At 39.9% G+C, this 72,089-nt stretch overlaps 2 protein-coding genes across 3 annotated transcripts in view; both read right to left on the bottom strand.

The window, feature by feature from the left end:
• rras2 (RAS related 2) overlaps window positions 1–33,385 on the bottom strand; it is a 70,341-nt gene extending 36,956 nt beyond the window's left edge. The window contains exon 1 of the mRNA XM_061963947.1: window positions 33,054–33,385. Within this exon, the coding sequence (XP_061819931.1) occupies window positions 33,054–33,155 (102 nt within the window). The 5' untranslated portion in view covers window positions 33,156–33,385. The remainder of the gene's footprint in view (window positions 1–33,053) is intronic.
• A 5,141-nt stretch (window positions 33,386–38,526) lies between these two features.
• copb1 (COPI coat complex subunit beta 1) lies at window positions 38,527–65,735 on the bottom strand. 2 transcript variants are annotated; one of them, XM_061963945.1, is made up of 22 exons: window positions 65,579–65,735; window positions 64,108–64,259; window positions 61,761–61,990; window positions 61,477–61,646; window positions 61,290–61,404; window positions 61,096–61,188; window positions 60,871–61,008; window positions 56,254–56,373; window positions 55,604–55,711; window positions 55,381–55,527; window positions 55,108–55,253; window positions 54,087–54,183; window positions 53,848–54,008; window positions 53,648–53,768; window positions 53,340–53,567; window positions 53,025–53,204; window positions 48,631–48,775; window positions 48,438–48,557; window positions 48,215–48,360; window positions 39,184–39,285; window positions 38,938–39,093; window positions 38,527–38,787 (listed from the first exon to the last, which is right to left on the bottom strand). In XM_061963945.1, exons 2-22 carry the CDS (start codon window positions 64,196–64,198, stop codon window positions 38,728–38,730), a joined length of 2,874 nt encoding a protein of 957 aa, XP_061819929.1. In that variant the 5' UTR covers window positions 64,199–64,259; window positions 65,579–65,735; the 3' UTR covers window positions 38,527–38,727. The 2 variants fall into 2 exon arrangements, with proteins under 2 accessions (XP_061819929.1, XP_061819930.1); XM_061963946.1 differs by having other exon boundaries at window positions 39,196–39,285.
• Window positions 65,736–72,089: the final 6,354 nt, after the last annotated feature.

Genomic DNA, 72,089 nt, shown 5'->3' with positions numbered 1-72,089 from the left:
ATGACTTCCAGAAAACTATCAAATCTAATCTGATCAATTCAATTCAAGACACCTGGAAACATCCATTGAGATAAGCATAAAAGCACCATAATGCCAATTAACAATCAAAAAACAAAATGCACATTGTTTACCTGCTCTTTCTCTGCATGAGTGGTCGAAAAGGGTGTAACAACGGAAGACGGTGACCACGCATATTGGCAACGTTTAGACTTCTTGGGACTTTTCAATGCATACAATGATTTCAGCTGCATTTTGAGGCCATCATCAAACTATGTGACAATTTAATAGAAAATACATAAACCTGTACACCAGTGTGTCACAATTATTTTCTGTTACGCCCCCTCAGGAAGAAGAAAATATTTTGCGGCCCCCCACTCTTCACAGTGACTATAAATAGTATCATGTGTCTATAAAATGGTATTTAATTATAAGTACACCTTTGTATAACATTGTATCCTTATTAACATAAAAAAAACACTGGTCTTCTCTTGTCTCCCACCGTAGTCACAGTGAAACCAAGGGCTATATACGCTTTGTCATATTCTAGTACGGCCCCATTTTTTGTATGCACTCTGAGTCGTAAATAAATAAAAAAGTCCGCTAACAATGCAGTCTATGATGGCTCTCTCTAAATAATCATCCAAAACCCGCAAACAATACTCTACATCTCGTGACCTGAATATCAACCAAATATTAGTAATGTCATTATAAGCTCTAACACAGACAAAGTATTTTTAGCATTAAAAACCGAGCGCTAATATAGTTTATGCTGCACTGGACTCAAGGAGAAACTTTAATGTAATTATGAAATGAAACTTAAGATGGCAGTAATGCAACATATATGGGTGCAAACTGCCATGAAACTGTAATGAAGAAGAAGAAGAAGAAGAAGAAGAAGAAGAAGAAGCTTATGCAGCATGGCAGCATTTAGTCGACGATGGCTTGTTTACTTTCATTTCTGCTACTGCTGCATTGCGCCTCAGCTGGTGAACTTTATTCTAGATTATAAATCGTGTCTCTCATCTGAATAATAGCAGAATTTAGCCAGGAATCTAGAAGTTGTTCATCTGTGACATTCAATTCATACCCAGAGATGGAGACAAACACACAGAACTGAACACAGTGTCAGCAGCAATTTTTTAAAAACTTTTTCATGATTAATTCTTCATGTAAACGGGAAGATATGGACATCCTATCAATTGTCAAAACAGTGAGAGCAGACATCGTACAGTAAGCTATCGTTTTATTTTGTTTTTAGTTTGTATTTCTTGTTTAGCTTTTAGCAATACTCCTACATGATGCTTAGTGTTTCACTAAAGCTGGATCGGCTTAGCAGAGCTTCTAAAACCTGTAGATCATCCTCCCTATATTCAGGATGAACAATATAAGTTTCTGGATCATAATTTTCTCAAAGTAATTGTTGTTAGTTCTCTCAAAGTCTGCATGACTTGCATTGCTGTTGGTGATTAAGGGGTCAGAGGTTCCTTGTTACGGCTCAGGCTCCTGCCAACGCCGCTCATCCGTCTGTGCGCACCTCGGGACACGCCCACGGGTGCGCACATCCAGGGACGCGCCGCGCGCGTCCCCGCCCTGCAGCAGCCACCAGCTGCATTCACTCACCGGCAATCTACACTCCTGGGTCTGATGAGGGCAGGCTCAATAAAGGACCAGTGGACCCAAGGATCGGCGCGGGAACTTAGTTTTCTCATGGTGTACCTGCCTTCCCGAGTCTTCCCTCCTCGAGATCTCCCGTTGTTTCCCCGGTGTTTTGGACTGCCTTCTTCTTTCCCGACTCCTCACTCGCCCCTGGACTCTGACGTCTCTCTCTGCCCCACGGACCCCTCGCTGAACTTGGACCCCTTTTGCCTTGCCCTCTTTGGACTTGTCTGCCTTTTCTCATCAACACTTGGTAACACACTTCAGATATCTACACAAATAGTCTTACACCACACACACTCTTGTATTTTAGTCACACACTCTATTTCTATAGTTTAGTTGTATTGTTTATTATTATATATATTTATTATATATAATAAATTATTGTATATACTGCCCCCTGGTGTCTGAGCCGTCACCCCCTCTCAGTAAAATACAACAGTAAGTTCCCGCCAAAATTATTAAAGGACCTGACGCCACAGTTCCTTAGCCCCTCCCCAGTGACTTTAGTTCCGCCCCTGTGAAATGTTTTTTTTCTGCCTCTTGCTCCATTCACCATGTCTTTTTCTTTTTTTTGCTCCACACCGGAGTTGTCTTGTCCTGCCAAACTGTCGTGGAAAGGCATGTTTAGCAGTGATGTGAGCAAGGAGGAATTTTCTCGCCGCCTGGACACCCTCTTTCCACCCTCTTTCCACCCTCAGTGTCTGTTCCTCAGTCTACTGGAAGCGTCTGGAATCCGCCTTTGGAGGGGGGGAATGGTACCGACAGCCGTGCTGGTGAGGTAGCACAGCTGCGGCCAGCAAGACCGCTACCATCGATCTTTCAGTTTGCCTGGCCGCACCCACCAACCACGCTACCAGCACTTGTCCCCGAGCTAGCGTCCGAGCTAGCACTTGTCCCCGAGCTAGCGTCCGAGCTAGCACCTGTCCCTCGGCTAGCGTCCGAGCTAGCACCTGTCCCTCGGCTAGCGTCCGAGCTAGCACCTGTCCCTCGGCTAGCGTCCGAGCTAGCACCTGTTCCTCGGCTAGCGTCCGAGCTAGCACCTGTCCCTCGGCTAGCGTCCGAGCTAGCACCTGTCCCTCGGCTAGCGTCCGAGCTTGCACCTGTCCCTCGGCTAGCGTCCGAGCTAGCACCTGCCCCTCGGCTAGCGTACGAGCTAGCACCAGCCCCTCGGCTAGCCTCCGAGCTAGCACCAGCCCCTCGGCTAGCCTCCGAGCTAGCACCAACCCCTCGGCTAGTCTCCGAGCTAGCACCAACCCCTCGGCTAGTCTCCGAACTAGCACCAGTCCCCAGGCTGGCCCCCACGTCTCCACCAGCTCCCAGGCTGGCCCCCACGTCTCCACCAGCTCCCAGGCTGGCCCCCACGTCTCCACCAGCTCCCAGGCTGGCCCCCACGTCTCCACCAGCTCCCAGGCTGGCCTCGACCTCAGCACCTCGGCCTGCTCCGCCGACTCCAGCACCTCGGCCTGCTCCGCCGACTCCAGCACCTCGGCCTGCTCCGCCGACTCCAGCACCTCGGCCTGCTCCGCCGACTCCAGCACCTCGGCCTGCTCTGCCGACTCCAGCACCTTGGCCTGCTCCGCCGACTCCAGCACCTCGGCCTGCTCCGCCGACTTCAGCACCTCGGCCAGCTCCTCAGCTGCCCTCCTCGTCTCCGGCTTTGACGTCTGCCGCTTCCACGGCGCCGATGACGTCTGCCGCTTCCACGGCGCCGATGACGTCTGCCGCTTCCACGCCGCCGATGACGTCTGCCGCTTCCACGCCGCCGATGAAGTCTTCCTCCACGCCTGCCTCGCCGATGACGTCTTCCTCCACGCCTGCCTCGCCGATGACGTCTTCCTCCACGCCGCCGCCGATGTCATATCCTCGTTTCCGGCGAGACGCACCATGGCGCCAATCACGTCCGCCTTCCCGACGGCCAAGATGGTGGCCGTCCCTTGGTCGCCCGCCTCGCCGGCTTCAGCGGCGTTCTTCTCGCCGCCGCCATCAGACTCGTCCTCGGTGGATTCGAGGACACTGGGGCCGGCGACCCACCACCAGTTCTCCCCTCCACCGTCCCTTGTTTTCGTGAGTATGTTGGACATCTGGAATCTGTCCATAGGGGGGGATACTGTTACGGCTCAGGCTCCTGCCAACGCCGCTCATCCGTCTGTGCGCACCTCGGGACACGCCCACGGGTGCGCACATCCAGGGACGCGCACGCCCTGCAGCAGCCACCAGCTGCATTCACTCACCGGCAATCTACACTCCTGGGTCTGATGAGGGCAGGCTCAATAAAGGACCAGTGGACCCAAGGATCGGCGCGGGAACTTAGTTTTCTCATGGTGTACCTGCCTTCCCGAATCTTCCCTCCTCGAGATCTCCCGTTGTTTCCCCGGTGTTTTGGACTGCCTTCTTCTTTCCCGACTCCTCACTCGCCCCTGGACTCTGACGTCTCTCTCTGCCCCACGGACCCCTCGCTGAACTTGGACCCCTTTTGCCTTGCCCTCTTTGGACTTGTCTGCCTTTTCTCATCAACACTTGGTAACACACTTCAGATATCTACACACATAGTCTTACACCACACACACACTCTTGTATTTTAGTCACACACTCTATTTCTATAGTTTAGTTGTATTGTTTATTATTATATATATTTATTATATATAATAAATTATTGTATATACTGCCCCCTGGTGTCTGAGCCGTCACCTCTCTCAGTAAACATAACATTCCTACCTATACGTCACACAATGACGTCTCTGGCTAGCTCATTATCTCTAAAAATGGATCAGGAATCTCAGTGAGATTGATACTATTTTGGTCATATCTATTTACTCACAAACTTTGTGTTTGGTGTCATAAATCAGATATATATGACAATAGCTTCAATACAGAGGCAACTTGTTTTTTCACTCTAGTGAAACCAGATAATTAATTTAATTCATTGAATTCATTCATTAACTTCTCTTTCATATTGGAAAACAAAATGGTTCAACAAACAAAATACACCAGAAGCCGCTCTACTGTAAAATATTTGAAAAAAAAATGTCTAACATCATAACAGCCATTTTTCGATTTGGCATAGAACTGTTTAATTGCAAAAGGTGCAGTGTGCTTCATATCGAGTGTTTTCATGTAACAACAACCAGAATGTCAGCAATGGTAGATAAAAGCACAATATAGTGTCTGTGAAAGGGACTGTTAGTATCTTTGCTGAAGCTAAATGGTTAACTTTTGCAGTGTTTTTACGGCTGTCAGAATTGAGCAAACAGATGAAAAAATCTACAGTACTACTACTATATCTGCACAAAGTTGTGAAAAACAGAGAGTGCAGACAGAGCGATTGTCTGAAAAGAAAGAAGGCGATTATGGCTTGCAAGCCTCAAACAGAATTTGGAAGCGAATAATGTGGATAACATTCCAAATTTGTTCAGCTCATTTTGTATCTGGTATGTTTAAACACATTTTTTCCCTGATTTTGTGACTTTTTTGAAAAAATTATGTTGCTAATAAACAAGGTCTAGTTTTTATTTAAGCATGACAAGATCACATCCGCAAATCATAAACACTAAACACAACCTCTATAGCTTTTGATGTCACTTGCTGTATAAATTTAGAGAAAAGGTTAGGCATCACAAGCTGACCTGAAATTACTGGAATAAATAATAGAAATTATATATGAGCATTATGTTGTTATTATAGTTTTACTGCTGTGAGTACACCACTACCACATTGAAATTAGTGTGTGCTTACTCTATGTAATAGTATGATTTCACGAGTAAAACATCTCATAGGGGCGGCATGGCGTAGCGGGTAGAGCAGCCGTGTCAGAAACCTGAGGGTTGCAGGTTTGCTCTCCGCCTCTTACAATCCAAATCGCTGCCGTTGTGTCCTTGGGCAGGACACTTTACCCTTGCCCCCAGTGCCGCTCACACTGGTGAATGAATGATGAATGATGGGTGGTGGTCGGAGGGGCCGTAGGCGTAAACTTGCAGCCACGCTTCAGGGCAGCTGTGGCTACAAAAGTAGCTTACCACCACCAGGTGTGAATGAATGATGGGTTCTCACTTCTCTGTGAAGCACGTTGAGTGTCTAGAAAAGCGCTATATAAATCTAATCCATTATTATTATTATTATTATTATATTGATCTCCTTTGGCAATTGGCGCCACTTTACCCACATAACACAAATTGATCCTTGTATAGTTGTGCAAGTGTTTGTGGCATTTCAGCATCTTTTGACACAGACTTATCCCAGATTTTTCACTTTTATATTATCATTCCATTACTTTTGAGAGACGCTTTCAAACGCTTCCTTCCTCGTTGGCTCCACATCTGGGTCCTAACCCAAATTGTGACATCTGTGAAAACGCTTTATACATTTTCATCTACCGGCTTCAACCATGCATTAAATGGATCGTTGTGGAGCCATAAATCGTTAAACTCCCACCCATCTTATGCAAGTAATTCGGCTTTGCTGTGGGTTTTCGTTAAGTTTTCTCCGCTGCTATGCTATGCTGTAACAACACATTGCTGCGTGCACACAGCACACTCGCTGATGGTGAGTGATAAATTCTGACCGGGCGGCACAGGTAGCCTACTTTAGTTCGTTTTGTAGTTACGTTAGATAGTCCTCAAAAGTCGAAAAACACTTTAAGACAAGACTGAAGTATATGCAATTTTTAAATTAAAGTAATATTATTTTTAAGACCTTTCAGAAATTGTATTTATGACCTTTTATGAGATTTTAGGAGAATCCTTGACATTTTTAAAGCCTTAAATTCAAACTGTTGACTTTTGAAAGGGGAACTGCACTTTTTTTTTTTTTTTGCCTCTCGTTCACTATCATTATATAGACAAAAACTTTCATTTTTTTAGGATGCTAAAGATGATTTTTTAAAAACGCTTGCAAAATGGAAGTCATCGTTGTAGCCTCTAAAACAACTTCAAAACCCTCCATCAACACGGATTTTCAAGTTTTCGCGGAAATTTCACATGCCTGCAGTTGAATGTAAATTTCTTCTTCAAGTCACAAACCACTTCACCCTGAAATAACAGCACGTCTGCTGGTTGCAACAAGAAGTGCACTCCATTTTGCCTCCATTGTTTCAAGACACAAGGAATCCATCAACTACAGTAATCAGTTATTACCACCCAAGCAAGAGCCCCAAAACATCAGTTGGAAATAGAATATTAATTATAATAGAATTATTTCCTTTACATCTTACAGTGCTTTCAATTTCACTCCACTTAAACAGGAATTTGTGTGAGCAGCATTGTTTCTCGGAGAGGGCTTAGAGTGGGAAATTGTGGAATAGTGGCAGAATGAAGGGTCTAAGGAGGATGGCGTCTACACACTACGAAGAAAGAGAGAGCAAGACCAAAAGAAGGGGAGGGGATAGGCTTTAACTTCCGCTGGAAAGACCCACTTTTCCCATGAGCTCATACAAAATAGAAAGGTCACTTATTCAATACACATGGAGATAAAGGGTGTACACAATGTTTGCTGGCTCAAAGAGCCACTGGGGCCCATTTTGTTATAGGGAGGGGGAAATAAGGACTCGTCCACACTGCAGGAGAAAATGGAGCTTTGATTGATCTGCTCATTTGGTGTTCAGATGAATGATCATAAGGCATGTTTTGAACCACACAATTTACTGCTTCCATTGAATGTTTACAATCGGGACTGCAGTGAAGCAGTGGTTTGATGCAGAACTCAATGAACCCCAGCACGTCACTCTGACAAGCGCTCTTCCATCTAATGTGCAGATCAATAATCACTAGCTATATTCTCTTTCTTGTCCTTACATGACGGCAAGTCAATATTTGGCCCCATCAGACTAAAGCAAGGCCCTGTGCAGACAGCATTGCCAATGTCACACGTAACAAGCTCTAAGAACACCACTTGGTAAAAAAACGTCTGCAAAAACTAAATGCACTGTTGGTTATATTCAGCAGGAGGCAGTGTTGGGCCAGGTTTGGTGGATACTCATTATATAATAAGAAAATCAATCAATAGGGTGTCCTCATTTTGTCACACAGCTGTAAATTACAGTTGAGGAGCCCACAGCGGGCTGCGCTCAAAATGCTGTAGGAACATGCTAGCATACATGTCAAAAGGCAATTACCATATTACAATAAATGCCAAAAAACAATCGTCTTGTATCCAGGGTTTAGAGATTCATGGAGTCAGAGCTTTTCTTCCCGCCACTCACACACCAGTGACCTGGAGAGATGGAACCATGACACAGAGACCCAGATGAGTGTTTCAAAGGAAGGAAACGGGAGCTATGATGCACATTTAAAATCATGGTGAACAGTTAAACAGATTCAGTCAACAACTGGTGAGGAACTAAGAAATATGATATATTTTTTTTATTGTAATCTATACCAGTTGTTATTTTACTGATTTCGAAAATGTTTTAAAAATAGTTTAATTAGGGGTTTTTGATCTTGATTTTGCCAGGTCAAAAAAGAAGGGTCATCTTATATTGATCAAAGTCGAGTTTGGTTGCAATTTAAAAATATGAGAGATTGCAACATTCTGTGACCTTGAGCGCTCATAATGAATGTTGTCCTCATCAACTCAAAATGTGTGCTGAAAGATCGGATTTGATTGCACCTTTAATGGGGAGTACCTTGTCACACTTCTGTTTGGACCTCCTACAAAGCATGTTAATGACAGGGAGGTTTCCATTATGAGCCACTATGAGTTTTAATGGCCAATAAAAGAACTGTGAATGCTCATAAGTGCATATGTCCTGACCTGCTGCAGTGTATCAACCCTGCCAAATTATTGTAACAAATGTAATTTATTTTCAAGACCTTTTTTTAAGTAATTCATACCCGCACGACACTTTGTTGGACATACTGGTTATGTATTGTCCAAACAGGCTATGTAAAGGAAAAGCACTTACAGAGAGAATAATGAAGAGGATAAACGTCCCACCAAGCAAGCCAACCGGTGGTTCAACAAACCCCCTGGTCTTTCCTGACCCCTGGCATTAGGACTTCAATCGTGCGGCTAAATATCAGCGTGAGCTGGAATCTAAAGACTTTTGAACCCCCTCAAAGGTGCTGAATCAAAGATGTGACATTTAAAGGCCCTTTTCGACTGTATTGTTAGTCTAAAAGCAGCCCTATACTGTATATTGGTCACCACAAACAATTTATTTATTTTTGCAGGATTACAAATGAAGACCTGTGTCAATACTTCAGAGAGTAACATACTGAATAAATAAGACTGATAAAAAGATCCAAAAACATTAGAACAACCTTTATGTGTTCATGTTAATCATGTTAAATCACCTCACAGCCTTCCACGAGCCCAAACATTAGTATGTTATCAATGTTGTTTTCCCTAAATATTTTCTTTGGTTGATCTGATTGCATTGAATTTATTGTAACTCTTGCCAACATGTAAAAAAAAGTTGAACCATGTGACACGGCAGATTAAGTAGTGGCACGGGGTCAACTGTACACTTATATAATAAAATACAAGTTGTATGTTTGTTGAACTCTGGAGTCTGGTACTATTACAAATGCTCCAGTTTGATGGATTCAATGTGTCTGCAATATGAAATAGGCAGTTGTTGGTAACATTAGTTATACTTTGTACCTTTACATTTCTTTACATTTCTGTTAACCATATTTTATTGTTTGGAGCCCCAAACAAGGTATTTATAGCATATGCAGTGAGCTTGGCTGCAGTCTCTTCTCTCTTTACGAGCATAAGTGCTGAGTTGGTAAAGGTGCGAACATGCATTCGCCTGCACTTTGCTAATTGGCAATGGTTTGACATGGAAAAAAGATTTGAGGTTTAATACATGCTACCTCTTGCATACACTCACTGGTTACCACATACCACATTAATCAATCCAAGGAGATTCAATACTGTATAAGTACAACATGTAATATTAATATTGCATGCAATTGTGGATCAGTGCTACAACAATACCATACCATTCCAGTCTGTCATCACATAATCTTATCTTATTGTGAACCTTGGTTTGAAATTGAGGGAAAATAGAAGAGAATTAGATGTACAATCTAGAACAAAAAAACACCAAGGGGAAGTAAACAGCACACCGAAGAGAAGGAAGCCCATTGAATCTAACAAGTGCTGGCATGATCCTGGCTAGTGTGATAGCTTGTTACCAAGCCAGCCGAGGTCTGCATTCCAGAAAACTGAGAGGTTGGAAATTTAGAAACTGCAACTAACAAATGTGCAATGGAATGCCACCTAAAGTTGGAATTACAGTTTGCGAAGTATTTATGTATATATAAGTGTGTATATACATATATACACATAAATATACATATATACATATAGATCTAGGCTGGATAATTAATACAATTTTGATTTAGATTTTGCTTATGGCTTCTTACGATCATGTAAATATTATTGGGCCGAGCAGATGTTGCATGCAAATTCCGGAGCTTGTCGCGTTGAAACGGATGAGTGAGCGTATGAGTGAAAAAAATAAGTTAGGAATCTCATCATGGTTACTACTTTTTAGTTGACACAGTGCTAATTAATAATCACTAAATTCAACAAAAAAAGTAAGGCATATGATTTTCGCTTTGAAGTAACTGCGGACGGAGTCACATAATTGGCCAATAAAATAGAATCCGCTGATAAAAGCAAAATAATATCAGGGAAATTGAGATGAATGTAACTGAAATGGTGTCATGAGGAGAAGGAACATTTGTTTGGGAAAATCTCATTCAGCCCTGAAATATATCCAAAATTAAACAATGTTGAACACTTGAATCAGCGACTAAACTACAAAGGTAAAGGTGGCAAGAACAATCCATACACCCACAACACATCTAATTTGCTTGAGTTGTTGTGAACGACATCATTGATGTAACAATGTACAAACAGGAGGACAGCCGCCACAACTTGAGAGTGGCGGCCGCGCTCTCTTTTTTTTTTACAGCTTCAAATCCTTTCATTAGGCGTCAAACATAGAACAACAACACAGCACACTTCCCCCTTCACAATAATAGCCCGGTGCGTCACATCCTGTCTGACTGTGTTGACAAAATAAAGGTTTCAAAAAAAGTACCTTACACAAGCATAATGTACTTAAAGTAGTTATTGATACATTTACACAATTATTATGCTTTGACCTAAAATATTAGCCAAAACTGTCCAAAGATGTATTGCACCAATAAATGAGGATCGATGCATTTAATTAAGAAACATTTAGTCAAATTTTATTCGACAAAAACCGCACACACTCTTTGATGGTAAAATAAGTGTAAAAGATTAAAAAACACTTAATTAAAAACTATTAAAACAGAAAAATTGAACTTCATTGTTTTTGATATTGCTATTGTTATTTAAATTCATTGTAATTACTCTTACTATTTTACTTGTTGTGGTTTATTTGTTAATAATTGATCTCCCTTTTTTTTAACTATATTTAAAAATGAGTTTTGGTGGTACAATAAATACTAATCTTTTCAAATTAATGAATAATCGTATAATTAATCGTGATTACAATAAAATCAAAATAATTGTGATTAGTATTTTTGCCATAATATTTTTGCCATAATCGTCCAACCCTAATATATATATATATATATATATATATATATATATATATATATATATATATACCGTATTTTCCGCACTATTAGCCGCACCTAAAAACCACAAATTTACTCAAAAGCTGACAGTGCGGCTTATAACCCGGTGCGCTTTATATATGGATTAATATTAAGATTCATTTTCATAAAGTTTCGGTCTCGCAACTACGGTAAACAGCCGCCATCTTTTTTCCCCGTAGAAGAGGAAGTGCTTCTTCTTCTACGCAAGCAACCGCCAAGGTAAGCACCCGCCCCCATAGAACAGGAAGCGCTTCTTCTTCTACTGTAAGCAACCACCCGCCCGCGTAGAAGAAGAAGAAGAAGCGCGCGGATATTACGTTTCATTTCCTTTGTGTGTTTACATCTGTAAAGACCACAAAATGGCTCCTACTAAGCGACAGGTTTCCGGTTCATGAAAAGACGCAATCTCTCCATCCGCACACGGACTACTATTTCACAGCAACTTCCTAAAGACTTTCAAGAAAAGCTGGCTACTTTCCATGCATATTGTAAAAACAAGATAGCTGAAAAAAAGATCCGGCCAGAGAACATTATCAACATGGACGAGGTTCCACTGACTTTTGATATTCCTGTGAACCGCACTGTGGATACAACGGGAGCACGTACGGTGAATATTCGCACCACAGGGAATGAGAAGTCATCCTTCACTGTGGTTCTAGCTTGCCATGCTAATGGCCAGAAACTTCCACCCATGGTGATATTCAAAAGGAAGACCTTGCCAAAAGAGACCTTTCCAGCCGGCGTCATCATAAAAGCTAACTCGAAGGGATGGATGGATGAAGAAAAGATGAGCGAGTGGTTAAGGTAAGTTTACGCGAAGAGGCCGGGTGGCTTTTTTCACGCAGCTCCGTCCATGTTGATATACGACTCCATGCGCGCCCACATCACGCTGGTTTTTAATATATTATTAAAGTTTGACTGACCTATCTGACTGTTTTTTTGACATTCCTTTAGCGCACTTAGATGCGGCTTATAACACGGGGCGGCTTATAGGTGGACAAAGTTTTGAAATATGCCGTTCATTGAAGGCGCGGCTTATAACCCAGGGCGGCTTATGGTGCGGAAAATACGGTATGTATGTGTGGGAAAAAAATCACAAGACTACTTCATCTCTACAGGCCTGTTTCATGAGGGGTTCCCTCAATCATCAGGAGATTTTAATAGAAGCATTCACATACCATGGTTTATATAGGGCACAGAGTGGGTAGGTACAGGCTGTATCCGCGGATACAATTTCACCCTCACCTATGAACCCACGCCAGGAAACCAACCAAAAAAGAGCAGAAAACGAAACAACATTATCTGGTACAACCCCCCATACAGCAAAAACGTCTCAACTAATATTGGCCACAAATTCCTCACTCTGATCGACAAACACTTCCCCAAAGGCAACACCCTAAGAAAAGTATTCAACAAGAACAACATTAAATTGAGCTACAGCTGTATGAACAATATACGACAAATTATTTCAAACCACAACAAAACAATTGCAAATGAGCCGTCTGCCCCCGGACAGAGCGACCCCAAAACCAACAAAGGCTGCAACTGCCGCAAGAAACCTGATTGCCCTCTCAACGGGGGGTGCTTACAAACATCAGTCGTTTACCAATCAAAGGTAACACGCAAGGACATTAACACATCCGACACATATGTAGGATTAACCGAGGGAGAGTTTAAAACTAGATGGAACAATCACAAGGCTTCTTTCAGGAACCAAAACCTACGGAATACTACAGAACTCAGCAAACACATTTGGGACCTCAAAGACAATAATGTTGAATATTCAATAACATGGCAAATTCTTGCATCCAGCACACCTTACAATAGTGGTAATAAAAGATGCAACCTATGCTTGAAAGAGAAACTGTTTATTAAATTACCGTCCAGACCTGTCATCCCTCAACAAGCGCAGCAAAATTGTATCAGCATGCCGTCACAGACGGAAACACCTCCTAGGTAACACATGAGCCAATCACCACGCCCCTACGCCAGCCTGTACCTACCCACTCTGTGCCCTATATAAACCATGGTATGTGAATGCTTCTATTAAAATCTCCTGATGATTGAGGGAACCCCTCATGAAACAGGCCTGTAGAGATGAAGTAGTCTTGTGATTTTTTTCCCACACATACATATATTGCGCTCTACCACGGTATCGAGCACTATTTTTTGGATAATCTTATTAAGACATATATATATATATATATATATATATATATACATATATATATATATATATATATGTTGTGTCATCGAATTTGCGGCCTCATGTTTTGGACACTTGGGTGAATAGCGGAGCAGGGCTTTCTACCAATCACCACCTGGTGGTGAGTTGGCGCCAATGGTGGGGGAGGATGCCGGACAGACCTGACAGGCCCAAGCGCATTGTGAGGGTCTGCTGGGTATGTCTAGCAGACTCTCCCATCAAAGAGAGTTTCAATTGCCACCTCTGGAAGAACTTTGAACATGTCAAGAGGGAGGCGCTGGACATTGAGTCTGAATGGACCATGTTCCGTACCTCTACTGTCTAGGCGACCAATCTGTGGCTGGTCGTGTCAGTGTGGAACCGCAACCTATCAAGCTGGTGGCCATTTATTGCAATCACGCAAATTTCCGATAGCTAACATTAGCATTATCATTTTGATTTGAGCATCGAAAATAACTTACTAGTCCAGCAGGAACAAAGCCAAGGCAGCATTGGGTCGAATTTCCCTCGTTTTGAGCTCACGCCAACGAGTGAAAGCCGGGGCAATGTGGATCCATGACTGTCCTTTTATCCGGTTAGGCTCCCTTTTCGTTATTTTTATCTCCTAAGACAAAACTTTTAGTTTTTTTGGTTGTTTTGCAGTATAATGCTGCGTTCCATTAACCTGAAAATATTTTATGAAGGTTGAAAAGTTACTTAGTGCTGCTTTATAAAGGCTAAACACATTCATACATACAGTTAAAACAAATCTGTGTTATTATTAATTAGTATTAACATATATTCATGTTAAATTGTTTTACTCAATATTTTAATTGTTGCTGTACTTTGTCGAGAATTTTTCAAGTTCTATGAGTTCCTTCTCCAATCCTTTAAGTGACTTTTTCTTTATTAAAAACGCATTGCAACAAAAATCTAGCATCTTTTTCAGGTATTATTGGAAACTATACTTGTGTTTGAAGACTCTTTACTTCTGTTGCTCGATGTCTGTGATGAACAGTGAGAGCTGCAGCAAGCCTGATTTCACATTTAGGCTGGCGCAGCAGCGCAAAGTTTTTCTTCTAAATGTTTGCACATTGCACATATTGTAAATCGCTGTCCGCAGGTATATCTCGGATATATTAAAATACAACCACATTTGCGCGTATTGCTTACGTCATCACAACATCCTGTTTTGGCAGTGCCGTTTCGGTGATCAAAGTATTTTTTCCGCGGCCAAATCTTTGGTTCATCACGAGTCAATAGTGCGCAAACAATAGGCTATATATCCTTTCATATTGTAATGACCTGCTGGTATTAATGTTTATGTTTATGTGTGCACGGGAGGGAATAGCTATTGGTACTGTGCCTGTTGTAAGATTGTCAATAAATGTTTTAAAAAAGCGTCAAACTTTGTGTGACTTCTTCTGGACGCTACAATTCATTATATTACTTTAATATGTTTTCAAATAAATAAATAAAAATGTTTAAGCTGTTGTGGCTTTTATTTTGCTGCTGCGGTCCGCCACGGGCTACCACAATTAATTTACATGTGAGGGAAACTTTGGTACCACTTGGTGGCAACAAGGCTAGCTCATATCTTTATTACACTTATTGTCAGACATTTTCTAAAAGTTTGTCTCGAATGCTTTGAGGTTGAACCGCTTAAACTCTAAACTGGACATTTCGTACTTCCCAGCAGTCTCAAATGCAGGATATGTCCTAAACGGTTCCAACATAAGCAAGCCTTTCCAACCACATACTGCAGAAAAATCTGTTTTTGGTGTGGTCCTGACTTTTGATGGCACTCTCCACAACCCCCTTCAAACACCTTGTAAACCAAAGTCTTTTATGCCAATGTGGGGCGTTTCTGAAAATCCAAAGTAGCCTACAATTGAGATGTCTAACATTTAATACCACAGTCCACCTGTAAGCATGATGGCTGTGTGCTGTGCATGCAAAGTAGGCAGCTTTAGCCTGCATCATAAGCTGTCAGGCAAGTGGAGAGAACTGTTTTGGTTATACATACCAGACAATATGTTAAACAGCTGTTTAGTTAACTTGCACTGGTGCATGCCAATTGAAAACTTTACCTCGTGTTTTCCGGCACCAGCTGTCCATGAAGACACAACCGTTTACAGTTGCTGCACCTTTTAGATCAGAACAACAGGCACACAACAACTGTTTAAGTGACTCAACCAAACTCACATTTATGTTGGAGGTCATGTTGTTGGTGTCGCTGACACGGTTTGTCAATCATCAGGATAACAAACGCTAGAATGGTAAATTGAAAACAAAGTTGTTTCTTTGTGTGATCTTCTTTGTCATCAGCACATTTGAACTATATGGTGAAGCTGCAGATGCAGACACACCTCATACTGATGGACAGCAGGTGTCCTTAAGTCCGCTTGGACACTTTATGCATCAGACACACCAAATGTCCACCAGCTGTCTGGCAGCTAGCTCAGCACCAGGCATTGTAACAAGGACTGGTGCATTATAAAAAACAACAATTCATGAGGAACTGATACAGTCACTGTTTCAAAAGAATAACAGAGTAGACCTCAAGGCCTCCTCAGCTAAAATAGGTTGTAAACCACACTAAAAACATAACTGTATATGGTACAAAAACTAGACAAATGTGCTATTCCCTTACGGAATAACAGAATAATTGGGGAGTCTACAAGAAATACATTACAGTGTATCATCGCACTCAAAAACTCCAAAGCAAATATGCCTCCTAAGGCTAGAGAGTAGTATATAGAATCTGATTGGTTCCTTAAGGGGATGACATAAGAACAATCAGATGAAATGCTTTGTAAGCGCTATCTTCTGGTAATACAATGACATCAATGACACAATCACTGCTTTTCTGTCAATGACCTCATCTTTTATCTTCTTGCGGGAATAAAGGCAATCTTTCAGAGATGATGTGAAGACAAGTAGCAGTTCAAATATCTACATTTACTTGCCCTTCTGTCAACACAACATTGACGGTGTAAAATTATAGCATTAATTGTGATTAATTAATCAAATTCATATTTAGCAGATGTTGTTTAATCAGTTATAACATTAAAAAGTATTGTGCTGTCAAGCAATTAAAAAATGGGAGATCAGAGAATAAGCGGTAGAAAATGGATGGATGGAGATCAGAGAATTAAAAGTTATAATTAATTAATAGCTTAGCTGTTTATGATTTGACAATTAGATGATTTAATTACAGATTATGATGAATTAATCTCTCAATTGTTTAATCTCTTGACAGCAGTAGACATTTTATGATATAGCAGTAGTGCAAATGTACCTTTGGGATACAAGTTTAATTGGTTCTATAATGCAGCTTGTGCCGAAAAAAAATTAAACAGCGCTTCATGGAGCCACAAACTTTGTGGACCAAAATAACTCATTAGCATTTAAGGGGAACTGCACTCTTTTGGGGTTTTTTGCCTATCGTTCACAATCATTATGAGAGACAAGAAGACAAAAGATTTTTTTGGTGCTTTCTAAAATAAACGATCCCAAAAAAATTTAGTTCCCACACAGTCACACAAAATAGCTGGTTCCCGTTATATTCTACATTTCCACATCAACGCTACATTATGTTGTTTTTGCTCTAAGCTATGTTTATTTGGGCTGTTTCACTCACTATTTAGTACTACAAATCTTCTTTTTGCGACTTACAGAAGAAGAGAGCTGCCTCATATGGACTTTTATGATACATTTTGTTGACTAAAATATCAACTAATTCAAACCAGATAACTATGAGTGTGAAGGCACCCTTATGATACTGATCTGTTATACAGTAATTATACCGGTGAATACAATTTGGTGTTGGGGGTGAAATGCTAAAATAATTTTCCCATCGCCAGAGTTGACTATGAGATGTGAGACCTGATACTGTGGACCTTGAACATACTATTGTGTGGACACAGAACAATTGCCAAAACAACACAGAGGAACCCGTCGCTCCATCTGTCTGCAGGACTGTCTGAAAGGCTCAGAACACAATTGAGTAATTCTAGTTTAAATGTGCAAAACAAAACAAAACAAATTTGAGTGCTGACTGGTAACAAACATAAACTAGTTCACTGATTTCTATGAAACTTTGCTGAAGGGGCAATGCAAAGATAATCAATGTTTTGATTATCACTGAGAGAGAAGTATTAACTGACTGTGCAGGCGTACCCAAGGATGTGGCCAAATACTACAATTGTGTCTCTTGCTATGATAGTTTGTATTGTAGCATGTGCAGACTCCCTGGATACTCATTAGTTCCTCATTATCTTGCAGTAAAAGGAGCGACCAGCTAGTCTCTTGAGCGTTGCCAGATGGGTGGGAGTGTCTTTACACATCCTTAACTCCCTTTAGAATGTGCATTCCATCGGTATGCTGCATGGCATTTAGCCAGGTTCCAGTATATTACCTCAGTAACGGGAATGTTTTCATCCCTGTATTTAAGGACAGAGATTCGCCAAATTTTTAAGCAAGCACCAACATTTTTTACTTCTGGTAGAACACTTACTGTACATGATTAATACTGTTTATAATAGCAAAGGGGTGGAAATACTCAGCACCTTTCCATCAATACTGACCATTACATCACAAGATGCAAGCATATACAGTAGATAGTAGACAATCAATATCCAGCAGGCATCAACATACACACTTACACACACTCGATCCATAGCACAAGGCAGAAACCACTCGAAACATTTCTATTACTACTAATCAGTATTGGGCGGTAGTTCGTTACATGTAGCGAAGCTACGTAGCTTAACTACACTTCCTAGTAGCCTGGCAGTAGCTTTACCACTTTTTAAACGAGGAGCTTAGCTATTTGTAGACCCATGTAGCGGGTAGCTTAGCTACAAAGCGAAGAGAAATGAACTAGTGCAACTAGGCAGGGGGACAAAAATACACACACACACACACACACACACACACACACACACACACACACACACACACACACACACACACACGCACCCACACACGCACCCACACACACACACACACACACACACGCACACACGCACACACAGGTATATAGGCCTGGGCGATATGGCCTAAACCCTAAACATAAAATCACCAATTTTCACGCAAAAAATTAGATTTTTTCCCCTACTTTTTAAAGGAAACCATCGAATACAAATGACAGGCATAATTCAAAACAAGTTTTTCTTTTATTAGATCAAAAATTAGTACACTGCATACACTGCATCTTCCTCTTAGCAAAATTCTGATTTGTATAATGTTGTTCTTTTTAAACCAGATATAAATTGTACATTTTATGGAAAAATGCTCAAATAATTAAATTAAGAGCTTTCCTTGGCTTAGCATTCGTATTAGCTATGTTTTGCTATAATCATTTTTGTTTCATCTGCCCACAGAACCTTCCTCCAGAAGGTCTTATCTTTGTCCATGTGGTGTCAGATGAAACAAAAATTTAGCTGTTTGGCCACAATACCCAGCAGTATTTTGGAGGAGAAAAGGTGACACCATACCTACCGTCAAGCATGGTGGTGGTAGTATTATGCTCTGGACCGGTTTTGCTGCCAATGGAACTGGTGCTTTACAGAGAGTAAATGGGACAATGAAAAAGGAGGATTACCTCCAAATTCTTCAGGACAACCTAAAATCCTGAGCCCGGCGGTTGGGTCTTGTGCGCAGTTAGGTGTTCCAACAGGACAATGACCCCAAACACACGTCAAAAGTGGTAAAGGAATAGCTAAATCAGGCTACAATTAAGGTTTTAGAATGGCCTTCCTAAAGTCCTGACTTAAACGAGTGGACAATGCTGAAGAAACAAGTCCATGTCAGAAAACCAACAAATTTAGCTGAACTGCATTTGTCAAGAGGAGTGGTCATAAATTCAACCAGAAGCTTGTGCATGGCTACCAAAAGCGCCTTATTGCAGTGAAACTTGCCAATGGACATGTAACCAAATATTAACATTGCTGTATGTATACTTTTGACCCAGCAGATTTGGTCACATATTCATCCATCCATCCATCCATCTTCTACCGCTTGTCCCTTTTGGGATCGCGGGGGCGCTGGAGCCCATCTCAGCTGCATTCGGGCGGAAGGCGGGGTACACCCTGGACAAGTCGCTACCTCATCGCAGGGCCAACACAGATAGACAGACAACATTCACATTCACATTCACACACTAGGGACAATTTTAGTGTTGCCAATCAACGTATCCCCAGGTGCATGTTTTTGGAGGTGGGAGGAAGCCGGAGTACCCGGAGGGATCCCACGCAGTCACGGGGAGAACATGCAAACTCCAAACAGAAAGATCCCGAGGCCGGGATTGAACTCACGACTACTCAGGACCTTGGTATTGTGAGGCAGACGCACTAACCCCTCTTCCACCGTGCTGTGTATATATATATATATATATATATATATATATATATATATATATATATATATATATATATATATATATATATATATATATATATATACATACACATATATATATATATATATATATATATATATATATATATATATATATATATATATATATATATATATATATATATATATATATATATGTATATATTGCTCTCTCTCTCTCTATATATATATACAGTATATCAGGGCTGCAACAACTAATCGATTAAATCGATTGAAATCGATTATAAAAATAGTTGGCGATTAATTTAGTCATCGTTGGATCTATGCTATGCGCATGCGCAGAGGCAATTTTTTAAATAAATAAAAAATATATATATATATATATATATATATATATATATATATATATATATATATTTTATTTTTTTTATAAACCTTTATTTAGAAACTGCAACATGTACAAACAGCTGAGAAACAATAATCACAATAAGTATAGTGACAGTATGCTGTTTTTTTTCCCAATAAAATACTGGAAAGGATAGAAATGTAGTTTGTCTCTTTTATCCGATTATTAATCGATTAATCGAAGTAATAATCGACAGATTAATCGATTATCAAATTAATCGTTAGTTGCAGCCCTAATATATATATATATATATATATATATATATATATATATATATATATATATATATATATATATATATATATATATATATATATATATCCATCCATCCATTTTCTACCGCTTATTCCCTTCGGGGTCACGGGGGGCGCTGGAGCCTATCTCAGCTGCAATCGGGCGGAAGGCGGGGTACACCCTGGACAAGTCGCCACCTCATCACAGGGCCAACACAGATAGACAGACAACATTCACACTCACATTCACACACTAGGGCCAATTTAGTGTTGCCAATCAACCTATCCCCAGGTGCATGTCTTTGGAGGTGGGAGGAAGCCGGAGTACCCGGAGGGAACCCACGCAGTCACGGGGAGAACATGCAAACTCCACACAGAAAGATCCCGAGGCCGGGATTGAACTCACGACTACTCAGGACCTTGGTATTGTGAGGCAGACGCACTAACCCCTCTTCCACCGTGCTGTATATATATATATATATATATATATATATATATATATATATATATATATATATATATATATATATATATATATATATATATATACTAGGGGTGTAACGGTACGTGTAATTGTATTGAACCGTTTCGGTACAGGGGTTTCGGTTCGGTTAGGAGGTGTACCGAACGAGTTTCCACACGGACATATTAAGTAGCGTACCGCACGTTGTGTAAACAATGCACACCGAGGCACAACACACGGCATGCTAGCAGCGACCGGGCTACGACAACATGTAAAAGAAAGAGCTGGAAGACCCTCCTGCCTCGTTAAGATCTCCCGTTTGGGAACACTTTGGCTGCGTGATACAACACTGGAGGACGTAGGTTTGCCGACATTGTTCAGCAACTGCTTCTGACAACACGTCAAACATGCTAACCCATTTGAAACGTCACCACCGCATTCAAGCAGCCTCTCCTCGGCGAGTCAGGCAGGGCTAAAGCAATAACACATTTTTTTATGGCAGCAGATTTAAGACCATATTGCATTAGAAACTAGATTTTGACCCACTTCTATGGTGGAAGAACAATAAGCTTCTATGGTGGAAGAACAATAAGCCCATATATCCTCTTACTGCCAAATTAGCCAGGCTAATATATATATATATGTATATATATATATATATATATATATATATATATATATATATATATATATATATACACATACATATATATATATATGTAACATGCAAACTCCACACACAGAAGATCCTACGGACATTTGAACCAGTGTCTCTCCTTGACTGTGAGGCAGATGTGCAAACCACTATGTTGCCATGCTAAAACAAAAAGTTTAAATGAGTTAAGTGTATGCTAACTGCCCTTGTCTAAAATGCCAACTGAAATAAAATGTAATAAGGTTCTAGCCCAACATGTTTGAAATCATGACAACATTAAGGTAATTGTTGAGTTACAAAATCAAGCATAACCATAGCTATTGTATAGTTTTGAAGAAAGGAGGACTACATCTCTCATTAACCTCCTATTGAGACACAGATGAAATAAAACCCAATGTATACCTAAACTTTTTATGTCCACAAGAATCATGGTGTTTTTGACACATTCTCCTTTCTCTCCAGCCAACATGTGTATGAGAAATAAACGGGTGACTCTCCAATCAGAGTTAAACATGTGTGTCATTAACCCACAGGATAGCACGAAGGGGGTGGCCACAGTCTAACCCAAAAGGTCTCGTCACAGTTTAGTCTGCTCTAACAAACCAAATCCACTGTTTTCCAGGATATGAACAACTTATGGTCAGTAGGCTTTATTGCACTCAGCAGTATAGCATGTGACAAAGTCAAGGGTCACTAGTTGATGAAGTAGAAGCTTAATCAACAACTTTACCTTGTCTCTACATGCCACAATGTATAAGTTGCACACAAACGAACAAATGGAGAAACCCACACTGATGCAAGAATGTGAGGTATGTGCAAAATGAGTAGGAGTGCAACAAACAGGGAAACACATGCATGTGAAATAAATACATCAACATATCTGAGATCTACAAAAACTATCAAGTGATGTGCTTGGACAGTTGCAAAATATTTGTTTGTCCAGTATTGCATTTGACTTTAAGGAAACATGACTGGTATTTTATAATGTTTAAAGTGTTAAGTGTTAAAACTGATACACATACATAGATTACCCCACATGCAGCCTCCAATGTGAGTCATGTTTTCCCGTACTTCGAAGCTTCCTCCCTCACGGGCGTCACATTAAACAACACTCTGTGTTCCACAACGTTTGTCAGATGACTCAATGTTATGTCATCCCAATGCTATCTCAGCTTGAGTCAACTGCTTGGCATCGAGGGGTGGCCGACAGGACCAGTCACTCTGTTGCTGCCAAGCGAGCGACATCATCTTTTGTACACTAAATCCCCTTCCCCCCAAAAAAACTATCTGCCTCAGCACATACTGTCTTTTTCCCCTACTCTCTCTCTGACTGGGGTGGGGCATGCAAGCTCTAAAGAATTAGTAATATTGGTAATTTACTATATCTATGTATCATTAAAGGGCAACTGCACTTTTTTTTAAATTTTGCCTATCGTTCACAATCATTATTAAAGACATGAACACACGTCTTTTTTTTAATTAGGATTTTAAAGATGATAAAAAAACGCTTGGAAGATGCGGCTAATGGGAGTCACCGCTGTAACCTTCAAAGCCCTCTAAAACAACTTCAAAACCCTCCATCAATGTTTTGTATACACACTGCAAGTGTAGTAACAGACACTTTCATAACAATCATCATAATTACAATGCTGGGACTGACTTCTTCCGCGCACTGATTTCCGTTTCCATGGCAACGCACGTCCGATTTCGAGCAACTTCCAAATACAAAACGCTTATGTGTGTTCTAATTATCTGCGTTGGCCCTGCGATGAGGTGGCGACTTGTCCAGGGTGTACCCCGCCTTCCCCCTGAGTGCAGCTGGGATAGGCTCCAGCACCTCCCACAACCCCGAAAGGGACAAGCGGTAGAAAATGGATGGATGGCTTACAGTTTATGAAAACCTCAAATTTAAAATTGAGGTTTTAAAAAACTGTAAGCCTCGATCATCAAAATTATAAGAAATAGAGGCTTGACATATCTCACTTTGAATCTAGTGAGTTTATATCACAAATTAGTTACACATTTGAAGTTGAATTGCTAAAAATAATTAACTTTTGCTTGATATTCAATGTTTTTTTTGTTTTCCCTGTTGTAGTCACTGACCCTGCCATTAAATTTGATTTCTAGGAAAATCATTCTATATATTGTCTTGGAGGTTGGAAAAAAAATGCTATCTTCAATGTGGTTTGTACACACGAAGAGACTTTATTGACACAAAACACAAAAGTTAAGCATGCATTTCTTCAGATGAAACTGGAGGTTTCACGAGTGACCTGTGCTGGTTAATACAACCAATAACAGAGCATTTCGTGTCACACGTGGAAACCCTGTTTCCATATGAGTTGGGAAAGTGTGTTAGATGTAAATATAAACGGAATACAATGATTTGCAAATCATTGTCAACCCATATTCAGTTGAATATGCTACAAAGACAACATATTTGATGTTCAAACTGATAAACATTTTTTTTTTTTTGCAAATAATCATTAACTTTAGAATTTGATGCCAGCAACACGTGACAAAGAAGTTGGGAAAGGTGGCAATAAATACTCATAAAGTTGAGGAATGCTCATCAAACACTTATTTGGAACATCCCACAGGTGAACAGGCAAATTGGGAACAGGTGGGTGCCATGATTGGGTATAAAAGTAGATTCCATGAAATGTTCAGTCATTCACAAACAAGGATGGGGCGAGGGTCACCCCTTTGTCAACAAATGCGTGAGCAAATTGTTGAACAGTTTAAGAAAAACCTTTCTCAACCAGCTATTGCAAGGAATTTAGGGATTTCACCATCTACGGTCCGTAATATCATCAAAGGGTTCAGAGAATCTGGAGAAATCACTGCACGTAAGCAGCTAAGCCTGTGACCTTCGATCCCTCAGGCTGTACTGCATCAACAAGCGACATCAGTGTGTCAAGGATAACACCACATGGGCTCAGGAACACTTCAGAAACCCACTGTCAGTAACTACAGTTGGTCGCTTCATCTGTAAGTGCAAGTTAAAACTCTCCTATGCAAGGCGAAAACCGTTTATCAACAACACCCAGAAAGGCCGTCGGCTTCGCTGGGCCTGAGCTCATCTAAGATGGACTGATACAAAGTGGAAAAGTGTTCTGTGGTCTGACGAGTCCACATTTCAAATTATTTTTGGAAACTGTGGACGTCGTGTCCTCCGGACCAAAGAGGAAAAGAACCATCCGGATTGTTATAGGCGCAAAGTTGAAAAGCCAGCATCTGTGATGGTATGGGGGTGTATTAGTGCCCAAGACATGGGTAACTTACACATCTGTGAAGGCACCATTAATGCTGAAAGGTACATACAGGTTTTGGAGCAACATATGTTGCCATCCAAGCAACGTTACCATGGACGCCCCTGCTTATTTCAGCAAGACAATGCCAAGCCACGTGTTACATCAACGTGACTTCATAGTAAAAGAGTGCGGGTACTAAACTGGCCTGCCTGTAGTCCAGACCTGTCTCCCATTGAAAATGTGTGGCGCATTATGAAGCCTAAAATACCACAACGGAGACCCCCGGACTGTTGAACAACTTAAGCTGTACATCAAGCAAGAATGGGAAAGAATTCCACCTGAATATGGGTTGAAAAGGATTTGCAAATCATTGTATTCCGTTTATATTTACATCTAACACAATTTCCCAACTCATATGGAAACGGGGTTCGTATTTTTGTTTGGACTAAAAATGGCGGACTCACACAAGTTTGCATATGTCAGGAGTCAAAGCAAATCTCAAACAGCTCACTTGGAACAAGGAACACAATTGTTTTATAAATATCTCCTCAACACCTCCATGCTTTGAATTCATATTTCCGGCACTAATGGGGATCCCATATAAACAAAAACAGATGCAAGCAGGCAAAAAAGTGGGTTTTGCAGAATATGAGCCCTTTAAATCACTGCTGTTGTGATCTGACGCTATATAGCAAATACAATTAACTTGATTTTCAACAGCGGCCCCCTTATACAATTTATAGTGAAATGTGAACATTGATTCCTAGAGGTGGTAATCTTTGGGCACCTCACGGTTAGATTACGATTACAATTCAATACATTTATAATTATTAATAGTATTAATAATATGTTTACAATACACCCCCCCCCCCCCCTAGAGAGGGGGGGGGGTGTATTCTTTTGTGGTTTCGCTACTTCACATTCACGCTATCTTAGCATAGCTTGTCCTCTCCTCCTCCCTGTATTTCCACGCTAACCCAGCTAAGGCATAACGTTAAAAGAAGTTAGCTAATAGTTTTCTCTTGGTTAGTTTGAACCGAACCTAGAAGTAATGTTTAGACAACATTAGCAATAATGCCGCATTTTAGAACCTTCTGTATTACTTTAATTAACATATGTAAATAATTGATGTTTGGACATTTTTCCATCGATTCATGAATAGCCCACGTTCTAAACGTGATGCATCGCAGAATCTATCATTTTTCCCACCTCGACTGATACTTAATTCACACCTTTTCTAAACTACCACTGCATACCACAACCACAATAATATATTGTTAAATAAATACTTCTACAACAGTGTTAGCTAAGCATTATCTTTATAAACAATTATAAACAATATTGACGTTGTCCAACATTTTGTGAACAATCTCTGTAATATATAGCAAATACGCAAAATCTTTAAATGAACACTGATGTGCACATGAGGAAATACATGTTAAGCCCACTATATTTTTGGCAAAACAATAAGCCTTATTCTAAGATTTGACACACATAAACTGTCCCACTGATCCAGGAAGCAGGTCACATATTTCCATGTAAAACTAGGAGGTCCTACGTGCAGCAGCAGCAGTCAAGTGACTTCCTTTGCCTACGGGCCAAATTCCACATAGTCCATGACCATTAACATTATCCCACCCAGACTGGTTCAGACCCCTCCCACCTTCAACCCGTCCCACCCTGACTTTTAACAGCAGTTCTTGGGGGAAGCCTCGACTTCACATGCAGCTGTTAGGACTTCTCCGCTGGCAGGAGAGCTCGGAAGAGGTTGTACGGCTCTTCCTCACGCTGTCAACATCTCCTCTTCGCTCACTTACACAGCTGTGCTTATGCCAGAGGAGCACGAGGGCGGATTAACAGATCCCAAACACACACTGGGATCCAAGCCTAAAGCCAGTATTTGCTTCCCAAATCATGGAAGAAACACACCTTCTGGTGGAATAGTGCCATGTGTTGTTTTTACTGTGATTACATTATAATCTTTAGATTTATTAACTGTGATACTTACATTTTTTTCTTCAGCTGTATAAAAAAACCAATAATACAGTATATACTAGTCTGAGACCTTTTAAGTCAAACACCCAACACTGTACGACCAGTACAGTTTGTAATGTGATAAAAAAATATGTCTCTAAAATCGTACTAAACTAAACTGCTGTCATGCATGGTGTCACCCCAGACTTCAATTCAGCTATGAGTGAGTTTTTCTCTTTTTTGTTGCTATTTTATAACACTTACTCCATAAGATCCAACATGCGACCAGAGCTCAGCATACCTCATGAAATCATCCGTTCAGGATCAAAGGATTAACGCTGTCCATTATGCTTTTCATTTTGCTTTTTGTGGGTAAGGGTCAGTTACATGTTTATAGCACCAATTCACAGCAAAGGTCATCACATGGCATTTTACACATGCCCAGTAAGAGAACCACACTCACTACACATCAAAGAAAACCAACTGAACTCCACATGAACAAGTGCTTTCGCGACGGAGGTAAGGATACAACTTTGAACAGAACCGAGACAATCTGTAGGTCGGCTGAAAACCATTGAAAGTTACATGGAGTCCAGGGTGTAATAATAATAATGATATTAGTACACAAAAATAATAATAGTATAGTGCCTCTCACCCAGAGTCATCCGGCATAGGCTCCAGCTCACCTATGACCAAGGCCTGGGAGATTTGGCCTAAAAATAAAATCTCCAATTTTTTCACAAAAATTCCGATTTACGATTTATTTTCCCGATTTTTCCCTACTTTTTAAAAAAAAAAACTAAATACAAATGACAGAGATAATTCAAAACAAGTTTTTATTTTATTAGATCAAAAACTACCAGTTTGAAATGACACTGCATGCACTACGTCTTACTCTTAGCACATTCTAATTTGAATAATGTTGTTCTTTTAGACCAGATATAAATGTGTACTTTTTAAGGACAACTTTTCAAAGAATTAAATTAAAAGCCTCCTCTGGGAAGTAATACATCTGTCTTGAATAAAATACTTCTGTTAACAAAAACATGGCATGCAAATAAATAATAATTTCGAACATTGAGATTAATAATGTGAAAACTTTAAACTTCTGTCTTGAATAAAATACCTGTGTAAATAAAAATGAAGTAATATATGTTGTATGCAAATAATCAAGTAAAACATTGAAAATACTATATAATAGTTTTAGTAAGTGATAAAGGCAGGCTTTTTCATTCATACATCTTGGCAGTGGGCAGAGCGACTGCTTAAGCGATCTGTCCATTGTGTTACTTTCTCATCATACATGGTATCATCATACATACCTTGTGTATGATGATACACCACAGTCATCTGCTATTTTAACCAGTGTTTGTTGTTGCGGTCTTGTTCGGCTTGCAGAGTTGCATTTCCCGCACTCGACTGGGAGCTTTGCTTTCAGATGCTAGAATAAGTTTGTACTGCTGCCTTTTTTAAATAAACTTTGCAGCGTGCAGTCATTTGTTCCACGCTGGTTGTCGCAAAACCAAACGACTGACAACATCATTATTTTCTTTGGAACAAACGTCTTGTTAGCATTAGCCATGTTTTAAATCTCTGCTAAGGAATTAAGGGGGCAGGCAAGGGCTACTGAAGTTAATGGTGGCTACAGAAGTTAATGGCTGCAAAAAGTATGCCGGAGCAAAAGGAGAAAAAAAAACAGACTTTTTAAATCGTCTGCAACAAAAAACTTGAATTTATTTCCTTTTCCATAGCAGCGCACTTCCGACTTCTGGCAACAACTGTGTGTTCTTACTTCCAAATACAAAACTCTTGTGTGTGTTCTAATTATGGCAGACTTGGTAACAAACAACAAAAACGACTATTTTTGGACAAATGAGGATTCATATCTTTATCTTTTTGAAGCTAAATGAACGGAGGATGAACTGCTGCTTCTAGAGGCAAGCACGAAGAAAAGGGTCAACCATTGGAGCAGACGGAAGCCGACACAGTAAGGTGAAAGCGATTCGAATGTGGAATTTGGAGATAAGCTTTTTCAACATAAATGGCATGCTCACCCAAAATACATCAGAAGAAATTTCCCCGGCCAGCTTGACCAAAGAGAAAACTGTCCATCGAGTGGGTCACACTTTATATTGATCATACACGCAGCACGTAATGTGTGTATCATGACAGACAGCATACACTGTCTGGCTAGCTGTGTACAAACAGAACATAAAATAATACTCTACAGATAGTATGATTGTTCATGTTTTTCAGTCAGTACAGATTGGTGCTTTGTCGCATTGTGTCGTGCATTAAAAACTCAAACGCGTTTCGTAGGGGTGTAACGGTACACAAAAATTTCGGTTCGGTACGTACCTCGGTTTAGAGGTCACGGTTCGGTTCATTTTCTGTACAGTAAGAAAACAACAAAATATACATTTGTTGGTTATTTATTTACCAAATTTGTAAATAATGGCTTTATCCTTTTAACATTGGGAACACTATAATAATTCTGCCCACATTAATCAACATTAAACTGCCTTAAGTTGTTGCTCAGATTAAATACAATTTTAAAACTTTTCTTCTACATATAAAAAGTGCAACATTAAACAGTTTCAAGTCAACTCATCATGCTTAATTTATTACAGCATTTGGGAAGCCTGTAGTTGATTTTTATCACACACACACCGCACAATGAGCTAACGTTACTCTAAAAGCTAATTAGCCTTCACCTCAAGCCAGGACTGCGAACGAGCTGAGCTGCAGTTTGTTTCTAGAACGTCAACGGGCTCATAGTGATGTTACTAGTAGTTGACTGGGAGGTGTTTATTTTAATTTGGGGAGAGTACGCTGCCTTATAACACCTGCTAAACGCCTATCTGCTAACTCCACCGCAGAAGCACTGAATCCATGCGCTCTGAATACGCACTGCAGATTGGCTGTTACCGCTATAGTTCTAACCAATCAGATGGTTCTGTGGGTGGGACAATGCTGGGTGCTGCAGAGTATTGACAGAGAAAAGGCAGAAGGAAGCGGAGCAGCTTCCATCCATCCAGACTTTAGCTTAGGCGGCTACTTCATATGTTTGTGTGGAAACTCGTTCGGTACACCTCCGAAGCGAACCGGAACCCCCCTACCGAAACGGTTCAATACAAAACACGTACCGTTACACCCCTAGCATTTCGTGTTGTCATAGAAGCTAGCTTATCTCTCGATGTAGTTAGATGTAGCTGTGTTCAACGTGAAATGGCCAATCAATGTAATATTCCAATTTAACTATTAAAATGTGCAAATTTGATATTCTGCTTTAAATGCTCGCTCGACGCTAACTGCGGGTTGGCAGGGTCAATGGGCTTTGGCAGGAATTTGGACCGTCGCTATCTGATCCCTTTTTACTTGGTATGCAGTTAATGAGCTTTTTGAACCCTCATTAGACACAACTCCAACACACACATACACGCACACACACCACACATTCACCACGAGCTTTTCACCCCCACTCTGAAACAAGTACCAGCCCACTATTGTCTGACAGTGTGGAGACATGCAGCTGCCTGCAATCTTTTCTTCTGGAGGCAAAAGCCAGCATCACTTCTATACACATACACACACACACACACACACACACACTCACACACACTGGAAAGGGCAGAGTGTGTCATTTATTTGCGTGTGTTTTAGTGAATGGTGAGGGCAACACCATGAGGGTCAGGGAGGTTGAAGCAAAGTGTTGGAATGCACCTTGTCTACAAATATGCCATTTAATACAAGTTTAGTGTAAGAGTCTATAGGAAGAGAAAAAGGCAGTGGCGTGTCTAGGGGGTGGCTTTGGGTGGCACGTGCCACCCCTAGAGTCAGATAGCCCACCCCAGGTGCCACCCCATTCAGAGGCGGAACGATTTGTAGCATACCAAAATAGTAGGACAACGGCCGGCGTGCACATATCCTGCGGGTGGCAGTAGTGTGCTTAATCTATTGATGTGACGAGCTGTGCGGACGCTTCGAAGGGCGGCGTGGCTCAGTTGGTAGAGCGGCCCTGCCAGCACCTTGAGGTTTCCAGGTTCGATCCCTACTTCTGCCATCCTAGTCACTGCCTCTGTGTCCTTCCCCAGTGCCACCCACACTGGTTTAAATGTAACTAAGATAATGGGTTTCACTTAAACCTGCTCAGTGGCCTCGTGGTCAGAGTGTCCGCCCTGAGATTGGTAGGTTGTGAGTTCAAACCCCGGCCGAGTCATATCAAAGACTATAAAAATGGGACCCATTACCTACCTTCTTGACACTCAGCATCAAGGATTGGAATTGGGGGTTAAATCACCAAAAAGATTCCTGAGCGCGGCCACCGCTGCTGCTCACTGCTCCCCTCACCTCCCAGGGGGTGGAACAAGGGGATGGGTCAAATGCAGAGGGTAATTTCACCACACTTAGTGTGTGTGTGACTATCAGTGGTACTTTAACTTTAACTTTAAGTCACTAGAGAAAAGCGCTGTATAGATATAATTCACTCCACAGTTCACTTCGAGGCGTGTGTCGAGTAATGGAGGGAGCCTTTACGCGAGGCACGTATCGAGGCTTTTGCAGGATTTGACAACACATAAAACGCCAAAGCTCCATTGAAAGATTTGCGGTATGTTTGGACTCTGGAAAGAGAATAAAAATGTTTTCAAATGCCAACAGTTAAGTTAAGTTGAGTTCAAGTTAAAGGACCAATGATTGTTACACACACACACTAGGTGTGGTAAAATGTGTCTTCTGCATTTGACCCATCCCCTTGTTCACTACCCTGGGAGGTGAGGGGAGCATTGAGCAGCAGTAGTGGCCGCACTCTGGAATCAATTTGGAGATTTAACCCCCAATTCCAACCCTTGATGCTGAGTGCCAAGCAGGGAGGTAAAGGGTCCCATTTTTATAGTCTTTGGTATGACTCGGCCGGGGTTTGAACTCACGACCTACCGATCTCAGGGCGGACACTCTAACCCAGGGGTATGGAACCTATGGCTCTAGAGCCAGATGTGGCTCTTTTGATGACCGCATCTGGCTCTCAGATAAATCTTAGCTGACATTGCTTAACACGATAAGTAATGAATAATTCAGCTGGTAATCACAGTGTTAAAAATAACGTTCAAAATATAAAACATTCTCATGCATTTTAATCCATCCATCCGTTTTCTACCGCACCTGTTCAAGAAGTCGCATTAATGTTAAGAAGTATTTTATTTATTATTGGTTAGCTTCAGAATAACAATGTTATTAAAAAGAATAAGAGACTTATTATACTCTAAAAATATTGGTCTTACTTAAAAATGCACACATTTAGTTGTATTCAGTGTTAAAAAATATTATATGGCTCTCACGGAAATACATTTTAAAATATTTGGCTTTCATGGCTCTCTCAGCCAAAAAGGTTCCCGACCCCTGGTGTAACCGCAAGGCCGCTGAGCAGAATCAAAGAATAACGGAGCATAATATTAAATTTGTCAGCAAACTTAATCCAAGCCGTTTACCGCACAGAGCGGTATGAATAACACACAATTTGGGGGGGGGAAAAACAATGTATAATAGCATAGCAATCCTCACATCTACCTTTTATGCCATATGACTGGGATAGGCTGCAGCACCCCCTGCAACCCCATAAGGGACAAGCGGTAGAAAATGGATGGATTGATGGACCTGAGTTTGATTCTGGGAAGCGTCGTTTGTATGTAATTTCATCAATTGTCTCACAAGAAGAATGGTGGTGGTAAGCTACAGCTGACCCTGGGGCAGACAGATGGTTGTATGGGTGCCAACCCTGAAGAACAGTCTGGACACACGGTATAGTCTTTGAGGAAAAGGCATCAAAACTCCAAGGTAATCATCGTTTTATGAACACCCGACTTACTTACAAGTAGTCAAGCGAGACAAATGCCTTCCTGTGCGCTTCAGCATATTTCTCATGTGATTGACTTTGCTCAGAACTGCACTTTTTTTTCTTCTCCGTGCTTCAAATGAGACAACTTTAGTGCAACTTTTCCCCTGCAAACAGAGCACTGGTCGAATGACAATAAGTTCACTTCCCTTTTCTTCTAAACAGTGCAGAAGTGCTGAGGGTGCACTGGAATTAAATAAGCTTCCCCATGAATCAAACAGTCACTCGCTAAGTTGCTGCAGGCCTCTGCAAAGTAGCGGCGAGGAAAACAAACCCCGTGCCCGCTTGGTGGAGCTCCGCCCGGCCTCTCTTTACCCGTCGTGCCGCGCCGTGTTTTGGGCAGCGGAGAAGGGGAGGGCGCGTAACCTCACTGACCTGAATAAACTGGATCGTCAGGGCCGATTTGCCGACACCGCCGCCGCCCACGACAACCAGCCGGTACTTCTCCTGGACCGAGCCGTCCTTCCAGCCTGCCATCGAGGACACTTCGCCGCCTTCGCCGCACCAAGCCCCGCTTTTCTCCTCTTAGCCCCCCCGCGCAAAGGAGAGAGGGCCCGGGAAAGGTGGCGGAAATTGGACTCGTCGGTTGGGAAGGAGGCGCAGAGAGGAGTCCAGGGGGTTGTTACCGGTCCATACGCGTCACCGTGTCGGAGCTTCGACAACGACAGCGACGCTGCGGCGCTCAACAAGATGTGTGCGGCCAGGAGTCATCCGCCGGAGAAGTACTACAGTGTCTGCCGCTAGGGGGCGGAAGCGAGACTAGTTCATACACGCACACGCACACGCACGCAAACCCATGCAACTAATGTTCTTGTCCACAAACGGCACAATTCATTCAAACAATTACACAATAGTGCAGTGCTTTTGTTGAAATATAAGCCATATGTTTAATCTTAAGAAATGTTGTACAATGCAAGGTAGTTGTCCCACTATTTAAGATCACACTCAAAATAATGCCACAAAAAGACATTATGAATACCCTTCCCATGCTGCACAATAGAGCAGGGGTGTCTAACTCATTTTATAAGCTGTGCTTCTCCCCACTCCTTTTCGGACGTGTTGTAATGTGAATGGGGCACATGTGCCATACCATATTTGCAACTGTATGCATCAAATTGAAAATGTGGCTTATCAACGCCTACAGCTGCCAGCACTAAAAGATGAGCTTGTTTTGATGCTAAGATAAATGTTATGTTGTGATGTTGTATTTTATTTTTGGTAACACTTTAGTATGGGGAACATATTCACCATTAATTAGTTGCTTATTATCATGCAAATTAGTAACATATTGGCTCGTAATTAGTAATTATCAAATACTTATTAATGCCTTATTCTGCATGGCCTTGTTAAACAACCAGTAAGCCAATAACTAAGAGTTAACTAACCCTAACCCTTATTGCTTATTAGTAAACCTAACCCTAACCCGAACCCGTATATGTTCCCCTAGTGTACAAATAACTCTAAATTAAGTCTGTGTCACTTTAATAAGCAACTAATTAATGGTGAATATGTTCCCTATACTAAAGTGTTACCATATTTTTGATCATATTGTATATGTATTGTGTGCTTTTTTCTTTTTCTCTCTCTTTCTTTTCTTTTAAATTGTAATTTTACTGCCTTTTTAACATCATGGCCAGGGGACTACACATGAAAACTAGCCTTCTGGCTAATTCTGGCTTTTTTAACTATAAGTGGTCATGTGTTTTATGAAATTGCATTGTCCCCTTTGAAAAAAACTAATCTAATCTAATCTAATCAGAATCAGAATCAGAATCAGAAATACTTTAACAATCCCCGAGGGGAAATTAATATTTTCAGCACAATCCAATTCAAGATCAGACAAACATTACAGGAAGACAGAAATGGAAAGAGGCAAAAATCATATATCTAAGACTACACATTACACCAAACCTTTATACAAGCAGAGATCTAAATCTTAAACATTTGAAAAATAAGATAGAATCCAAAATGGAACGCTGGTCACGTCTCCAAATATCACTTTGGGGTCGGGTGAACATAGTAAAAATGAGTATACTGCCAGCAGTTAATTATATACTGAAAATTATGCCTGTCCTAATTAATAAAAGTTGGTTTAAGAAAATACATACAATGATATCACATTGTATATGGTGTGGAAAGAAGGCCAGATGTTCATACTTAAGGTTGTCTGGTACACAAGATAAAGGAGGACTACAATGACCAAACTTCTTACATTATTATATCTGCTTCGCTTGTGAAGAAGCAAGCCACTTATTTCATTCTTCTGCAGATAAGGACTGGATCAACATAGAAAAAAATCTGTTAATGAATTTGGACATTGATGTGGGGAGTTTATATTATATTTAAAAAATACCTAATGAATTGAGGCAGAGCCCAATAGAAGCCACCTTTAACATTCTAAAACTGTGTCAGAAAATACTAGGAATCAAGTCAATGACATCTGTCAATCAACCGCTTTGGTACAATCCTAATATCATAATTAATAAAAATGTGGTTAAATGGACAACAGGGAAAGACAAAACTCATCATATTATTAATAAAAACTCTTTTAAACCGTTCAATGATTTAGTTGATCAATATAATGTACCCAGAAATAATTTTCTTAAATTCTATCTCTTTAAAACATGCTGTAAATAAATGCATATCCTCTGAAAGTATGTCTTTAAATAGCCATGAACTGGAAGATGCACTTTTAAATCAAGATACATTTAAGAAATTAATTAAAGTATTTTATGGAATAATAAATGAACACCACACTAGAAATGCAAATGATGCATGTGTTCGGAAATGGATGATGGACATTTTAGATGAAAGAGACATATCATGGAATGATATTTGGAAAAATGCCAATAAGCCCTTTAGAAGCATTAACGATAAGCTGACTCAATTTAAGATATTGAATAGATTGTATTTTACATCTTCTCAGCTGTTTGGTTTTGAAATTGTATTGCATTATTATGGTATTGATGTGTATTGTTTTCATTAAAAAAAATAAAATAAAAAAGTTTTTGAATCGAGAATCGTGTTGAATTGAAAAAGAAAAATCAATTTTGAATCGAATCGTGACCCCAAGAATCGATTTTGAATCGAATCGTGGGACACCCAAAGATTCACAGCCCTATTACATACATATATATATATATATATATGTGTGTATATATATGGATACATATATATATATATATATATATATATATATTTATATATATATATATATGTATATACATATACATATATACATATACATCGGTATATATATATATATATATATATATATATACATCGGTATATATATATCTATTTATCTGACCACAGAACTTTCCTCCAGAAGGTCTTATCTTTGTCCATGTGATGTCAGATGAAACAAAAATTGAGCTGTTTGGCCACAATACCCAGCAATATGTTTGGTGGACAAAAGGTGAGGCCTTTAATCCCAGGAACACCATTCCTACCGTCAAGCATGGTGGTGATAGCATTATGCTCTGGGCCTGTTTTGCTGCAAATGGAACTGGTGCTTTAAATGGGACAATGAAAAAGGAGGATTACCTCCAAATTCTTCAGGACAACCTAAAATCATAGGCCCAGAGGTTGGGTCTTGGGCGCAGTTGGGTGTTCAAACAGGACAATGACCCCAAACACACTTCAAAAGTTGTAAAGGAATGGCTAAATCCGGCTAGAATTAAGGTTTTAGCCTTCCCAAAGTTCTGACTTAAACGTGTTCACAATGCTGAAGAAACAAGTCCATCTCAGAAAACCAACACATTTAGCTGAACTGCACCATGTATATATATATATATATATATATATATATATATATCATTGATGTGCGATCACTGGAGGGCCTCACCTGCCATCATGGAAAGAAAGAAAATGTAAAAAGAAAAAAAATTAATTAAATTGTTATATGTATTCAGTGATTATACTATAAAGTTATTTTCCAATTAACTTCACCAGTTTTAGATTATTTTTATTCAAAATCGCTGAATTTTCACATTTGCCGTTCAAATACTGAGAAAAGACGGTGCGGTGATCAGCAGCCAGTTGAGGCACGTCACTCAGTTGTGCCTCACCATGGATTGCGGACTCAGCTAACTGCTGGCCTGCTGTGCAGTGAGACCGTATTGCTATATGATTTACATTATACATTTCCATAGTTTAGTTAGCTGAGGTATATAATGTACAGTGTATTTTGTCAACAACTGTATGTGTGTAAAGTATTTCTTGTGCTGAGCAATATATATATATATATATATATATATATATATATATATATATATATATATATATATATATATATATATATACACCGTATTTTTCGGACTATAAGTCACAGTTTTTTTCATAGTTTGGCCGGGCTCCAGTGCGACTTATATATGTTTTTTTCCTTTTTCATTATGCATTTTCGGCAGGTGCGACTTATACTTCGGTGCGATTTATACTCTGAAAAATACGGTATATATATATATATAATAGCCTATGTCTGTGGTTTTCAAAGTGTGATATCGCCCTGTGAGTGCAGCTTGAGAAAAAAAACCAACACATTTTCAAACCAATTTAAAGGCAAAGTAATACCGTGGCCTAGAACGACTGGCTCACAATCTGAAAATCTCTATTCGAACATCTCCGATTGAACACTCTCCCCAGAGTCCCCACATTTCAAAACCATGAATGTTAGGTTCATTAAAAACTTAAAATCGTCCTTAGTGCGAATGCTAGTTTGTCTATAGCCTAGATGTGTCCTGTATTAGTAGGTGACAGTCAGTGTACCCTGCCTCTCACTCTAAGTCAGCTGGGAATCCAACAACAATTCTAATAAATGGATTTAATGTGAGTGTGAATGTTGTCTGTCTATCTGTGTTGGCCCTGCGATGAGGTGGCGACTTGTCCAGGGTGTACCCCGCCTTCCGCCCGATTGTAGCTGAGATAGGCTCCAGCGCCCCCCGCGACCCCGAAGGGAATAAGCGGTAGAAAATGAATGGATGGATTTAAAGACATGACGATTTACATGGATCCTGGCATACCGACATTGGTTTCTTAATGAAACATTTGTCCACTGAGGTCTGTAGTGCCATCTAGTGTCAACTAGTGATTCTTCATTACAGTTTGTACCCTCAGGGTGAATGCAAAACAATTGCAGATTAGTTGATTGAAATTTCACCTAGAGAGCAAAGAATAAGTTAGGGTAACAAGGAAGTAAAATCTGTATTTTATGTTTTCTCTGTGGCTTGGAGGGGGCTAGTAGGAGCATTTCCAAACCAGTTTAAAACTGCAACAAATCAGTCATCTAAATAATTCCAATTGCAGCCTGGGATTACTTGCAGAGCTATAAAGCCTCATGTGGTTATCCCTTCACTGGTGGGACCCACCAAGTCATTTAGAAATTGCTATAAATTATTATAATAGGGATACAAATGTAATTTAATACTTGAATGAAACAACTTATGGATCACGCAGGGTTGATCATGGATGCTGAGCCACTATAATTGTAAGTACACCACCTCATAATAAATAACTCATCATAGCTCGAGCTGTTAGCTGCTTTTTCTTTGTATCTTAATTGTTTTTCTAATTACAAGGGATTAAAGAAACAGTCATGGTAAAATTCAGTTGCTTTACTTAAGTCACATGGTTTCTGAAGAAATGTGCCTTAATGTTGCATAAATGATTATCAATAAAGCCAGTCAAGTTTTTGCAGAGTCACTGTGGTTTAGTCATTTCATGGAAGAAAACAGTGACGCACTCTTGTGTAACAGAGGTTGTAATAAAAATGCTGCATAAGATTGATATGGATTATTATATTTAATCCAGAGACACTTATTTGAAATGCAAATCAATGACTACATCATCGTGGAATCTTATAATGCACATTTATTTAAAATGAAAAAGGAATGAATGTTGTTGTAGACCAGTGATGTAAAAAAATGAAAGCGTCACTGAAGGAACTGACCATAAGGAGTTCTAAATGTGAAGAGTTGCAAGGGAGCAATGAGACGATATATGGAAAAGTGGTGACTTTTACAAAATCAGAAACATCATCTTAAGAGTTCTTTCAGAGATTTGCCTTCTTTTGGGAGAGGTTGATCTTGTCGCCCAAGCTCAAGGCCATACCCTGTAGAACGCAGATCACAAAGTAATAAATATGAATACAGATACAGGTAGTTGTGCTAAACTGGCTGCCTAATGCATTAAATTAAATTTCCCTTCACAAGCACCAATGGTAGCTAAACATGAGGCTCCTGCTGCAGCAGCTGTGACCCACCTGACTTTTCGCTCTAATGCGTATGTGTCCGTTGACAGAAGCCTCAGGCCCCAGGTGGATGGGTTTCTCGATGCTGACATTAGCCAGGGCGTCTTCGCCAAAGATAGAACGAGCATAAAGGTTGGCAGCCATAAAACCGCAGAAACCGGACAATGCCTGGTTGATCAGAAAAAAAGACAAAAAAAAAAATGATTATTTGGGAGAAACACAGCAGGAATTTTTTTCAAATGTATTTGTTTTCATTACACTATAGCAGACCTTCTCTGGAGTCAGACACTTCATGTTTGTGGACTTGAGAATATGTTGCAGGTACTCATTCAGATCAGTGATGTTGGTATTTACAGTCACCTTACAAGGAAGAAAAAAACATTAATTGTTTTTGTTTTTTTAAACAACAAAATATTAAAACTAGTATTGTCAGACCATGAACCTTTTTAAACAGAATCATTACAGTGTTCAAGTGCATTATTTTGGTAAATCACAATTAAATATAATTTATTTTCATATGTGTATGTATTTATATATATATATATATATATATATATATATATATACACATACATATATATATAAAAAAATATATATATACACTACCGTTCAAAAGTTTGGGGTCACCCAAACAATTTTGTGTTTTCCATGAAAAGTAACACTTATTCACCACCATACGTTGTGAAATGAATAGAAAATAGAGTCAAGACATTGACAAGGTTAGAAATAATGATTTGTATTTGAAATAAGATTTCTTTTACTTTCGTCAAAGAATCCTCCATTTGCAGCAATTATAGCATTGCAGACCTTTGGCATTCTAGCTGTTAATTTGTTGAGGTAATCTGGAGAAATTGAACCCCCCGCTTCTAGAAGCAGCTCCCACAAGTTGGATTGGTTGGATGGGCACTTCTTGCGTACCATACGGTCAAGCTGCTCCCACAACAGCTCAATCGGGTTCAGATCTGGTGACTGCGCTGGCCACTCCATTACCGATAGAATACCAGCTGCCTGCTTCTTCTCGAAATAGTTCTTGCACAATTTGGAGGTGTGTTTTGGGTCATTGTCCTGTTGTAGGATGAAATTGGCTCCAATCAAGCGCTGTCCACTGGGTATGGCATGGCGTTGCAAAATGGAGTGATAGCCTTCCTTATTCAGAATCCCTTTTACCCTGTACAAATCTCCCACCTTACCAGCACCAAAGCAACCCCAGACCATCACATGACCTCCACCATGCTTAACAGATGGCGTCAGGCATTCTTCCAGCATCTTTTCAGTTGTTCTGCGTCTCACAAACGTACTTCTTTGTGATCCAAACACCTCAAACTTGGATTCATCCGTCCACAACACTTTTTTCCAGTCTTCCTCTGTCCAATGTCTGTGTTCTTTTGCCCATCTTAATCGTTTTCTTTCATTGGCCAGTCTCAGATATGGCTTTTTCTTTGCCACTCTGCCAGGAAGCCCAGAATCCCGCAGCCGCCTCTTCACTGTAGATGTTGACACTGGTGTTTTGCGGGTACTATTTAATGAAGATGCCAGTTGGGGACCTGTGAGGCGTCTGTTTCTCAAACTAGAGACTATAATGTACTTATCTTCTTGCTCAGTTGTGCAACGCAGCCTCCCACTTCTTTTTCTACTCTGGTTAGAGCCTGTTTGTGCTGTCCTCTGAAGGGAGTAGTACACACCGTTGTAGGAAATCTTCAATTTCTTAGCAATTTCTCGCATGGAATAGCCTTCATTTCTAAGAACAAGAATAGACTGTCGAGTTTCAGATGAAAGTTCTCTTTTTCTGGCCATTTTGAGCGTTTAATTGACCCCACAAATGTGATGCTCCAGAAACTCAATCTGCTCAAAGGAAGGTCAGTTTTGTAGCTTCTGTCCCGAGCTAAACTGTTTTCAGATGTGTGATCATGATTGCACAAGGGTTTTCTAATCATCAATTAGCCTTCTGAGCCAATGAGCAAACACATTGTACCATTAGAACACTGGAGTGATAGTTGCTGGAAATGGGCCTCTATACACCTATGTACCGGTAGATATTGCACCAAAAACCAGACATTTGCAGCTAGAATAGTCATTTACCACATTAGCAATGTATAGAGTGTATTTCTTTAAAGTTAAGACTAGTTTAAAGTTATCTTCATTGAAAAGTACAGTGCTTTTCCTTAAAAAATAAGGACATTTCCATGTGACCCCAAACTTTTGAACGGTAGTGTATATACACACACACACACATACATACATATATTAGGGGTGTCAAGAGATTAATTTTCTGAACCAGATTAATCACTCTTGAAACGTGATTAATCATGATTAATCAAAGGTTATTACTCGTCTGCATAACGGTATTTAAAATTCGCTTAAGAAAATAAAATGGACACAAATGCAATTTTGTTATCAGAATTAAATCCAGGAATGTTTTTCAAACATTTAACTTAACAGCAAGTCATTAATTTTCTCAAAACTTGGTGACAGTAACTATAGTAAAAATTAAGTGCACATTTTCTAAGTATTTGCAATAATAGAGTAAACAAGGTACAGATGCTAAACACACCCATACACAATTTTACACAGTGCACCATTTACATCTGCATTTACTCTTCCTTTAAGAAACAAAAAGACACATCACAGAATGATATTTGCATCCTTTAGATCAGGGGTGGCCACTAAGTTGATCACGAGCTACATGTCGATCGCAGAGGGTGTCAGTCAATCGCCAGCCAGGCATAAAAAATAAAAAAGACCTAAAAATTAGCGACTATCAATCTTCACTATGACGTCACATTCGTCACTTGATTGACATTCACGGCACCCAAGGGTCTTGTGTATACGCTGGCTGTTGAGAGCTTAGTGTGAAGAAAAAACGACCGGCAGAAAGGCAAAACAATTTTTCAATTTCAACAGACTCTTCTTGCGCCGTACATGCTGTCAAAAGCCTAAAGACCGACCACACAGTTACTGTCTTCGCAATAAAAGTGCTGCTCAATCCTGCCTGGGTTAAGAAAATAGGAGTCTCATAAAGCTAGCGCACACAAGCTAGCAAGCTTCAAAGTTTGCTGTAAATGTATTTCTTGTAAAGTGTATAAAAAAGGGCTATGATATGGAAGCTGGACAAATAAGAAGCCGAAATCCAACCACTTTCATATGGTATTGGACAGACATTTTTTTATTCCTCCCTATGTAAATTCTAAAATGTGTAAGTCATCAGCACGACTGTGAATCCTGTCTGAATTCAATCAATGCAAGTCATCAGAATCTGGTAATACACCAACTTATATCCTTGTCTTCATGAAAGAAAGGAATCTATATGTGTTAAACATGCTTGTATTTTATAAAACACCTTTGACATGTTAACAAAAAACATCCGTTTCATAAATAAATACATACATATACCGGTACGTATATGCATACATATACATTAGGGGTGTGGGACAAAAATCGATTCGAATTCGAATCGCGAATCTCACGTTTCGATTCAGAATCGATTCTCATTTAAAAAAAAACAAATTTAAAAAAAAATTATTATTTAAAAAATATATATATATTTTTTGTATTTTTTTGTATTAATCAATCCAACAAAACAATACACAGCAATACCATAACAATGCAATCTAATTCCAAAACCAAACCCGACCCAGCAACACTACAATAAACAGAGCAATTGAGAGGAGACTCAAACACGACACAGAACAAACCAAAAGTAGTGAAACAAAAATGAATATTATCAACAACAGTATCAATATTAGTTACAATTTCAACATAGCAGTGATTAAAGATCCCTCATTAACATTATCATTAGACATTTATAAAAAATAAAAAAAGAACAATAGTGTCACAGTGGCTTGCACTTGCATCGCATCTCATAAGCGTGACAACACACTGTGTCCAATATTTTCACAAAGATAAAATAAGTCATATTTTTGATCATTTAATAGTTAAAACAAATTTACATTATTGCAATCAGTTGATAAAACACTATCCTTTACAATTATAAAAGCTTTTTACAAAAATCTACTACTCTGCTTGCATGTCAGCAGACTGCGGTAGATCCTGCTGAAATCCTATGTATTGAATGAATAGAGAATCGTTTTGAATCGGGAAAAAAACGTTTTTGAATCGAGAATCGTGTTGAATTGAAAAAAAAAAATTTGATTTTGAATCAAATCGTGACCCCAAGAATCGATATTAAATCGAATCGTGGGACACCCAAAGATTCACAGCCCTAATATACATACATACATATACATACATACATACATACATATACTTGTATATACGTACATACATACACAATACATACTGTACATACATACACACTGAACAAAAATATAAACACTTTTGTATTGCTCCCAAAGATCTAAAACTTTTACTGTATACACAAAAGACCTATTCCACTCAAATATATTTCACAAATCTGTCTAAATATGAATTAGTAAACATTTCTTCTTTGCCAAAATAATCCATCCCACCACACAGGTGTGTGGTATATAAAGATGCTGATTAAACAGCATGAATATTGCACAGGTGGGCCTCGGGCTGCCCACAATAAAAGGCCACTCTGAAATGTGCAGTTTCATCACACAGCACAATGCCACAAATGTCGCAAGTTTTGAAGGAGCATGCAGTTGGCATGACTGCAGCAATGTCCACCAGAGCTGTTGATCGTGAATTGAATGTTCATTTCCCTACCATAAGCCGTCTTCAAAGGCAAATTAGGCAGTACATCCAACCGGCCTCACAACCACAGACCACATGTAATCACACCAGCCCAGGACCTCCACATCCAGCAGGTGCACCTCCATGATCATCTGAGACCAGCCACTAGGACAGCTGCTGCAATAATTGGTTTACATAACCAAATAATTTCTGCACAAACTGTGAGAAACCGTCTCAAGGAAGCTCATCTGCATGCTTGTTGTCTTCATCAGGGTCTCGACTTGACTGCAGTTAGTCGTCGTAACCGACTTAAGTGGGAAAATGCTCACATTCGATGGTGTTTGGCACATTGGAGAGGTGTTCTCTTTACAGATGAATCCCAGTTTTCACTGTTCAGGGCAGATTTGTGGGAGAACGTTTGCTGATGTCAACGTTGTGAATCTAGTGGCCCATGTTGGTGTTGGGGTTATGGTATGGCAGGTGTATGTTATGGACAACGAACACAAGTGCATTTTATTGATGGCCTTTTGAATGCAAAGATATACCGTGATGCGAGCCTGAGGACCTATGTTGTGCCATTCACCCAAGACCATCACCTCATGTTGCAGCATGACAATGCCCCCAAGTGGTAAGGATCTGTACACAATTCTTGGAAGCACAAAACTTCCCAGTTCTTGCAGGGCAAGCATACTCACCGGACATGTCACTAACTGAGCATGTTTGGGATGCTATGGATCGGCGTATACTACAGCGTGTTCCAGTTCCTGCCAATATCCAGCAACTTAGCACAGCCATTGAATAGGAGTGGACCAACATTCCACAATCAACAACCTACTCAACTCTATGCAAATGAGATGTGTTGAACCATGTGAGGCAAATGGTGGTCACACCAGATACTGACTGCTTTTTTGACCCCCCTCCCCCCTCAGGCCCTCAATAAAGCAAAACTGCATATTTCAGAGTGGCCTTTTATGGTGGGCAGCCTAAGGCACACCTGTGCAATAATCATGCTGTTTAATCAGCATCTTGATATTCCACACATGTGAGGTGGGATGGATTATCTTGGCAAAGAAGAAGTGCTCACTAATGCAGACTTAGACAGATTTGTATACAATAGTTGAGAGGAATATGTCTTTTGTGTATAAAGTAAAAGTTAGTATATAGTAAAAGGGATAGGCTCCAGCACCCCCGCGACCCCGTAAGGGATAAGCGGTAGAAAATGGATGGACCTATCGTTCACAATCATTATGAAAGCCATGACGACAGATGTAGTTTTTTGAATGCATTCTAACTCTTAAATACATGTAAATAAAAGTCCGCTTACAACGGAGCCAATGGGAGGTCCTCTATTCCGCCCATAAAACCCAATAGAAAAAATATGAGCAAAGCACGTAAATAATGAATGTTTTTATTAATATGCCTGTTACTACATTACATATATACTTACATCATGTATATAAAACCTTAATAGAGGTGCTTGGATGTTTTTTTAAAGGGCTGTAGTGGCAGAATAGAGTGGCTCCCATTGACTCCCTTGTAAGCGGACTTTTAAAGCATTTACCATTTAGAATGCATTAAAAAAATTTTAAAAAAAATCACACCCGTCCTCATTTCTTTCATAATGATTGGAACGATAGGCAAACTTCCCAAAAACTGCAGTTCCCCTTTAAGGACTACACGCCTACAGTCACCGAAGAATGGCAAAGTTTGGGCACCCAGAACTGTTTCATTTTTCCGTATTGAGGCAGCGATTTTCACGCTTTCTGACCTTACAAGACCTCTTGCATACAGTTTGAAAGCCGCAGCCAAAGAAAAGAAACACACAAACAGACAGCAATTTATCGATGACAGCAACGTCCTTAAATTCATTTTAATTTACTGTTCTATTGATTGACTTACTACGATTGACCCAGTCCGACCATTGTATATACATTTTTAATGCCTCTGGACATCAAATTCAATGCTTTTTAATGCCATTTAAGTCATTAATCCATCCATTTTCTACCGCTTATTCCCTTTGGGGTCGCGGGGGCGCTGGAGCCTATCTCAGCTACAATCGGGCGGAAGGCGGGGTACACCCTGGACAAGTCGCCACCTCATCGCAGGGCCAACACAGATAGACAGACAACAATCACACTTACATTCACACACTAGGGCCAATTTAGTGTTGCCAATCAACCTATCCCCAGGTGCATGTCTTTGGAGGTGGGAGGAAGTCGGAGTACCCGGAGGGAACCCACGCAGTCACGGGGAGAACATGCAAACTCCACACAGAAAGATCCCAAGCCCGGGATTGAACCCATGACTACTCAGGACCTTTGTATTGTGAGGCAGACGCACTAAGCCCTCTTCCACCGTGCTGACCTCATTTAAGTCATTAATTTTAACTAAATCCATTTGATAACTTTTAATGCTTTTTAATTCCCCGCGGAAACCCTGTGTGCCGATAAGAACGTTTGTCGCTGCAATGCCAACAAATTACTTCAGTTTCATCTAAAGTTCCATCAGTGTGTTTTGAAATGATATTTGCCGTCTCTCACTCACCTTTGTACCGTATAACAATAGGCAACGACTTCTGGGTTTACGTGCGGTCCTTACAAATAGTGCAATACATTTTGATTCATTTATGATAATGCGATAATTTTTTTATTTATTTATGTGGGTTAATGTAAACAGCTCTAATATGTATGTTAGGGATGTAACGGTAAACTGTATAGTGATAAACCCCAGTAAAATTCCAGACTAATGACACTGCTCCCCTCACCTCCCAGGGGGTGAACATGGAGATGGGTCAAATGCAGAGGATAATTTCACCACACCTAGTGTGTGTGAGACACTATCGTTGGGACTTTAACTTTAAATTTGTAATTATTAAAAAAACGTCATTTATTTATACATTTTATGCAACACTGCGTTCTTGCTAGGAACAAAGTCGCTGCATATGCAACAGCGTCGTTTTGCTCAACAAAACATGATGGAAAGCAACTATACGGACCTTGCTTCAGAGATTTTCCCTTTGAATAAACAGAGCCGAACGTGTAGAATCTCGGCGTGTGTGCGCACTGCTGTTAGATGGCGAGTGCGACAGGTGTGGGCAATATTACAGACAGACGCATTTGTGCCACACTAAAAACATACAATGGAGGTGAAACATATTTGATGTTGCTTTCATTTTCTCAACATAGCGTCTTGCTGTGACTGAGTTAATGACGTGAGGAAACATGCAGCAGGCAATGTGTCGGGAATAATGCCACAACTTGTTTGTAAAGTCTTTAGTTTGTTAACAAGGATGGTCACTTGACCTTTATTTAACTGCTAACTTTGTCAGTGTTCCAATAACATCAATACTGCTTTGTGTTTTATATTGATATCAAAAAGTAAACAAAGGTTTTTTTTGTACATTCTTTGTGCGTTTGTTTTAATTTCACAAAGTTATTACTTTAAAAATCATTCATGTGACATAGCATTTTGTTAATGTTCTATGGTGTACAGTCAATTCCTATGACATATTTCTGCTCAAACTCTTAATGGATCTGTCATCATACAGCATGTGCACGGACATACATTATCCATCCATCCATCCATTTTCTACCGCTTATTCCCTTTGGGGTTGCGGGGGCGGCTGGAGCCTATCTCAGCGACAATCGGGCGGAAGGCGGGGTACACCATGGACAAGTCGCCACCTCATCGCAGTACATTAGTACATGTAAATATACATAACTTAAAAAAATACTTCTCTGTGTCAAAATGTAAAAATAGACATAATAGCATCATGTAATGAGAAAAAACTGACACATTGATACTATTAATGAACAAAAACACAAATGTGTGTATTTAAATATACGGATAACATTTATCTATAGCCTTTTTATTAGATATTACAAATTACATATTGGCATTGCGTTCAAATCCCAGCCCAACACTGTTTTACTCGACATAATAAATAATCCTGATTAATAATTGTCATTTTAATATTGATCAAACAAATATGAATTATTATATTGGCTATAATCGTGCAGCCCTTTGTGTAAGACTAGATCTCATATATGAACACTATTTGATATCTATATGGACAAAAAGTGAAGCTTCGTCTTACGGCAATCCGGTGTCATGTTGCACAATTCTTACATTTGTTTTAATTATTTAAATTCCATAATGTGCCATCTTGCACAGTTTTCACATTTGTTTTTATTTATTCATGTTATTATTCTGTTTCTGCCATATTACTTTGTTTATAATGCTTGTATTGTTTTCATGTGCACATTCAATTTTTACTTGAGGTACATGAAACACAATATTGTTTCTTCTACAAAAAGAAATAATTTTGAATGTGTCGTTTTTAAAAAAAAAAGTAAAACTTGGTTAAAATCTTTTATGCACTTTTTAAAAATTTTGAGCACATTTAAAAATACCGCAATAATAATAACCGTGATAATTTTGGTCACAATAACCGTGATAAGACATTTTCAAACCGTGACAACCCTTATGTGTGTAAGTGTGTATATATATTGCCAGACACGTCTTAGGGATTTTGAGACATTCTGCAGATGGATTATTGTGTTATTATTTTTGGTCTGATCAATATTGTCATTTAAAACAATACAATTCAGAGTATTAAAAAACACTTTTGTAATACCTTGTTTTCCCATTCAAATTCAGCCCACATTTGTCTGAATTCAGCATCTGTACAGGAGGCTGGCTGGATGTAGTCCATGATGTCAATGTGTATGTCACTAAGGACAACACAGTTCCTGTCACTGGCAGCTCCTGACACATCATACACTGCAGACAAAGAAAAAACATTTTATGAACAACCTCCCATTGTATAATATAATACGACTACACACTACTTCTCTTGCCTATGTTGCCAAAGATGATTCCATTTTCAGTAGAAGCCACTTTGACATTGGCTTTTATGTTGGCAAAGTCATGGGGGGCCAGAGTAAGAGGGGAAGGCTTCTCAACCAGCTTGAGGTCACCTGTGAAAAACATATTTTATAAGGGAAAATACAACACAGGCACTTTTGTGACCTAACACTGAAATAAACTTACCTAAAGTAGCGAGTTCGAGAGTGCAGTTCTGAAGCGTGTCACTGGTTTGGTTGACCACTAGCACATCAAGCACAATATCATACTGGTTGACATGAACGTAGGCTTCAGCGTACACAGGGTCTGAGAAGCCTGTTAGCTGGGTCACCTACAAGTGGATGAACAATAAGTCTTTAATTGAGAATTACATGCAAACATTGCGGTTGCCATTCAGTGATTGGGAGGTATTGGGTAAATTAAATAGAAATGCACAGTCATTGAAGACCACAATGGATCCCATAGTGCAGCCTGTAATTGTTTACGAAAATGTATATACACCATAACAGTTCATCAACAGAACAATCATGTCCTAATATTAATAAAGTCAGTTCAGAATAAACTTAAAGGGGCTGTTCGCAACATTTACACAGATGCATTGAGGGCAAAGTATTTTACACAGTATATCCCGCCCTCTCACGGCTTCTCCTAAGTAATGATGCAATTATGTACGTAAGTAACACTTGCACGCGCATTAGCTTTAAGTGTTGTCAGCTAATAATAGCAATTTGGATAGCTAGTGTTAGCTGTTATTGAATGTATATTCTATCATAACAGCAACATGAATGCAAATAATTTATTGCTTCTCTTGAACTGCTTTTGTATGTGTGCACACGCTCCCTGCGACCAGGTGAGTGACAGCCGTAACATCAATCATTTTATTCGGACCGGTAAAAATGTGTAATTGTGATAAATGTAGACAATTGTCAAACAAATGTGTTCTGTTAAACCACTAATGGTAATGTAAGCCTGCCAGTGGTGTTCTTGTTATATGTTTTGCTTTGAAAAATGTTACTTTGAGGAAGTTGCAACAGCACCTTTAACTGTCTTTTAAATTATACTGCATGAGCAAAAATACAAAACAAACAGCAACGATAAGATCTCAAGTAATACATACAAAATGTATATTTGCCGTTATAATCCAAATTCAATTAAATTGGAAGACGATGTAATGTAGTAAAGTATTTTATAATAATCCTTATTTTCATTTTATGCAAGAAGTTGTGAAAAAAGGCCGAAAACATGATTCATAACCTACTACGGCTGCAACGATAAATCAGAATCAGAATCAGCTTTATTGTCATTACGCAAGGTAACGAGATTGAGGCCATTCCATACAGTGCGATGTGTGCATGCTAGAAAAACAATGTGCAAATATATAAAAATATAAAAAATGTAGAAGTGCAATGAATATGGTGTGAAATGAATATATACATGAAAAAACAAAAAAACAAAACAAAAACAGGGTGGTTGGTGGAATGGGTTATTGCACCGAAGAGAAGGCAGATTAGAAAAAAGCTTGGAATTATATTCAGTTGCTTCAATTAATCGTTTAATAAGTTCAACTAATAAAAAATGGGAATGCCCGGTACTTTAAATATGCGGACATACATTTCCACGCATGCACTGCAGTCAAGAGACATGAGAGCGGTGGTGAGTGAAAGCTGCATTTTGTAATTTTATTAATGCATACGTTACTCCAGATTTCCACTGAATGAGGAACGGCAACTCCGTGGCGGTGGACTCTTTTTGTTTCCATTCAAGTCAATGTGTCAATGCACACATCCCTGTGCTAAATATACGCAGAGCTTCTATCTTTGCCAGATGGCGTTTACACGGCGAATCAGTTCAGCTAATATGTGCTTGTGTTGGGCAGGAAGTAAGGCACAAACACAAAATAAATTGTCAGATTACTTTCAAAATAAAACTCAGTTTTCAAGGCAGATTGTATTTTGAAACATCCTAATGAGTGAGGACAGGCCTGAAGTCAACTTGTCTAAAGGTTTTCAGACGTTATTTAATAATAATAATCCCCTTGTTGACACAAATGGATGAGAACTTGCTGATTCTGGAGTCGCAAAATTCAAGAATCATTTTAGAGGCAAATCCTGGAAAGTTATATGGGGGCCTATGTCAAATACCAGCTGATACGAAAGCCGGGAAAACAGGGGAGTGGTTAGCGGGAGTTGAATGAAGTCCGTGTGCGGGCGTGAGTCATGATGTCACTGTCGTGTTGTCGCTTGCTACAAATACAAAAACTTGCAAAACGGTCTTCTTTTCCACAAGTCACGTCATACGCCCGGCTGTGGGTATTGATGGACGGCAAAGCTTGAGACGTTCTGCGATGTTGCCGTTCAGCAGCTGTTACATACCTCAAATGGCAGGACCTTCCTCTGGAAGGATAGAATAAACTGTTTGTGTTTCCCTTAACTACTACTCCCTTCATCACATGATTAAGCACCAATTTGAAAGGCGCAACAAACGGCTGATTGGCAACACTAAATTGGCCCTAGTGTGTGAATGTGAGTGTGAATGTTGTCTGTCTATCTGTGTTGGCCCTGTGATGAGGTGGCGACTTGTCCAGGGTGTACCCCGCCTTCCGCCCGATTGTAGCTGAGATAGGCTCCAGCGACCCCCCGCGACCCCGAAGGGAATAAGCGGTAGAAAATGGATGGATGGATGGAACAAACGGCGGTGGGGATTGCAAAAACCTTCTATGGTAGCGCCGTTCAGCAGCCATTAAGCATCCATTAACATCCAGTGGAAATCAGAGGTTAAGCGCAATTTTAATCTTGATGATGTGCAAATGTTACAAAAAAGAATGGAGGTTGTGCCAAGCAGAATAATATTTGTTTATTTTAAATGTTTTCCCTAAAATAGGCATTGAAGCAATCAAGTGTTTTATTCTATTAAACGAACAAACTAATGGATAGCTTACTTGTAGGGGTGTAACGGTACGTGTATTTGTATTGAACCGTTTCCGTACGGGGGTTCCGGTTCGGTTCGGAGGTGTACCAAACGAGTTTCCACACGGACATATTAAGTAGCGTAACGCACGTTGGGTAAACAATGCACACCGAGGCGCAACACACGGCATGCTAGCAGCTAACGGGCTACGATATACTGACCATACGTCCTCTTTTCACCGAACATGTCCTCTTTTGCGGAGCTGTCAGGGCGGAGTTTCTTAAATGCCTCAAATGTCCGGCATTTTGAGTTAGGGTTGCGTGTATTTTCAATGTACGTTCAGGATTAAGAAGGGGTTAAAAACAAAACAAATTGTGTGCGCAGCAGCATTCGTGAGGGAAGGGCAGAGACAGCGAGAGAGTTATGATAAACGCGCATGCGTCGCCAGGCTCTACTTTTTATCCATAGATTTATCAGATTTAATTTTATATTATCCATAGCAGGGGTGTCAAAAGTGTGCCCCGGAGGCCATTTGCGGCCCACAGCTAATGTTTTAAAGGCCCACGGCACATTCTAAAAATACTATTAAAATAAACAAAAACATAACAAAAGTGAAATAAAAAAGCTTAAAGGTTAAATGTAATTTAGAAAAAGTTGCAATGTTGACTAATAAAACAAAGCTATTTTTTTTTCTTTCACTGTCATTGCTCAAAACATAATATTGAATCAAAATCAATGTTATTATGAATTATCGACCTATCCAAGGTTCCGATTACTTCACATCAAATATTCCACTAAGAAAAATATTTTTAGTTGAAGATTTTGCAAATTTGGTAAATAAATAACCCAAAAATGTATATTTTGTTGTTTTCTTACTGTGCCAAAAATGGACCGAACCGTGACCTCCAAACCGAGGTATGTACCGAACTGAAATTTTTGTGTACCGTTACACCCCTACTTACTTGATTACTAAAATAATCAATAGTTGTAGTCGTACCACTTTTAGTTGGGGTAGCAATGAACAGGAAGAGAACAAAATACAAAAACTCTATAATAAAGCTGGTCTTTTTTGTGGTAAACAGTCTCATACCAAAAGAGAAAACGAAGAAATCCATCAGTGTTACCAAGGTGAGCTGAACTGCTGAGCTATGTTCCCTGGCCAAAAAAGTTTACCACCTGGAGCTTCAGTTAAGCAAAAGGGTTGCTGAAGTTGGTCAGGTCTAGGTTCAGCAATGTTTTGTGCCCAAAGAATGAGGTCAGCTGACAACTTGAATATGTTTTGTTTTTTTCATTAATAGCACACGTATATTCTACGATGACAAAGCCAGGATTCATCCGGCTCGAATTGTGAAAAAGTGGTTTAGGGCGCATGAGACATAATTTTCACACAGATTAGCCACCAGAGTTCAGACTTGAACCCCATTGAGGATTTCTGCACAGTGGTCTGATCAATACAAAACAATATATTGTTGAAGAATCTGCACAGAAATATAAGTTTTGACATTTCAGAAGCGTGTGGAGATGATACCACAGTAAAAGTGTGCTGTAAGCAGAGATAAAGGCGGGTCTAACTAAATATTACAGTGTGTAACATTTTTTTGGGTTAGGCAGTGTATAATTTAATGCTTCTCAGCCTGGGCGTAGGCAAAGTGTATACATTATTAACACTATACCTTGTTGAGTTTTGAAGCCAGAGGATCAGCAGCCTCCTTCCTTTGTGTGTTTCCCATAGCAGCCAACAAACTGAGTTGGAACTGGTCTTCTTTAGAAGTCATCTCATTTTTGGCTGTGAGCTGCATGAAGGAGATCGGGTCGTCGGCCTGCACTGTTACATTGCGCTTCTCTGATTCTTTCTGTAGTTAGAGGGAAAAAAAGAGACAATGGAATTTTACTAATATGGTCCAAGCATGAATTGCAGAATCCAAACTCTCCTTTTCTGCCCAATATCAAGAAGCCAGAGTTATGCCATTTGAATCAAGAGCCATTACCTTCTGTGACAACTTCTCCTCCTCCAGTCTGACAGTCAGCATATGTGACAAGGATTTGCGGCACTCCTTGTTAAAGATGTCATTCATGAGCGGCGAGCACTCTGACAGGACCTTTAGGCAAAGTGAGATGCGGTCCACATCATCGTCAGTAATTGGTTTCTTGGGCAGCGAGGACTTGCCCAGGTGCAGCACTGTAACCATGATCAGCATGGCCTCTGCAACAAAAGACTGATGAGGGCAGCAAGGTTAGATGGGAATGCCGTTTATTACATAATTAGTTTAAATGAATGCAAATGAACCGCGTTTACATTTTGTCTCTTTTTGTCTTGGACGATCCCAACATAGCGCAAAGCCACTTTGGTCAGGGTGGTGGCGAGAGAAGCAGCCACATAAAAATCTCCATCCATCAAGAAACCCCTCAGCGGAGGCCTAAAACAACAGAGCAGTGATATTTGATACAAAATCCCTAAATAGAATATATGCACAGGTGTTGAGAACCATTTCTTACCTATCTTCATCTTTCTTGGAAGGCCTGGAGGAGCTGAGGGCGCTCTGAGTCACATAAGTGCCCATTTCTGTCACCAGCTTCTGAGCTGGAGCAGCACTGACTTCATCTTCTGGCTTCAACTCCCCTGTCTCTTTCTTTATCTCGTTTTCTACTATTGGAATCTGCACAATTAACATAGACATAGTCAAGTACTCTTGACATATTTCACAATGTCACAACACAATATTGACTGGACATACCTCTCCAAGTGATCTGCGTACTTCTGTCATCACACTCTGGATGTCCTCTTTTGTGCTGCAGTATTCACCCAAGATCCACAGTGCTCCTCTGTATATTCTATAAAGTGGGACAACAAGCCACAAAGTGGTCTCATATTCATAGGGTGTCGAATACCCAAGGATGTATTACATTACAATAATAAAATAATCCAGGGGACGTGTTCTGACACCTTCGAGGGGGAGGCTCACCTCATATTACATAAAACCACTGTAATATTTAATCAGAAAATAGTAGAAAAATAATCAACAAGTAACAATGTTGACAAATAATTTACATATTTAAGAATGTCAAAACTAAGATACAAACTGCAAATAACTGAGAATAAGGAGAGTTTAAATTATGCAATTCATGCTTAGACCATATTTACTTAAGTAATTTTACATGAAAAGCCCTGAATAATGTCTAATTTGAATAAATTTTATAGTGGCCTTGCCCTCTCCACACACAATATTGACAGAGAGCGACAACTACTAAATCACACAGCCAAGGATCCTATTTACATACTCAAAACATAACGTCACTACTGTGTCTGCAAAACAAGGATCACATTCAGGGACATGACCATGAGACCCATTAATGTCACGTAAGCTGTGACTGAGGGCTTTATAAAAAGGAAATAGCGAAGGCAGCATACATTAAAGAGGCTGTTTGCAACTTGCTCACGATTACATTTTGCAAACAAACAAACAAAACAAAAAAATGACAAGGGTGTTCTTGTCTTTTTTTTTTTAAACATATGTGGTTTAGCAGAACTTGTTTTCTTTAAGTATCAAAATGTTCACTAATTACAAATTACACTGAATAAAAACTGGTTTTCGGTCCAAGGAATTTGTTTGGCCTTCAGAATCAGGCTTGTCGCTCAGTGCTGTTTCACAATACCTGTGTGCAGGGAGCGCATGCACATACATAAAAGCAATCCTAAAAAAGCAACTACGAATTTGCATCTGGAAAGACAAAAAAATCTACAGGTGAAAAACTTACTTGACAGCTTTGATGGCATGAAAGACTTCCAGCATCTTCTCAATAATAAGCGGTCTCAAGGTGTCAAACCTTTGAATGGCTTCCCGCACAAACTCCAGGACATCAGCGGCAGCTGCTTCATTAGTATCACTTAAGAATTCCATTAGCTGTAAATTGTATCAATACATAAAAACATTGAGAAATTTTACAGCATTAAAAGTATAACACAAAAATGTGTTTAACTATTTAAGCCATAAAAGTTTAAAAAAATGTAATTAAAAAAAAAAAGCTCACCACAGGAATGACATTGGCCGCCATGTCAGGGAAACGCACACTGCAAGAGTGAAGAGTGCGCACCAACAGCTGCCTATACTTGTCTGTGTCTTCATGTTCTGTGACATTATTTGTCTTGATCACCTCTTTCTTCAAAACTATCACCAACTGAAAATGTATATAGTTTCAAGTTTTAGTTAACTCCGCAAACATGAAAACACAGCACGTACACCACTAGACAGACCTCCTCCACATTGCGGGATGACACGAGGTCCAGTGCCAGTTGCAGTGTTTTCTTTCTCACTTCCAGATCAGGAGTTGCGAGAACACGGAGGATGTCCATCACAAGGTCCTTGATATAGAAAGCATGGATTAAAGTTGAATAAATATTTTTAACTGGCTGACTGTATGTTGCATAAACGGCAACCTACATTTAACATTTTTAAATGATGGTTACTATACCTCTTTTGAATTACAAACATTTTCTTTTTGCAATGTAGAAGTTTTTTTCTATACAGCTCCACCTGCCGGCTGTAGTATTTCATTGTCTTACTTGGATCTAATGTACAGTATATAAAATACATTTCTGCACATTGGAATTTTAGAGGATGTATCGTTTTTACTATTCAGACTTTTGTTTCTCATCTCTTTTTCTTTACATTACCTCTGTGCAATGTCCATGCACAAACCAAGCTAAATGGCAAAAAACCTGATTGTGATTCAAAATGTAATATATATTCCTGTATAACTTATAAATAATTGCCATGATCTATATTGGAAAACATCTATAAATAATGTACAGTAAGATTTGTTTTTTTGATTTAACAATAAAAAAGCATTACATTTAAGTGGCCACTTGCAACAAAAACTCAAGACAGCAATAATTGAAAGTACCTGGAGTACGCGCTCATGGGTGGGATGCTCCTTCAATTCAACCAAACGATCAAGGACAATAAGTTTCACGTTGTTGTCACTCTCCTTGATAATCAAATCAATGTAGCACTGGGCAGCAGCCTGCAAAAACATCATATTTTTTCATTATTTTTAAGACTACTCTGATGAAAAAAACTATTTAAAAACATGATTACATTTGACTTGTACAGTCTTCCCCTCGCTACAATGCCCTTCAGGTATCGCAGCTTCCCTACATTGCCACTGTTGGCGTTAACGTACTTTTAGTGTCTTTTTATGTATTGAAATCAAAAAGGACACGCATTTTCGGAAGTCCGCGCATCCCCGGGACGCGGAATTCTTTTTTTTTTTTACCGACCGTGTTTTCTCCGTGTTTTTATTGGTCGTCTTATCTGTACTTTCCGGTACAATTTCTTCAATTTTGATTCGCCGAAAGGTTTATCAATCACAAATACTGCCCCAGTTTGCACTTGAGACAACTTTACCGCTAGGGGCTGTCAAAAGAAAGACTTCATGGTAAACACTAAGGTGAGAGTAAAGTCAACCTTTTTAACTTCATCCTGTGCCATGTCTACAGTAAATGAGTGGTTTTGATCTTTGTGAGTCCATGGAAATAAATAAATAATAAATGGGTTGTACTTGTATAGCGCTTTTCTACCTTCAAGGTACTCAAAGCGCTTTGACACTACTTCCACATTTATCCATTCACACACACATTCACACACTGATGGAGGGAGCTGCCATGCAAGGCGCTAACCAGCACCCATCAGGAGCAAGGGTGAAGTGTCTTGCTCAGGATACAACGGACATGACGAGGTTGGTACTAGGTGGGGATTGAACCAGGGACCCTCGGGTCGCGCACGGTCATTCTTCCACTGCGCCACGCCGTCCCAAACTTCACTTTTATCTCCCGCTGGATCGACATTGTTCGGGGATGGAGACAGGCTAGCTGTTAGCTTCAAGCTAACCAGCACCCGATCAGACTCTTCCACCCCAAAAACATACTTTGCAGGTCAACAAACAGGGAAAATATGTGCCTTTTGAAGTGTTAATGTACGAGGAGTGTTGAAAGGAGTCTCTTGGCTGACAAGTTAGCAAGTGTCGCTCGCATCGCTGACAGTGACGTCATCACCGTCATTGTTTACTGAAGCAGAAATGGTGACTGTGTGTTATGATAAGCACGCATGCGTTGCCAGGCACTGCTTTTTATCGATAGACTTATCAGATTTAATTTATTATTATCTGTCAAAAGTGTGGCCCGAAGGCCATTTGTCGCCCGCAGCTAATTAAAATAAACAAAAACATAACAAAAGTGGAATAAAAAAAGCTAACAGGTGAAATATAATTTAGAAAAAGTTGCAATGTTGACTAATAAAACAAAGCTTTTTTTTCCTTTAAAACTGTCATTGCTCAAAACATAATATTAAATCAAAATCAATGTTTTATGAATTATTGACCTATCAAAGGCTCCAATTACTTCACATCAAATATTCCACTTTGAAAAATATATTTTGTGGAGGATTTTGCACATTTTGTATGTTTGCCATAAAAAGGCATAATTTCCTTTGACAAAAAGGGCAGAAAACTAACAAAAAAATATATATATTTTTTTTAAACTTAAAATTGACGGATAGATCTGAAGTTGATGTAGACTCTAGAGATTTGAGCGTTAAATATAAAACGTGTGTATGCCCTGGCACACGATTATCATATTTTCACGACCAAAGCAAAAAACGTTTTACATTTTTATACTGAAATAAATACACATACAACTTTCATCCATCCATTTTCTACCGCTTGTCCCTTTTGGGGTCGCTGGAGCCTATCTCAGCTGCATTCTTATTAAATATGGGTGGTATGGCGTAGTGGGTAGAGCGGCCGTGCTAGAAACCTGAGGGTTGCAGGTTCTTTTTCCAAAACACAATATAGAATGTGAGATATAACAGGATAATGCATACATTTCTAATTTGTTTTTAAATTGGTTACAAAAAAGTGGGACCCCAAAAAGTTACTGTGGGACCCCATTTTTATGACTTGATGGGGTCCCTGGGACCCCATTTTTAAAATACCTAGCGCCAACACTGATTGCACATATAAAAATAACTTTTTAAAAGCACATTCTACATGTTTTTGGCCTAAATTACCGTATTTTCCGCACCATTAGCCGCACCTAAAAACCACAAATTTACTCAAAAGCTGACAGTGCGGCTTTTAACCCGGTGCGCTTTATATATGGATTAATATTAAGATTCATTTTCATAAAGTTTCGATCTCGCAACTTAGGTAAACAGCCGCCATCTTTTTTCCCGGTAGAACAGGAAGCGCTTCTTCTTCTACGCAAGCAACCGCCAAGGTAAGCACCCGCCCCCATAGAACAGGAAGCGCTTCTTCTTCTACTGTAAGCAACCACCCGCCCCCGGGAGAAGAAGAAGCGCGCGGATTTTCGTTTCATTTCCTTTGTGTGTTTACATCTGTAAAGACCAGACTACAAAATGGCTCCTACTAAGCGACAGGCGTATAACGCAGAATTTAAACTTAAGGCAATAAGTCATGCCGAAGAACACGGAAATAGAGCAGCAGCAAGAGAATATAACATAAATGAATCAATGGTGCGTAGGTGGAGGAAGCAAGAAGATGACCTGCGCCAGGTAAAGAAGACAAAACAGAGTTTCCGAGGGAACAAAGCAAGATGGCAACTGTTGGAGGACAAACTCGAACAGTGGGTTGTTGAGCAGAGAGCAGCAAGCAGAAGTGTCAGCACCATCACTATTCGAATGAAGGCAACAAAGCTAGCAAGCGAACTTCACCTGGATGATTTTAAAGGTGGTGCTTCTTGGTGTTTCCGGTTCATGAAAAGACGCAATCTCTCCATCCGCACACGGACCACTATTTCACAGCAACTGCCTAACGACTTTAAAGAAAAGCTGGCTACTTTCCGTGCATTTTGTAAAAACAAGATAGCTGAAAAAAAGATCCGGCCAGAGCACATTATCAACATGGACGAGGTTCCACTGACTTTTGATATTCCTGTGAACCGCACTGTTGATATAACGGGAGCACGTACGGTGAATATTCGCACCACAGGGAATGAGAAGTCGTCCTTCACTGTGGTTCTAGCTTGCCATGCTAATGGCCTGAAACTTCCACCCATGGTGATATTCAAAAGGAAGACCTTGCCAAAAGAGACCTTTCCAGCCGGCGTCATCATAAAAGCTAACTCGAAGGGATGGATGGATGAAGAAAAGATGAGCGAGTGGTTAAGGGAAGTTTACGCGAAGAGGCCGGGTGGCTTTTTTCACACAGCTCCGTCCATGTTGATATACGACTCTATGCGCGCCCACATCACAGATGGTGTCAAAAAACAAGTGAAGCACACAAATACAACACTCGCCGTCATTCCGGGTGGATTAACCAAAGAACTCCAACCGCTGGATATTGGTGTCAACAGGGCATTCAAATCACGACTGCGAACAGCGTGGGAACAATGGATGACCGAAGGTGAACACACCTTCACTAAGACAGGCAGACAGCGCCGGACGACATACGCCAACATTTGCCAGTGGATCGTAAATGCCTGGGCAGATATTTCGGTCACAACTGTGGTCCGAGCTTTCCGGAAGGCAGGATTCACAGAACTGCTGGACAACAACAGCGACACTGACTCCGATGACTTCGACGAGACGGAACCGGCCATTTTGGATCCCACATTTGCCCAACTTTTCAATTCGGACACCGAAGACGAAGAATTCGAAGGATTTACGAATGAAGAATAACTTCAGAAAGTGAGCGCTATGTTTATTTTGTGTGTTGTGACATTAACGTTCGAGCAACATTATGTTGCTATTGCTCTACACTATTTTGAATTTTACTATGTTTGTGATTGCACATTTGCGTACATTTTGGGACAGAGTTGTTAGAACGCTGGTTTTCAATATATTATTAAAGTTTGACTGACCTATCTGACTGTTTTTTTGACATTCCCTTTAGCGCAGCGTAGGCGCGGCTTATAGTCCGGGGCGGCTTATAGGTGGACAAAGTTTTGAAATATGCCATTCATTGAAGGTGCGGCTAATAATCCGGTGCGCCTTATAGTGCGGAAAATACGGTAAGTGTTAAGTCTTATTTGTGTATTATGTTGTGGCGATTGATAAAGATATTCACCTAGACTTCAGTTTCTAGGTTAAGGGTTAACAATGCTAACAACAGTAGGAACGACTAATCTTGCCGCTACTGTATCTTATTTGCGAAAATCAAGTCGACCAACTTTTGGCAAGTTTTTGATGGACTTCATCTTCAAAAACACATTTCCACATTGGTGAGACTTTGACATGAGCGAGAACGCATTTAAGGCTACCATAATAAAACATTAAATTAAATTAAATATGTGTAAAGGTGACTATACGGGTGTTATTTAATTTTTAGAGGGCTTTAATAAAGTTTAGAAGGTCGTAAATAGTTTTTTGATGCTCCAACTATGAAAATATTTGATTTATCATTAATACTTCTACTTCGCGAAAATTTGTTTACCACAGTCAGGCCTGGAACCAATTGAATGCGATAAATGAGGGACGACTATACTTTGAAATGTTTAAAATGTACCTTAATAGCTGTGGGTGCACTGGAGAGGGTTACAAGAGTGCCAGCTGCTTCATACTTTACAGCAGGGCTTGAGGACTGCAGTAAGTTGTAGATGCAACGGATGAATCGAGCACGCTCTGATGGGTTTGCATGACACACCTAATGAGAATAAAAACCAAGATACATTTTCAGTGTTTTGGAGCTAGACTCAGCTTCAATGACAGACATAAAAACGTTGAGACTGACTTTGTAAATCAGCTCCACAATGACCAGCTGGAGAATGTCCCCAAAAGTATGAACTTGGTCAATACATGTGCTGAGATAATCCAGTGCTCGATCCTGGAGGAAATTATTACAATTAGTCATACAAAGTTGTGTTAGGTAAAGTTATTTAAAGTTAGCCAACAGCAACAGGCATAAAATTTGTGTTTGACACTGACCTGGTCTGCATGAATCAGCATCATGAAAGCGTTCCTCTTGCAGCTTGAATCTTTCTCATTCACAAGGAAATCATGGATCAGCTCTGGAGCATCCGGGATGAGATGTTCAAAGTTCCTGAACCAAAAGAAGATTGTCAATTGAGAGTTGTTTCCTACAAAAACACATAGGTTTATATTTTATTTGTACCTGTAGATAGTGTAAATTGCCAGGACGGCATTCCGGCGGACATAACTGTGTCTATGCTCTAGACAGGCACGGATTGCGGGCATGAGAGGCTCAAGCAGCTCAGACTCTTTCAACTTGCACAGGAAACGAAGAGTGGAGCCGCGGATGAACTCATTGGGATGCTGCAGGTCCTAAAATTAAAGGCAGAGCTTTTTATTATAATACATTTTTAAAACAGCATAACTAGCTTTTTCAATCCCTTTTTGAGATTGGGCAACGACAGAATGTAAGATTTGTTATCTTACCTTCCTGTAGGCGTCACAGACTAGGATCATCTCCTGAAGCAGCTTGCCGTCTGGAGTGGTTTTTGGGACAATCTCCCAGAAAACCAGCAGCAGTTTTTTGATGGTGTGGTCTTGAAGTGGCAGCACAAAGCGAATTATTGTCATCAGCAGCCCTGGCAACTTCTCGCCATTCAGAATCATGATGATGACTTTCTTCAATGCCTCAGTCTTTGCTTTGATCTCCCCCTTTTCTGTGGTATTAATGAAAAAAAATCACAGAGAATGCATGAGAACACTTTGCAACTATTTTCTTAAACGTTTTCTAAATAATATTTCAAAGGTATCTGTGATGGATCATATTAGCAGGTTGATTATTTGGTTCGCTGCAGGTTTCCATTGACAACAAATACCACACACACACAAATATCCCCAAATTTTAAACAGAAATAAATAGGGTTTGAAAGAGCACACGATTTGGCAAAGCATTGCGGGGCCGCGGTAGCCATTTCTGTTGGCCAAAGGTTTTGTTTACATGGCTGTACTGTATGTGAGAGAGAGTAACAAATTATATTAAAATGGTTCACACAAAATTAAAAAAATCAGGAGACTTTATCGAGCAAGAGATTTGAGTAAGATGCCGCCATTGTCGAAGCCAAACTTATCTATATTTTGTCAATGGACTCAATTTTTATACCGGTGAAGAATTTCAGAATGCGGAGTCTGTTAGGGCTCATTGTCCTCCGTTCAAATTGCGTGTAATCTTCCGATTTCATCTCTTATGTGTTCAAGATAGAGTGAGGAAGACCAGCCTCATTTCATAAGCAGGTTTTCCTAAAGCAACACTAAGTAACTTTTCAACCTTCATAAAATATTTGCATAACTTTTGGGATGATACATCGACATAAAACAATTTAAATGACACCTCTGTCATGGCCTGAGGGGGTCTGTATCGCTTTCACTGACACTGCGGCCAAAAAAAACTATGAATGTACAGAATGATTCACTGCATATGCCCATTCTTTGCAAAGACGGAAGTCGATGCGAACGCCTACGTGCAATTACTGCTATCATGACAGAAGCTGCAAAACGATAAAAAAAAGTTTTGTCTGAGAAGACAAAATAGAAAAAGGGAGGCTACGTGGATAAAAGGATAATCAAAGATCAACATTGGCCCGGATGTCACCTGCTGGCGTGAGCTCAAAGATGAGGAGGGATTTCAGACCGATGCTGCCTTGGCTCTGTTCCTGCTGGACTAGTAAGTGACTTCCGATGCTCAAATCTAAATGATAATGCTAATGTTATCTATCGGAAATTTGTTAGCAATAGATAGCCACCAGCTTCATAGTTTGCAGTTCCACACTGACACGACCAGCCTTGCAACAAAATCGTAAGTACTGTGTAAAGAAAAAACAATGCGATGACTGCAACAGCACATATAAAGTTTGAGTAAAATATGTAGGTTCCTACTGGAAAGATCAGTCATACTGAATCATTGCAGTGTTATCGTGTCAGTTTGTATGTACGTGACAGCAGTATTTGACGATTTACGACGCTATGCGCTGTCCTCGCGGGAAATGTGGTCTTCCTTCAGGCAAAATACTACCGTTAGGTCCATTGGGACCGCTAAAATCAACGTAAACTGAAAGTTCTGAAGTGAGGTTTTAAAAAAACAAGCCCATTATTAGTTTTAAATAATTGTATCACTGTGCTACTTCTCCAGAAAAAAACAAATTCATTTTCGTGCTTAGCCATGATTAAAAATAAACATACATGCTTTTTTTCCAAAATATTGTACGTTGTTTGTAACTCACAGCTAGCATGGCTAATGCTAACAGCCTACTAAATGCTACGTGTAGAACAGAATTAAATATGTTTTGATTCGAACTTACCACACTGAAGATTCCGTGAACATACAAACACGCACCAGGCGATGGCGTTAAAAGCGATGTTTGATCATCTCACGGCTGCTATCCAGGCTATGCGCAGTCTCTTTATTAACTCACTAACCCAAATTATTTTGCTTTGCTTTCACGCTGGAAATAAAAATCTCACGAAAAATGTTTTTCTCCAAGCGATTATGACAATGATTGTGGGAAGTTTGCACCATGTTTTGAACTTGTTAAAGAAAAGAACAAACCTTTAGCACAGAGTATTGCATTCAGCCATGTAAATAAAGGTATTCAGAGGCCAGCAAGGCCAACAATGCATTGTGTTTACTACATCACACGTTCAAGCCCTACTACATTACCAAGAAAGATCAATACACATTTAGTTCAGCAATATTTCATTCATATTTTATACATAACCCATAAAATCAGACTGGACTATGCATTTGACCTTATTAGATAAGTATAGAGGGATCAATTACCCAGGTCAGTTTTCAGGCTGACTTCAGAGGGGGGCTCTGAGTCTGATGCGACATTGATCAGAGTGTAGCAAACGTTCTCTGCAGCTGTCATTTTGCTGCTGGACTTAGAATGGTCTTGTAGAAATCCCAAAGAATGTTAGTCTTGATATTACCTGCAGAAAGGACACAATCAGTCGTATGAGTAACCATGGAGAACAAATACATTTAAAAGCTGATAAACCTGACTTGACATTACCCACACTTTGAATACTCATGTCCAACTGTTCAATGCCTCTTGTACTTGATGCAGAAACTGCTGTTTTTTCCACAAGGAGCTTAACGGCAATATTCACAAATGTGTGTGATCTGTTAATCAACCAATACATTTCCTGGTTCAATTAACTCTTAATCATGCTGTTCACATTTTGACATCATGAGACTAAAACAACGCTTAACAATTGATCAACAGAATCGAGCCATCGCGAAGTTTCAAACTGGATGTTCCTGGAGGAAAGTGCCAACTGAGCTTAGGAGTGTCACTACCATGTTGCAACTGAGAATGGAAGTGACACAGAAAGGCACGCTGTATGCTTTTGTGAAATTAAAAAAATCCTAGGTTGTGACTTTTTATTTTAGGATCAGCTCCTTGTTAGGAAGCAGTAATGTGCAAAAAGGACTGAAACATTGAACAGTAGGGACATGTACATTCGAAAGTCAAGTTCACTCAGAGGTTATAAAGTCCATCCTTAACTTTTTTGAGTAGTTAATATTTGCAAAGCAGTGTAATAATGTAAGATTTTGTCGAATATTTCTCAACATATATTTTGATACATTTTCCAATGACAGTAATTCAAATAGGCTAATTGTAAAACTACGTTGTTCTACAAAAACGTAGATAAACATTCAATTGGGATGCTGTAGGAGTATGAGTAACATTACTCATGAGTAATGTAAAGTTATGTAGAATTCGACTACGAATAAAGATTAAATATTTAACATTAGTTTGTGTCCGTTTAAGCTAATAGCATACGGCAAAATAAATAATAAATAGCATTGCACAGTTGGGAGAAAATAACGACAACTCCAGTAGAACGTTACGGTTGAACGTTGAAATGTACATTAATAGAGTGGGAAGTAAGCCAATGTAAATTCACAATGATTGAATGTATAGTAAATGATTAAAATGCAAGTTGACATGACACGTACTGTAGCACTGGCACTCGCGCAATGCTAGCAACCGTGTGCTTCGATATCAACACAAGAACATTTTTAAGCATTAAAAAAAACCCCATCATTTTGTCAGTCGTTTAAATTGCTACATAAACATATGGAAGAAGAAACTAGCCAAGCTCAGCTAGCGGCAGCTTAGGCCAATGTGAAGAAATGGAGGACACTAATGCTTGCTCGCTAGCTGTCTTGCCACGGATATAAATACAACAAACATTAACATTGTTAGCAGTATATGCAAATTAGTAATACATCGCTTACTTACAATCACGACCAATTTGTTTGAAAGTGGCCTTCGCAGTGTAGTTATATTATTACATTTATAAAAGGCAGTAGCTCCGTATAGTGAGCTGTCTCTCCGGGTCGCCACTACTTCCTCGTGACGTGGAAGGTAGAATGCCAGCGAGAGCCACATCACTGCTACGGTGTCTCTGGAGGGTTAAACTACGAGACCAAAAAAGCGATTTTAAAATGTTTTACCGAAACATTCAACAGAAAACATCAAAAATAATTTTACTGTAGTCCCCCGGGAAATGTAAGCAATACTGATTTTGAGGGAATTTTTTATACATTAAATTGATTAAAAACTACATAGAACAAATAAATAAAATAAGCAGGCAACACATTTACATAAACATCCATCAATTTCCTACCGCTTGTTCCTTTTGGGGTAGCAGGGGAGGGTGTCTGGTTGAGGCTGGGCTGCATCCGTGGTTCCACAACAAAAGCTTTGTTAAAAAAAATCCAATATTCTCAAATGTCTTTATATTTATTTCTTAACACAAAAAATATCATTAATAATTAAGAAATTCATACTTATATTTTTATTTTTTCCAAAAATAACACCAGCCAAAACATATAACAAACACAGGGAAAACAAAACACACACCACAAAGCAAATAGAACAAAACAAAACAAAACAATCCCCGCCCACACACACACATTCACACATCCATTGAGAGAAGAGATTGGACTCAGCCAAGGCTGCCCTTTGTCACCGATTCTGTTCATAACTTTTATGGACAGAATTTCTAGGCGCAGTCAGGGTGTTGAGGGGATCCGGTTTGGTGGCTGCAGGATTAGGTCTCTGCTTTTTGCAGATGATGTGGTCCTGATGGCTTCATCTGGCCAGGATCTTCAGCTCTCACTGGATCGGTTCGCAGCCGAGTGTGAAGCGACTGGGATGAGAATCAGCACCTCCAAGTCTGAGTCCGTGGTTCTCGCCCGGAAAAGGGTGGAGTGCCATCTCCAGGTTGGGGAGGAGACCCTGCCCCAAGTGGAGGAGTTCAAGTACCTCGGAGTCTTGTTCACGAGTGAGGGAAGAGTGGATCGTGAGATCGACAGGCGGATCAGTGTGCCGTCTTCAGTAATGCGGACGTTGTATCGATCCATTGTGGTGAAGAAGGAGCTGAGCCGGAAGGCAAAGCTCTCAATTTACCGGTCGATCTACGTTCCCATCCTCACCTATGGTCATGAGCTTTGGGTTATGACCGAAAGGACAAGATCACGGGTACAAGCGGCCGAAATGAGTTTCCTCCGCCGACTGGTGGGGCTCTCCCTTAGAGATAGGGTGAGAAGCTCTGTCATCCGGGGGGAGCTCAAAGTAAGCCGCTGCTCCTCCACATCGAGAGGAGCCAGATGAGGTGGTTCGGGCATCTGGTCAGGATGCCACCGGAACGCCTCCCTAGGGAGGTGTTTAGGGCACGTCCGACCGGTAGGAGGCCACGGGGAAGATCCAGGACACGTTTGGAAGACTATGTTTCCCGGCTGGCCTGGGAACGCCTCGGGATCCCCCGGGAAGAGCAGGACGAAGTGGCTGGGAAGAGGAAAGTCTGGGCTTCCCTGCTTAGGCTGCTTCCCCCACGACCCGACCTCGGATAAGCGGAAGAAGATAGATGGATGGATGGCATTGAGAGAAGCTTACATGAACTAGAGAAAATGAAAATACATGAAAATAATAATAACAAAAAAAACCATAATAAATAGATAATAATAATAACAACAATAATTCATACATTAACCATCTGACAAAACCAGTCTATTGACTTTTGCAGTCAAGATTAATAACAAAATAAGTAAATATTTTTTGGGGATGTGGAATATATTTTAATTCCACTTGGTGTCACTGTCGTGCTTAGCCGACGCACGGTAGACGTAATTTTTCCTGCTTTTATTCCTGTTCAGCAGCACGGTGGTTTGATTGATTGATTGAAGCTTTTATTAGTAGATTGCACAGCACAGTACATATTCCGTACAATTGACCACTAAATGGTAAAACCCCAATAAGTGTTTCAACTTGTTAAAGTCGGGGTCCACGTTAATCAATTCATGGTACAAATATATACTATCAGCATAATACAGTCGTGCTTGATTGATTGAGACATTTATTAGTAGATTGCGCAGTGAAGTCCATATTCCGTACAATTGACCACTAAATGGTAACACCCCAATAAGGTTTTCAACTTGTCATCACACAAGTTAATCATAATAGTATATACATTGAATTATTTACAATCCGGGGGAGGGGGGAGGGGGTTGGGTTGCTGTCAGCTTCAGTCATCAACAATTATATCATCTGAGAAATGGACATTGTAACAGTGTAGATCTCACTTGGTCGGCGAGTAATAGCCCAGGAGAAGTCTCCTTTGTTTTTGCGTTCAATGTTCAATGTCGATCATGTCGACATGAACACCATGGCATTTGTGAATTGGTACATAGTACCTGGATAGCGAGTGCAAAAAGGCGATTGTTACTCGGAGTGTTACTCGAGTCGCCGCCCTGTTACTCGAAAAAGAAGCGGAAATGACACTGTGCTGTTGTTGTTGCAAACGTAGTCATAGAAACAAAGAAAACAAATGAATTCAAATAGAAGTATGTGTAGTGTTCATTGTGTAAAGCAATGCAAATAGCGTGAAGCAAATACAAAATAACGACCCTATAATTATTCCGGGTTATTGGGAACAGGTGTCGCTATGTGACTGCAGACTACATTAGAAACGTCAACGCATGCTTCGGCACAAGACTCCACCTGCTGTTCAAATGTAGAATTACAAACAGCTGCATCTCAACCATATAATGTGTGATGCATATTATGGCTCTTGAAAATGACAATGAATCACAATGAATGTTTGACAAAATGTTTTTGCTAGGTAAATCAACAAAGCATAATACAATATTGTTTATGTGTTATATATGTACATATATTTTGAGTTTGTATTTTGCCAACATGGTAGAATCATATGATAGGGCAGGTTGTAATATGTATTTCTGTCACCTTAAGGAAATGGCATAAAGAGGAAGATGACAATATAATGTAACTTGGACAATGATGTACAGAACAGAGGAGATTTAGTTCTTTTTTTTTTGGACAAAACCTCACCATTATCCAAATATTGATTTCTGGTCGCCGGTTAAAAAGAATAATTACATAATGATTTACTTTAATAAATGTAATATTTCCAGTGATAAACACATTTGATAACTGACCTGTCCAAGAATTGAACCCACGTCGTGTAGACTAAAAGGCAAATGCGCAAACCATTGTGCTAGTAAACTTCTTAAAGAACCCATCACAGGATGGTAATTTAATGGATATCAAGTATGTTGTTTGTAATCCATCTTTGATTCGAGTGGCATTTAAAAAAAACTATTTTCATCCTCTATCCATATTCCGAACTGACCACAAGTCTCAAAAGCTGACATTTTCAATGGAGCTCGGCAAATCTGAACCACGTCCTGAAACAGTCACGTGATACAACTTGGTAACGAGCATTCATACGTCATCATTTCCGGCTCCTCCCCTAAATGAAGCAAGCCTCAATACGCGCTTCATGGAAACGACACACGCCTCAAAGCCTCTGCACATTTGGTCCCATCACTACTGCACACTACGCTTCACATCCCCAGCCTTCCTGCCTGTCCCGGCAGCCCGCCTGTTTGCCTGCTCATCGTGTTTTGTGATTTTGTGCATGAGCTTTTTCTCACGGTACGTTTTTGTTTTATTGGCACCATAGTTTTAGTTTTTTGAATCATTGACATTGTGGACAATACAAAACTTGTCGCACTCACCACTCTTGTCCTTAGCGCTTTCTGGGATCCACCACAGTAACCCACGACATATACGTATAATATTTTGTTGGGTAGCAACTTTAAAAACTTTTTTTGGAAGTGTTGTGAATGCAGCACGCTGGGACTAATGTCTGTGTGCCCATTAGAAAAAGAGGCAGCCAGCCAGGCACGGAAGAAAGCTCTCCATGGCAACGCTGCTGTACTTCACTCATTGAGAAATGTTTATCTGCTTGCATCAAGCCCAGGCGATGTCCTGCCACCGAGAGCCATATAGCCCAACCGTAGGTTCGCTCTGCTCCGCACATAACAAGTGCCATTCATATAAAACTTGTCAGTCACATTGACATTAAACTTTCATATTAAGGTGGCGGCCACAAAATATAATCTCGGGGGCTACAATTGGCCGGTGGGCCGCGAGTTTGAGACACCTGTAGTAAACCATTGCAATCGATTACAATACAATACAATGCAACAATAAAACAATTTCAAAATCGTGCAAGAACAACTAGTTTGCAGTTTGGAAAATAAACTTGATTTAAAAATAAAATAAGAAGTAATGGGCTTTTAAAAAAGCAGGGAGATTATTCCAATCAGATGGGGCTTTGAACTTAAATGACCTACGGCAGGGGTCCTCAAGTACAAATCTTGAAGGTCCACAAATGTTTTTTTGAAACAGGCTGGGTCCGTTTATTATCGGTCAAGCTTATATAATAGCAGGAGGTAGGTAGTTTAACATTTTCTTAAAATTAACAAAAATAAAATAAATATCCAATAAAATACATGAAATATTTTCTTTGAAACAAAAATAAATAAGAACTTTGAAAAAATGTGTCCTCTGCATTTGACCCATCCCTTGATCACCCCCTGGGAGGTGAGGGGAGCAGTGGGCAGCAGCGGCGCTGCGCCCGGGAATAATTTTTGGTGATTTAACCCCCAATTCCAACCCTTGATGCTGAGTGCCAAGCAGGGAAGAATGCTGGTATGAGCTTTTAAACATAACTCGTTAACTGCTGCCAATCAAATGGTGAATAAGATACTCTTTAGGGTTCATATGTTTGTAAATCTGACTGTGTTGAAGTCAGTGCCTCACCAGCCATCAACCTCACCGCACGTTACTGCTCTGTTGCTATTTGTTGTTGTGTCATAGATTTAACAAAAATCTTGCTTGATGTTTCATATGGCTTTTTCAGCCTCGTGATTTCTTTTTTTCTTAGCTCTGAATCATGAGGAAATGTCTCTTCAAATTCGCGGTGCTCTTTCAGATAGTGACGTTTCAGATTTTCACTTTTCACCAGAGCAACGTACAGTAGTGTTGCATAGTAGACACATTGGTCTGGTACTTGCAGTAGGTAGGATGAAAACATATTGCTCTGTCCATTCTTCCTTGAAACGTCGGTTTTCCCTGTCCACCTTTCTTTTACCAGCCTGAGCCAACGTGGAGCATGCCATTGTGATTTGATTCACATTCAGTGACTGACAAGTGAACAGTTAGCGAAGTAGCGATACAAGACAACTGTGTGCCTGCAGCGAAAGGTTCCATGCACTGTGCACATGACCCAGGTGGTAACAGCCTATCAGCGCGTCGTTGTGAAAGAGATGACAACCCATACCCCGGAATTAGCCAATCAGAGTGGCGTTCTCTCGCTCTCACTCCGTCTCTCTCTCTTTCTCTCTCTGAGAGAGAGAGAGAGAGAGAGAGAGAGAGAGAGACGGAGTGAGTGAGACACGAGAAGTGTAAACGAAACGTGGAGATATTTGACTAAAAACAACAAAGAACGTTGACTTGCGCTAGCGATAACTCACAGATAAATACAATTATTATTTTTTTTTATAATAATTATAATTATAATAATAAAAAAAACATTTTTATTTTTTAATTTTTTTTTATTTTACTATAATTCGTGCTGGGTCCGGACGGACACGTCGCTGGGTCCGGACATGGACCGCGGTCCGCCTGTTGAGGATCACTGACCTACGGCCTACTTCCCTATGAATTTTCGGTACTGTAAAAATGTGACAATTCATATGTAAGAGAATAGGGAGCTGTATACTGAACTAAAAGTTGTTTTAGATATGGTGGGACATATAAGTAAATACATTTAAAAAGAAACATAGCCCAATTAAAGTGACGCCTTGCTTTAGGAAAATTAACAGCCAGGTACATCCCACAATGTTGAGTTCTGAATGAACACCTCAGGACAAATCTCCACAAAGAATGATATAAAATGTTGAGAGGTTTGAGGATAGAGTCAGTACTGTTTTGGTAAACAGCATCCGCATAATCTAGTATGGGAAGTAACAAATGTGAAGGTATTCTTTTTCTAACCAGAAATTAAAAACAATGGATTGATCTATAGAGAGTGCCCAAACAGCAATACATTTTCTTACAAATATAATCAATATGTAGCTTAAAGATAAGCTCAGGGTAAATCCAAACAGCACGGTATTTAAATACATAAACCCATTATTAAAATTAATATGCAACCCAGGTAAATGAGATAAACTATTTCGTACCAAACCTCATAGAACATGACTTTTCCATATTAAGAACAAGCCTGTTATCAAACCAGTGTTGTACAATACTGAAATATTGTTGCAAGTTATATTTAATTTGTAATATATCAAAATTGGAACGGTAAATAACAGTCATCGGCATAGACATGAACATGACAGAATGAGCAAATTTGAGGTAAATCATTGATAAAATA

Source organism: Nerophis lumbriciformis, linkage group LG06, assembly GCF_033978685.3.
Source record: "Nerophis lumbriciformis linkage group LG06, RoL_Nlum_v2.1, whole genome shotgun sequence".
Classification (NCBI taxonomy): Eukaryota; Metazoa; Chordata; class Actinopteri; order Syngnathiformes; family Syngnathidae; genus Nerophis; species Nerophis lumbriciformis.
Note: the sequence above shows the minus strand (reverse complement) of the source record. Positions and strands in the feature narration are given on the sequence as shown.

Excerpts from the sequence above, each read along its gene's own strand:
- copb1 (XM_061963945.1), bottom strand. The coding sequence starts at position 64,198 with ATGACAGCTGCAGAGAACGTTTGCTACACTCTGATCAATGTCGCATCA. Across the intron at positions 61,009-61,095 it reads TTGTGGAGCTGATTTACAAA|GTGTGTCATGCAAACCCATC; the intron begins GTCAGTCTCAAC and ends TATTCTCATTAG. Across the intron at positions 38,788-38,937 it reads GCATTAGAGCGAAAAGTCAG|GGTATGGCCTTGAGCTTGGG; the intron begins GTGGGTCACAGC and ends TGCGTTCTACAG.